Genomic DNA, 72,089 nt, shown 5'->3' with positions numbered 1-72,089 from the left:
TCATGCTGTCTGAGTGGATCAAAGGCGCATTTTGATAATAGAACAAACGATACTGGTTCTTCGCTGATATAAAAGATATAGCAGGTAACTTCTGTGTTTGTCATCCATTGATCAATAAGTATGTCATCTAAATTTCAGCGTTTTATTTTTCTGACTGCGTTCGGACCTCTGAACTACTTGATTTTATGTATCTTACTTCTTAGAAGGCTTGATACATACTGAATTTTATTCAATCATGTAACCTCTATCAGGTCGACTTTTATCCCACACGACTGCGAGCCTCGGGGTGGAATCTCTTTGGTCATGACTTCATTCTCATTGTGTTGAGGGGCGTTTACATGTTACCATTCAGGCGTTTACTTACCGTTCCTATGTCATCAGTGGTCGATACATGTTGGGGTGTGGTGCATGAGGGTACGTATTGGTTAGTGCCTGGTGATACGAGAATACGTAACACCACGGTTTGTGGCGTTTACATGTCATCATTGGGCGTTGACATGTCACCATTCAGGCGTTTACTTGTGGATGTTCCTATACCACCATTGGTCGATTGTTTCGATGAACTGTAATGTACGTGGAATCCCCTTCTAAATAGGTCCAATAGCAACAGATATGATTTAGCGTTGTTTTCACAATGTTGTCATGTTTTTTTCTCTGTTAGCCTCAGTGACTACTCTCCATTCCTTCAACGTCTATTATGCTAAAATTTGATCAATAGCAACAAAGATCCGATATAGTGCCATTTTGACAGTGTCTTTGTCTTTGTTTTTATGATAACATATTTTGATATCTTCTCTTTCTAACGAGCCCTCATTCGCGAAGATCGGACCAATAGAAACGAAGATATGGTGTACTGCCTTTTTGGCAATGTTATTATGTAAAAGAATTCATTCATACTAACTGTTTGTTCCATACTAACATAACCTCCCCCGGCGGTCATGTAGTCTTACCTTCTTGTTGGTGACTGCCGTTAAGAACAAATTTTTGTTTTTCAACAAATGATTGTTTGAACCGAATTGACTACGTACCTTTCATGGCATACTTTAAATCATTTTCATGCATGGCTCTATATTCGCTAACTTACTATCATTCCTTTGCTTAGATACTAACAGCAATTTATTACTTATTACACTTAACCATTACTTATTATATTTAAGCATTACTTATTGCTTGACTGTCCTTGCTAATATTTTTTTGTAGTCTATGTAGCTATATATACTCTAAATTATGGTTGTAGATATAATATTGTATGCAGCTCGTTACTTTTCACGCGTTAGTGTGAAGATTATATAGTGGATGATTGTTGGTATGATCATATTGAAAGAATGGTAAACGTTCCTATTCGTTTTATTTCTAGCGATAGCCGCTGCTGTACGTTATATTCATTTGATACCTCATACGTAGTAATCGGGTTAATAGACCCTGAGATACGTTATAGTGCCGTTTTGACATTGATTTTGTTTCTTGTTTTCATCTTGACGTATTCGTTATTCTCTCACCTTTCGTTTGAAGCTTCATACGTTGCAATCGGACCAATAGACATGGCGATACGTTATAGTGTCGTTTTGACTATGCCGCCATCTTTGTTTTTTCTCTCTACGTGTTCCCCGTCCCCTTCCCGTTCGTTTGACACCTCATACGTCGCGATCCGCCGAGCCAACGCCCCCTTTTTCCAACAACTCCTGTTACACTTTAAAAGAATTGACGCTATTTTCAAGTTCGAACGATACGAAAAGAAGAAGAATTCACGCTATCTTTACGTTTGGACGATTTTTCAAAAAAGAAGAAGAATTAACGCTATTTTCATGTATCGACGACACCTCGAGTACCCCTGTCCCCCCCGCACCCTCGCCCGGCCCCACTTGCCCCCTTCGCCCTACCGCCACTACCCCGTAGCCAAAACAGTGTTACCCATAGCTGCGTGAAACCCGTTGCGCGTACGGTTGTAACGATGCCTCACACGTCACGATCCGATGAGTCGTTTTACCCCCACCACGAAATGAGCCAAAAATGACCAGAATGGACCTTAGCGATTTCTTATGGGATTTAACATGGGAAAATACGCCGAACCGGTGCTGCCTAATTACTAATTAGTGATAGAAAAGAAATCGTAGATATGTTAGCAGACCAATACGATTTCTTATGGGATTTAACATGGGAAAATACGCCGAACCGGTGCTGCCTAATTACTAATTAGTGATAGAAAAGAAATCGTAGATATGTTAGCAGACCAATACGATTTCTTATGGGATTTAACATGGGAAAATACGCCGAACCGGTGCTGCCTAATTACTAATTAGTGATAGAAAAGAAATCGTAGATATGTTAGCAGACCAATACGAATTAAATTCCAGTGATGAAAATTACACTTATAATTTTAAAATACATAAAAAAACGTGGAAAAAAAATATTGGGATTCGACGGATATAAGATTCACAACCTTAACGTTCCTTTTTGCTTCATAGAACTTCCTTAAGCCTTAAACTCTTCCAAAGATTCAAGCCCAGGATCAGACGGTATCCCCTTAGCATTTCTACTACATCTACCAGACAATGGGAAAAATTTATTACTAGACTTCTATAATTTTATCTGGAGTAACCAGGTTTTCCCATCAACTTCGTCTGAAGCAATAATACTACCACTTTTTAAACCTGAGAAATCCCGGACATCACCTGAGTCATATCGACCAATATATTTAACCAATATTATATGTAAAGTGGGGTAGTAAAGGGGTGTAGAGTTGTGTTATAGAGGTAGCACCTTTTATCGGAACGGCCACATCGAGCGTCATAGAGGGGAGATGGTTCTTGATAACTGGTCCTCATAAGGCAATTAACTCTCACTTATGGCTCCAAGTGCCACACCCCGGGCAACTGCGTTGGTTTGCAGGCTAAACTAAGTGAGGGTAGCCAGATATGGCGAAAATTCTACCGAGCTATTGCCGGTATAAGCAATTCCCTGTTTACTGGCCAACAGATATTATCTGTTGCTTCGGGTGGAGGAGTTAATAAATGGTAGGGCGCCGCTTTGTCCTGGAGTTAAAAAACTGGCTTCAAAGGCGAAAGAACCGTGGAAGCGGTCAACGGGATAAAGATGAGGAATAAAGATTGGGACAAGACACCTTATTAAAGATCCGGATTGGATAAGTCCTAGTAGAATCAAATGGCTATGCTTGCAGCGAAATTCTATTCCGGAGTAAGCTCCTCAATTGGATCTCCGGTAGGAGCAGTTACAAGTATAACAAAAAGATTAAAATGCAAAGAAGATATCAGAATAGGCACATGGAACGTGAAAACCATGGCACAGGAAGGTAAAATCCATAATGCAATATAAGAAATGTCACACATGAAATTAAATATTCTGGGAATAAGCGAAATGCATTGGCCAGATTCAGAAACCGTAAATATCGGGAACACCGCGTTTACTATTCTGGAACAGATAACAGCAAACATGACTTGGGTGTCGGCATTATATTGACAAAAGAAGTGGCAAAATCTGTTGACAACTTTATCCCAATTTCAGCAAGAGTGATGCTCATACAACTAAAAGCAAGACCAATCGACACTAATATAATTATATATAATATATAATATATAATATATGATATATAATATATAATATATAATATATAATATATAATATATAATATATAATATATAATATATAATATATAATATATAATATATAATATATAATATATAATATATAATATATAATATATAATATATACTATATAGTATATATAATATATATATATAATATATATATATATATATATATATATATATATATATATATATATATATATATATACCTCAGAATTTCCCACTCAGAAAGGAGTCCGACAAGGAGACACCATATCCCCTAAGCTCTTCACTGCAACCTTAGAAAATATCTTCCGGAAATTAGACTGGAACAACCAAGGTCTATGTATAGATGGAGAATACCTAAACCATCTTAGATTCGCTGATGACATCATTCTAATTGCTAGAAGTCCTGAAGAATTACAACTGCAAATTAATGACCTTAATACAGCCAGCAATGAGGTAGGCCTAAAAATGAACCTAGCAAAGACTAAAATAATGTGCAATGATCTGATCGCCAACGTGGAAATAAAAATTAATGAAACCTCGCTAGAAGTAGTAGATGAATACATATACCTGGGACAGCTCATACATAAATTGGGATCACTACTTCCGGAAATCAACAGACGAATAAAACAAGCGTGGTCAGCATTCGGACGAAATTCCATAGTCTTCAAGTCCAAAATGCCACTATACCTCAAGAAGAGAGTATTTGATCAATGCATATTACCCGTCTTGACATATGGATGTGAAACTTGGATATTAAAGAGAGAAATAACATCGAAAATCCAAGTAACTCAAAGAGCAATGGAAAGATGTGTGCTAGGGATAACAAAGAGGGATCGTAAAAGAATTGAATGGATACGGAGGCAAACCCAGGTGACTGATGTAATCCAAAGAATAAAATCCCTGAAATGGCAATGGGCTGGACATATGGCAAGAAGAACAGATAACAGATGGACCACTAGAACAACTATGTGGTACCCCAGGAACGCTAAGAGACCAAAGAGGCGCCCAAATCTCAGATGGGATTATGATATTAGAAAATTAACAGGAACAACGTGGTCTCGAATAGCACAAGATAGAAAAATATGGGCGCAAATGAGCGCAAATTATTAGAACAACGTATAACTAAGACATCGTCGAATATAGAATAACATTGAAATAAGGGAGGCTGCACCGTAATTGGAAACGGTTGATAAAGCTGCACATGATGATGATGATGATATATAATATATAATATATAATATATAATATATAATATATAATATATAATATATAATATATAATATAGAATATATAATATATAATATATAATATATAATATATAATATATAATATATAATATATAATATATAATATATAATATATAATATATAATATATAATATATAATATATAATATATAATATATAATATATAATATATAATATATAATATATAATATATAATATATAATATATAATATATAATATATAATATATAATATATAATATATAACATATACTATAATAATATATAATAATATTATATAATAATAATATAAGTGTATGCTCCTACAACAGAAGGAACAGAAGAAGAGATAGAAGAACTATACCATAGCATTAATCAAGTCGTGAAAAGCTTGAAAAAGCAAGACCTAACCTAATTGTCATGGGTGACTTCAACGCCAAAGTTGGGGCCAGCAAAACATCATTTGCAGTTGGACCATTTGGTCTAGGAAACCGGAACGATCGGGTAGAAACGTTGGAGATTTTTGTGGAAGCAAATCAATTAGTAATAATAAACACCTGGTTTAAGCTACACCCAAGGAAACTGTACACCTGGAAATCTCCACACGATTCTGTGGGAAGGATTGTAAGAAATCAGAATGATTACATGCTAGTAAATAAGAGGTATAGGAACAGCTGTACATCTGTCAAAACATACACGGGGCAGACATAAATTCTGATCATATACCAGTTATAGGTAATTTCAAAGTCAGAATGAAGAAGGTTACAAGTAAGTCGATGAAGAAGTATGATAGTTAGAAAACTGAAAGATCCCAATGTTTGACTGAAAGTGAGTGAAAACCTCAATACAAAGGTGCTAAAATGCAGGAACTATAAAGGAAAGTCTGACCATCATTCAAGAAACAGTGAGAGAAATTAAAGATTAACACCTGAAGAAAGATACAGAAAAACGTTAATGTTGGATGACCGATGAAATACTTGAACTTATGGATCAGAGAATAGAAAACAAAGAAAATCTCCAAGAATATAAGAGAATACATACCATTGTCAGAAGAAAAATAAGAGAAGCCAAGAAGAAACAAAAAACAGAACAATGCTAAGAAATAGAGGAGTATCAGAGTCGATATGATAACTTCAATGTTCATCGAAAGGTGAAGGAAATAGCTGGAAAGTTCCGAAAACGCAACAGCGAAAAAATAACAAATGATAAAGACAATATTGCCATAACCAAAGAAGATGAAAAGAAAGTATAAAAAGAATACTTGGAGAAGCTTTTCCATGACCTTAGAACAATAAAAGAGCCCACCATTGAAGAAAATTCGGGTCCCGAAATCCTAGCAGAAGAAATAACGGCAGCCGTCAGACAAATGAAAGATGGAAAAGCACCGGAACTGAATGAAATTCCTTCAGAACTGTTGACGCTATTAGATGCAGAACAAATAAAAATGATAACTTAAATATTTAATGAAATATACAAGGCAGGAAAAATGTCAGTAGAGTGGCTTAAATCGGAGTTCGTACCATTGCCTAAAAAAACAGGAGCAAAAGTTTGTGAAACTATAGGACCATAAGCCTAATGAGCTATCTGCTGAAGCTGTTTTTAAAAGTCATCCACAACAAAATTTACCGGAAATGCGACAAACAAATTGCGCCCAATCAGTTTGGATTTGTGAACGCCGTTGGTATGAGGTAAGCTTTATTTAGCGTGCAGGTATTGTTTCAGAAATGTAGAGATGTCAGCTGTAATGTTTTTGCATGCCTGATTGACTACAAAAAGGGTTTCGATAGAGTCAGGCATGAACAAATGATAGAAGTGCTGAAGACGACAGGGATTGACAGAAAAGACTTGAAAATAATAGCTAACCTGTATTGAAATCAATCCGCGGTAGACCGAATAGATGGAGAATATACATATCAGGTTAAAATCTTAAGGGGAGTGAGACATGGGTGCATAATTTCACCACTGATATTCAATCTGTACTCTAAGCATATTTTTGGAGAGGCTCGAAAGGATATTAATAAAGGCATCTCAATAAATGGAGTCAAGCTCAATAATCTGCGGTATGCAGATGATACAATAGTGTTTTCCAATACCATAGAAGGGCTGCAAAACTTAATGAACAAAATAACGGAAACATGTAGAAAATATGGACTGGATATAAACACCAGCAAAATCAAGCTAATGATCATCAGCAAGGAAAACATAACTGTAGCAAATCTGTATGTGAACCAAACGAGAATTAAACGTGTCTCACAATACAACTACTTGGGAACTATAATCAATGAGTCGTGGGACAGTACCCAAGAGATTAAATCGCATCGGAAAGGCAAAAAGTGCATCCTTGACTATGAGTTCTGTGTTCAAGAGCCATGACCTCACCTTAGAAACAAAAATAAGACACCTTAAATATTATGTGTACTCAGTACTTCTATACGGAGTAGAAACGTGGACATTGAAGGCGGAAACTCTATGAAACCTTCAGGCTTTTGAGCTATGGTCATACAGAAGGATCCTGAAGATACCATGGACATACAAAGTCACCAATGAAGAAGTACTGTGGAGGATAAACACAACTGCGGATTTGGTCAACATCGTAAAGAGCCGTAAGCTGTAGTACTTAGGACATATAATGAGAAATCAAGGCAGATACGAGCTACTTCAATGCATAAAATGTAATGGCATGTCTTGCAAAACAGAAAACCAAAAAAGGTATATCGATGGAAGGCAACCGTATATACGTATTTCTGACTATTGGTCGTCTTCAGTACGGTGCAGCCAAATTAGAAAAGAAGCATGTTAATTTGGGAAAGGATTACTACAGGAACAATGCGACCAATTTGTAGCATTACAGTTAGGAGACCCTGATGGTTTCCAGGGTAACAACTAACAATAACGACGGAGGAGGCTACAGCTACCTGGGGAAAGGAATTCCAAACGAGTCCCATATAATAAACAATAATACCCATTCGTCCATATGTCCCTCTCTTTCCCCTTTCATAGGTATTATATGTAATCCTCAACGTTTTCCATGCCTTCCTTGCTTTTGAGCTTCCAATTTAGCCATATATATATATATATATATATATATATATATATATATATATATATATATATATATATATATATACTTACATTTACTGTTACGTAAATTTGCTTTCTGTCTTCTTGATCTCCTGTGGACAGCTACATTTTTTTATTTTCTAGGTAATATCACCTCATACATATGATCAAGTTTATGTTGCATGGGGTACAATGGAAAGCAGTTCATACAAAACAGAATCTATGATCAATAGTTATAATGGTTAAATTCTAAATGGTTAAAGCTATTTCAATTCATCTAAGAAGACTAAAAACGGCTGCTCTTATCCAACTTGCCAATTTATCAAAGAAGAAATACACAAGGAAGTCCAGACAGTTTGAAGACACGAAAAGCTTAAAGCTACAGAAAAATGGATATAGTTATAGAAAATCTTGATGAACATTATAAAAAGCAACTGGAGGGTGATACATCCCCTAAAAACAAACGATGGATTACACATGGAATAGTCATCGATATTGTAAAGGAGAAAATACAAGAATAAAATCTAACAAGCATACAAAAATGAAAATAGAAAAATCAGACAAAAATATCAAAGAAGAGAGGGAATTGTGGCTAATAGAAAATCATGCAGAAATAAAAAGATTAGAAAACAATAGGACAACTTTAACTTTAACTATATGAAGTCGATTACTAGGAAGTCTGGAAGTTTCACGAAAACGATGAAACGACAACTTACTGGAGGCACATTGAAAAACAGACATAGTCATGTCTACTTAAAAAGAAGAAGAAGAGCTTTAACATATACAGGAAGATTAACGAAACAGCTAGCATATTATAAAAAAGGAGATATTGGAAACATATGAACAAAAACAACAAAATAATAGTTAAATGTACAAAAAAAAAATAAATATGTAGGAAAATATGTATATTTTTTTTATATTGTCTTTGGCTTGAAACCTTTAGCCACGTAATTACATATAAATATTAGTCTTCATTCATACAGGATTGTACAAGGAGCACACTTTTCACGCTCAGGGATTCATCAGAGCGGCTTTATTGTAACAAACAAGACATAAACCACGGTTAGGTAGGTGGGCAACATATATGGTAAACATACAAAGGAAATGTTCACGCATACGATCAATTTTACACTCATACCTTTAACTTAATTTTTACAAGAAATATAATAATTATTTTAAAGATTTTTATATTGTCTTCACTTAATAGAAGATATACGTTTAATGGTTTACTTAAACCCTCTTTTATCAATTCTTTTAGCAGCCACGTACTTATATTATGATGTAGTGGGCAGTTGAAGAATATGTGATTTAAATCAGCTATACTAGTTCCACACTAACATATGTCTATTGGGAGAACTCCTATTTGGTGTAGATGTTTCGGAAAACATCCATGATCTACTTTTAATCTTAAGACAGTTGACACTGTGTTTCTGCTTAGTGTGACATCTTTGTAAAATTGTTTTACATCTACTGTTGGTTGTAATTTGTATAAATTAGTGCCCCTGCTTTCACCAAACTGAATCCATTGTCTGTCCCATTTAAATTTAATATGTTGTTTGATATAGGCAAGTAGGTCACATGTGTTAAATTCTTCTATCACCATAATATGTGGGTGCTGTAATGGATTTTTAGCTATAGAATCAGCAATATTATTGCCAACAATATCTGAGTGTCCCTTAACCCATAAAAATTTAGTACCATATGGATCTGATAGTTTTAGTAACTGTTAAAAAATTTCTAATATGAATATATTGCTATTTATTATGAATTTAAAGTTTTGCAAGGAATGTAATACTGACAGTGAATCACTGCATATGACAATTTTGTTCCACTGGTTTCCAAAAAATGCTGGATTAATTATTTAAAATAAATGATTTTTTAATCTTCATTTTTGGTACAAAGTAAGCACTGGTTGTACATGTTGGTGATTTTGACCCATCTGTATAGATCACAATATGATCTAAAAAGCCACTTAAGAATTCTTTAAGAGTAGTGTAGCAAAATTCGTTTTGGTATTTAGGGATAATAATATTTGTAGCTAGAACACTTGTTAGATGTGGTATATCCAACGATTCCCAGATAAGATTACAAGGGGAATTTATTAACTTCAGTTCGTTGCAAGTTATAATTGCTCTTGCAAGTGGTGGAGAGTTTTTTTTAATGAAGTATGTAGATGTTAAATCAGCTGTATTTATTTCATTAATTGTTTTAGCATTATAAGTGCCACGATAATGTTGGTTTAGGAAATATTTGCTTGCCAGATATTCTTTGCGCAATGAGAGTAGGTTTTCAGATGCTAGAGCTAGGGTGGCTTCATTTGGAGTGCTTTTCATCAACACAATCCTTAGAGCTTTAAATTGGATTCTATCAAGTTTACGTAAATTGGTTATGCTAGCTGACCCATATACCACACAACAGTAATCTATTATAGATCTTATATAGGCTCGATAAAAAGTTAATGCAATGTTTTGATCTGCACCCCACGAACCTTTACACACCATTTTAAGAAAATTTAACCTTTTTCGCAGCGACCAATTGTATAAGTAATATGTTGAGTCCAAAGCAATTTTCTGTCAAGTACGACACCAAGATATCTAAATTCCAAAACAATTGGAATATCATTGTTATGTAAGGTTACAGCGGGATGTTTAATAGGGTGTTTTCTTGAAAAAAATACTACGGCACATTTTTGGTACGAAATATTGAATCCATTTAACCAAGTCCAATTATCCAAGTTGTACATAATATGTTTGAGTTCAGTAGTGCTTTCACTGTACGTTTTCTTATGTGAGTAGATGACAATATTATCAGCATATTGTAAGCAAACAATATTGGGAGACCATAAATTGTGCATATCGTATGTTTACAAATTAAAAAGAAGTGGACTTAAAACAGCTCCCTGTGGAATACCTTTTGATGTGATCTTGGGTCTAATAATATTGTGACCTACTCTTATCGATACACTTCTGTCTTTGTATAGATTTGATAGTAAATGTGCTATCGATTTTGGAATGCCAAGAAACACAAGTTTATCACATAGTATATTTAAATCAATATTGCCATATGCACTTTTTATGTCAATAAACAATGCACCTGTTCATGGAATTAGAAAAACCAATTTGTACATCTGTAGTCAGACGAACTACTGCCTCCGTGGTTCCATAGCCTTGTTTATATCCATATTGTGTTGCTGGTAGAATATTATGCCGCCTTAACCAAATTTCCATTCTCAATTTTAGAATTCTTTCAAATATTTTAAAAATGCATGACAATAATGTTATTGGTCTATATGATTCCAGATTATCTTTGTCTTTTCCCGGTTTTAGAATTAATATAACAAAGCAATCATTAAATGTGTAAGGGGATATTCCAGTTTGCAAAATACAGTTATAAATATATAGTAGTAGTCTTTTAGCCAGTACACCCATTTTTTGTAACATAATGTAAGAAATCTGATCTGGACCTGGAGCTGTGTTTTTGGATATCTTGATAGCATATTCCAGTTCAGATGATGTTATTTCTTTTAATAAATAATGTTCTTCTGGATGTAAAGCCATGTAAGGTATATGTTTGTCAACAAATGGTGGACATAACTTCTGAAGAATATCTTCTGCAACTGCGGAAGGAGCATGTTTGATGTTTGCGTTTTTGTTGTTTAATTTGTTAGCCATCTTCCATATTTGAGTTGATGGGCAACTAGAGTTAAGACTGGACCAAAATTTAATCCATGTTGTTTTGGCTTTGTGTTTAAACATTTTTATAGTTGTGCTTCTATCTTTTTATATTCAAGAAAGGTATTCAGTGTAGATGTTGTTTTGTATTTTTTAAGAGCATTCTTCTTAAGCTGTATCTGTGTATTACATTCATCATTCCACCAAATTGATTTTTGTCTATATTTAGGACTGAAGGGTACGTTTTGGGGGATAGAAGATTCGCTGCTTGTATTAATTACTCTATTCAGATTAAATGCCATTTCATTACAGTTTTCAGAGTATACAACATTCTTCAGTTCCATTTCAAGAGTGCTATGAAACAATTCCCAGTTGGCCTTCTCTAATTTCCATTTCCTTGTTGGATAGACAACAGAAGAGGGTACATTAATATTCAACTTGATGGAAATAATATAATGATCAGATCCAAGAGCTTTATCCGATGTTTGCCAATGTGCTAGTGCAATTAGTCCAGGAGTTATTAGCGTTAAGTCTACAGCTGATTTTGTAGAGTTTGGAGGGGTAATTCTAGTCGCCGAACCATCGTTTAGAAATATTAAATCCATATCAGTTAATGCATCAATTATTCTATTGCCATCAGTATTATTTTTTGGAGAACCCCATACCGCATGATGGGCGTTGAAGTCACCTCCTAGTACCGTCTCTCCTTCGAGTGAGGAACACCAATTAAAAAGCCGTTCCCATTCTCGGATGCTAATATTCTTGTCAGGTTTATAAAACAGGATTATATTAATTATTCTGCCATTGAAATCAATTTTTACACCGCACATTTCCAATGTTTTAACATTTATAATATCCAATATCTTATACTTATTTATCCGTAGGCCTAAAAATATAGCTACACCTCCAAATCTACGATCTTGACGATCTTTTCTTATCATTTGGTATCCCTTATAAACAATGTTGTGTTTTGTCTTATAACATGTTTCAGATAAAATTGCAATATCAATAGCATTCGAATACAGAAATTGTTAAAAAGATTGCGCATTAGATACAGTAGAACGACTATTCCATTGAATTATATTTCAATTATTTGAACTGTTATGATCCATTGGATTTGGATAAATTTTCCAATAGATTTATATGTTTTTTAATTAAATTTTGATCATTGTCTATATAATCTTTGCAATTTAAAACATCAGAGAGAAAGCTGAATAGTATATTAGTAATACCTTTAACTATTTTTTCTTTATGTCTCATGAACTCGTTCCTGTAAGGATTTGATAAGATTGACGAACTGGCTGTACTTTTCTCAATTCTTTCATTATCAATATAATCGCTCTCATTCAGTTTTCTTTTTTTAAAAGATTCAGAACTGTTACTTGATGTGGAATTTCTTCTCACAACTCTCGGTGTAGAGATACTGCACACTGAAGGTACATTAACATTTTTGGAAGGTAGCGGAGGAAAACTACTAGAATCTTTAGCTAGTAACGAAAATCTATTATTAGTTAATATGTTTGAATAATAATTTGGATTGCTTTGAACTTTTTCAGCTTCCTGAAACGAGATATTTTTTGTTGCCATAATTTCCTTAATTTTACGTTGTTTAATATATTCTGAGCATTCTCTTGATAGTGCCGAATGTTGCTGACCACAGTATAAACATTTAGTTCCCACAGAGCAGTCCTTATTATTATGATTTTCACCACAGTTTTTACAACGCTCTTTCCCATTACATTGTTGTGTCATATGTCCATATCTTAAGCATTTCTGACACTGTATAACAGGATATATGTACGGTTCCACTGGAAAAATGCAACTATTAATTATTATGACTTGTTTTGGTAAAGAAGCTCCGATAAATGTTATACATACAAATTGTCTAGGTACTAGTTTTGTTTCATTTGTTTCTGTAGTGACTCTACGATTTAGTCGTTTTATTTCTTTAATATTACTATTTGGATTCTCACTTTTAAGTTTTTCCAGTAGATATGTTTCGGTAAACCCTGTATCAATTGAACGTATTAAACCTAGACGTTCCTCAAAAAACCGTGGTATATAAGCAATTAAATTGTTGGCTTCTAAAAAGTCGCCACTTACAATGTTATTAGCAGAAGAAGCATTATTTAAAATTACCTTAATTTTATTCCTACCAATAGATTTAATTTCAGTAATATTATTTTTAAAATTATTTGTATGTAAATAATGTCCAACTCTCATTGGATGTAATTTACCGATATTTTTATCGATAGACTCTACATACACAACGAATGGGCCAGTGTCACACAACCTATATCGTATGTTTTTATCGTAATGTTTTCTGATAAGACTCGGATCATTATCATTTTTTTAATCGTTTGTTATTGGAAACGACTCACCAGATAATGATATAGTTGTTCCACCAGGATCATCAATCTCCTTTCTAACTACTTCCATTTCACAAAATAAACTTTGTCTTCACCACTATACTTATCGTAAATACATCTACTCTCGTTAAAAGCTTAGATGGAACTGAGGAAAATATATATAAAAGGGATATTTAAAGACAACGAAAGTATGAAAACAATAGAATCAAAAAGTATAAATAGACATACAATTACCAAAGGGAAAATTGAAAAAGCAGTAAAACGTCTAAAAAATGATAAATCCATGGGACCGAATGAAATACCAAAAATATTAAAACTACTAACAGAGAATCACATTGATGTTAGTAGAATTATTCAGTGAAATTTAATATACCAGGAAAATTCCGAAAAATGACTAATATCTAAGTTTATTCCAATATTCAAAAACACTACGCAATAAAATGTGAAGAATATAGAACAGTTAGCTCGATAAACTATGTTTCAAAAGTCTGCATGTGAGTCATACATAAATGTGTATGACTGTAAGTTAAAGAAGACTTTCGCACTAGAGAGGTATTATTTACTATACAAACACTCATATAATGGTGTCGAGATGTAAACTGTGACGTATTCATATGTCTAGTTGACTTCGAGAAATTCTTCGACAAACTACAACATAGAAGTCTTACAAACATATTACGAAACAGAGAAATAGATGATCAGGATGTAAGAATGATAAGGGGTAACGGATAGTACTCTTTTACAGTTTCCAGTAAAAACAGACTATTTCAGGGCTTGGTAACCCTGTCCCTACACCAGCTACTGTTTCTAAAAAATCAGGTTCCAATTCTATACTCCATATAATTCCTTTCCTTCTCACATCTCGGCCAGACAGTCCTTAAATATTCCAGACGGAGAGCAGCTGCAACCGGAAGTACCAAGATAAGAAGCACATATATACCATATACAAAATTAAATATAAAGTTACTATATATATATATATATATATATATATATATATATATATATATATATATATATATATATATATATATAGTAACTTTGTATTTACACAGCCAACTGCATTAAAGTAAAAATAAGTTGCAGCGACCATCAATGCGTCCACGTCTATTTTGATTCTTATCTACCAGACACGCATAAGGCAAATATTTGGAATGATTGACCCGACGCGACGGCACACGATGGTTTCGCGTGTGTAGTAGCATAGTTGTTTACTGCAATGTAATAGGACAAGGGAATCCATTGCATGTTATCACTAATTTTGGTGTTTAATTTGGGTGTCTCAAAAAAATATACACTAGTGATGTGAGCCCTCAATATACTTGAGTGTATACCTCACTGCTAATTTTAGGTTACTTTACATACTAATTCATTTTACAGAGTCTAGAAGATTAATAGAGGACTTACACAGTTAAGTCACACACGCGGTCAAGAAAGATTGCTTAAGAGATAAAGCTACACACGGTTTATAAAAAGATTGCTCAAGAGATAAAGCTACTTTTGAAAGCAAATCTGTATGCAGGTGACTTAGTTGTATATACTACTAGCTGCAATATTATATTAGCCTCAAAAATTTTGCAATCATTTCTGCATAAACTAGAAGACTGGCCCCAAAAAACTGGTTTTACGTTCTCAGGTGATAAATCTCGTTTCATCGTATTCAATAAAAGAAAAGTCAGTTAACATGGGCAGAACATATTAAAAAGCTAGTCGTATCCTGCCAATCTAAAATAAATCTCCTTAAAATGCTATCAAATCGGTCTTGGGGAGCGGACACCATAAAATTGCTGCATATAAACCAATCATTAATCCGAATAAACTGGACTATGGTGCAATATGCTATTCAACTGCGAGTAATTATATTCTTAAAAAACTAGACACTACACAAAAGAGACTATATTAAGACTTCTGGCTGCTTACTGAACTAGTCCCGTTTCAAGTTTTCAGGTTATCCTAGACGAATCTCCCCTATCAATACGAAGACAACACATTTCTTTACATTATGCCGCGAGACTGTTTTCCAACCCTAATAACATAAACTATTTACTTCGTTACAAAGTATATCCATCTACTCATTGCCATCAACAAAACTATCCACCCCTTAAAGAACGTTTAACCAGATATGGATTTGACATGGAGCAGCTGACACATTCTTATCCTACATAACGAACTATACCTCCCCGGACTATTAATTTTCCCACTATTGATATATCCCTCACGGCCTATCCAAAGAGTACTGAAATGATAAAGCAAAACCTAGGATATAAGGTTAGTTTGTGACGAGCATGAATAGTACTGTTTGGTTTGATGTATATTTTGTCAAGAGTTTGAATGGATTCGTTGTAAGTGTTGCAATCGCTTATATATGTATATACTCGTGGCGAAATATGATTTATTAACAGTTGTAGCTTAGTATCATTAATATCTAGGGGTGGTACAGCAGCACCATGAGCAGAAACAGCGGGAGTGACAATATGGGCAGCTAAAAAGTTCATAAAAGTTCTTTTCCAATGGTCCCATTCCTTTGCTGTTTCACAGATGGATCCCCGTCGAACCTCTCGGGTCTTAGATACTTCTCTATTTATGTTTATTAAAACAATAGAAATTAATACGCCAGTGACAGTGACTTCTGTCAAACACTGACAGCTTAAAGTTGTCTACAATATTTCGAAGTCTACAGCCAAAGCAATATCACATCAAGTACCACCTCTAATCATTAACAAATTATATCAAGAACAGATATCAGAATACACTGGCTAAAACAAGATTTTTACTAATGCGTCAAGAACTTAAAACGGACATGCATCGGCCTTTATTCTAGAAATGTCTGAATATGCAGTTCGCATCCCTCAATTCTGCAGCATTTTCACGGGAGAATCAATCGCCATTTTAAAGGCATTAGACATGTCGCACTTTTAATAATAAAGTGGCACAACTCAAAATTCTTAAATTTTGAGTTTGGGTCATAAAACAACTGAACATAGTGCCCTCTATTGAATTAATGCTAACACATGTTGAAATCGGACACTCCTGTGGATAGATTTCTGCTTGCGTCAGTTTAGTACCGCATTGTTCCATTTTGGCGGTTCAGTCATAAACTGACCGGTTTTAGTGTTACTTCAGCAGCGAAAGGAAGAACATCATCGACCGTTGAAATATTCAGGATTTTGTCAGTTTATTACTTAAAGTTAAGGTACCTATTTTTTTTATTTTAATCATAAACAGTGATATTCGTTTTTGTATCATTTTATTGCTCAAAATCATTTAAATATGGTACAACTTCTACAAATTATGTCTGTTTATTATCAAATATTTAGATAGTCTGTTTGAATTATTTTGATAAAAATCTCTGTTGTAGGGTTTATAAGAAATTAATCAATTTAAAAGTTATCATGGATGCAAATACCGCGCTATGGAGAGGAAAACTCATTAACAACATGGTTTCAATACCGAAAACTAATGATTCAGAGCATAGCACGAATGAGAACAAAATATTGACTGAATTAGAAGATTCAAAAATTATTGTAAGTAGCAAAACAATTTCAAGTTTTTAGTATTAAGAATTCCTTTTTTGTTGCAGCTGTGTTCGAATAATTTGGCTAATCAGAACATTGGCTTCACAGAAAACAATGAAGATCATGCCGACACAAAAAGGACATGTACACACCCAACATCTTCTAAAGGAAGTTTGACTGTAGAAACCACTGGATGTGCAGAGGTAAGCTAATTATTATTATATTAATGATCGTAATTTAAATTTTTTTAACCTTCCGCTACCGGAGAGGGGTACAGATTGTACCCCAAATTCGATTTTTCATGAATAATTAATCATTAAAAATGTTGGAATTTTGTTTAACTGTTCTAGTTACTTTTTCATTGGGATGTGTAAAAGCATATTCAACCATTTGTTTTCAATTTGACATATTTTTACCTATGAAAAGTGCAGCACTGTGCTTGGAGTACAAGTTGTACTCCCTCCGTCAACCGCGGTACAGTTCATTGCGGTCGACGCCACTGACTAAACCAGACGTTTTGCGCACGGCACCAACCTGTTGTTTGCAATAACACACAAATCAGTTCTGTGGATGACTTAATGCTAACATACCGTTTTAGTTTATCCATTTGTGATTACACGATTTACCAATATGTCGAAAAAAATAAAGTTAGACCTTCGGAAAGAACAGGATCGTGAAACTGCAGTGCAATGGTTAGAGGAAAGTGATGATGATTACCTTTCTGAAAGAGATAGTTTATCAGATGATTAAGAATTAGAATATAATTTACAAGTAGCGGAATATGAGCCTGAAATTCTGCAGGTAATTTTTATTTTTGTTTTATGTACGATATTTCTATCTTGAGTTTATTATATTTTAGCCATCGGAGAGCGACAGTAATGATTCTGATAAACCAGTTTTGGGGGAAGTAGATTCCACATTTATTTCCAAAAATGGTACAGTTTGGAAAAATCGTCCTTTACGACAAACTAGATGTCGCACAAAAAACTTGCTTCGAAAAACCAGGGCTTACAGAAAAATCTAAAAATGTCGCTAAAATTAGTGATTGCTTCAAATTATTTGTAGATGAGAAAATTGTAGAGATCATCGTCAAATGTACAAACCAGAGAGCGGAGAAATACTTTCAGGATTGGAATGGGAAAAATCCTAATAAAACAAGAACCTGGTTGCCCACTGATTCAGTGGAAATTTATGCGGTCTTGGGACTCTTGATTACGGCGGGTGCGCTAAAAGCCAATAGGGAACCAGTGCACTTTTTGTGGTGTCGAAACCCTTTGTACAGTCGATCTATTTTTCCGGCTGCCATGTCACGCGACCGATTTCTAGATTTAATTTCACTTATGCGATTCGATGATTTGAACACTAGAGAAGAACGTAGAAGTTCTGACAAACTAGCAGCTTTTAGGGAAGTGTTTTCAAAGTTTGTAGAAAACTGTAAAGAAAGTTTTAAGTGCCACTCTCATCTAACTGTTGATGAACAACTTGTAAGTTTTAGAGGTAAGTGTCCATTTAGAGTCTACATTAAATCAAAACCAGCCAAGTATGGCATCAAAATATGGGCTCCAGTTGATGCAACAATCACCTATGCTGCTAACCTTCAGATTTATACTGGAAAAGATGGTAACAAACCAGAAAAAGACCAGGGCAAAAGAGTAGTACTTGATTTGGTCTTATTTCTAAAAACTGGTTATGGCATCACTACTGATAATTTCTTTACCAGTGTTCCGTTAGCAAAACAACTCCTAGATCGACAAATAAAATTATGTGGAACACTTCGAAAAAACAAGCAGGATATCCCTCCAGCCCTACTACCCAATATTTCTAGACGAGAAAAGTCCTCAGTTTTTGCCTTCACTGTTTCAAATTTTTTGACATGCTTGAAATATTGTTCCATTGTTCTTCCCATATTTTATATATTCTATTTTTAAAATCATTTATTGCATCATTCGATAAAATCTGAGTTAGGATCTCACCCTTTGTTATTCCATCTGTAGCCAATCAGTCTACTATATCATTACCTATTATACCGGCATGTCCTTATCGCCATATGAATACCACTTCCACTTTAGATTATTTTTTATACTACACAAAGTTCTAGATTGGTATGAACTAAAATCTGTGTTTTTAATTACATATATTGCAGAGTTTTTCAATGGCTATAAGTTCAGCTGTAAAGATGCTAGCTACTAACACTAGATCATTTGTAATTATTGTATTGGTGGGAATTTTGCACCTACGTAGTACATCTTACTCCTATTTGATTTTTAGAACCGTCTGTGTAAATTACTGTGTAATCCACAAAGTCACTCAGTATAGATTTTATTAAGGTATTTTTTAATTGATTTGATTCTGTATAATTAGAATTTATGATTCTTGGTTTTTTTATCAAATTTTTGTACGGAAATTTATAAATTCGTAGTAATTTATTTTTGTATAATTTTGTATAACTCATGGTTTCAATAAATACATCTGTAAGTGGGGGTGAATTTTTTATTTTCCAATATGTATTAGTTAGGTTTTTAATGTTTAATAATGCCAGATTTGTTAAAAGGACTGACTCAGTGTTTCTCATCTTTATACAGTATTTTTGTGCTCATAGTTGTTTATGTAATTCTAATGGGATTTCATTACACTTTGCTAGCATAACGTTTGTAAGAGTTGATACCATTGTAGTTAAACATATTCTTAAGTATCTGTATTGTACACGATCTAATATTTTTAAATTAGTATTGCTGGTTCATACATATATCCAACTCGTACATTGCTTATTTTAGTTCATGAAAACAATGTTACAATCAATTTATATATATATATATATATATATATATATATATATATATATTATTGTGATATTTAAAGTCTTGGTGCGCCAAGCAATAATTAGCTAATTAATTTTTTTGATTAATTAAAATTATCTAGATGATATGATTATGACTCTATCACAATTTTTAATTCTTTTTATCTCAGGGTTAAATTCGTGCTTCAATATCTATGCTATTACATGTGAAAGGTAAGGTCCAGAGAATACCGGAATAATAAAAAACACATATGATCTAACACTATATATTGAAATAAAAATAATGAAATAATTCACACTCAAAATTTTTCAATAAACAAATCTCATATAATGATTCTCAAAAATTTTGTTCTACGTACGTGAACAATCAAAATTAATGGTACAAACAATATTAATTGAAATCTCAAAATTCCGAACTATTCTAACTCTCCTAATCAAAATATTTATATCCTTTCTAAATTAAGTGTAAAAATTGTGTTATCCATAAAAGAAAAAACTGCAGAAAACAAAATATCTCTCTCTGATGATGAGTGGTCCAAATCCTTGTTCCTTGTAGACTATATTATCTCCTCTCAACCGCTCCCTATGTAATCAGCAATCTTACACAGATTGTTGCAAGTATATCGTCCTTAATGATCTCCTTCAAAAGCACAAATCATTCAAATTATGATAGCCTTTCTCCTCTCGATAAACTGAATCTCTCGTTGGCCCGAGTGAAAAATGACTCTTGGAATATCTTCTCTTTACGATAAACTGAATCTCTCGTTGGCCTGAACAGTGACTCTTGGAATATAAGTAGAGAAATATGACTTACAATATTTTGCTGCTTCAGCTTCTGTCAGATACACTAACTCCACAAAAACTCACTAACATTCAACACTACTGCTTGCTACATTTCAGGAACCGCCAGAGAACAATCACTGTTCCTCTTACAGATTTGGAAAACCAACTGCTTCTATCTTTTCTCCTTTCCTCAATCTCGCTAAACTTTTTCCTACATACTTATCCAACCTTTTTCAATCTCCGCCAATCAAAACTCGTCACAATTCCCCCATTTTTTCATTTCGATAACAAACAAATTTTTACCTATAATTATAAAATGTCCTAAAACTTATTAAAAATAATATTTTCTATAATTCTTAAAACTAACAAAAACCACTTTCTAAAATCTCTTCTATTTGTCTCTAATCACTGCATTAATGTATTTTGGAAAACCCCGTTCAATTGTCTTTTTGTTTTCACTTAAAATTATGCGGGTCACTCAAGTATAACAAAGAAATAAATGCAAAGCTTACACTTTGTTTAGTACAGGAAATCCAAGGATTTAATAACTTTTCTTCTCCGAAATGTTTGTTGGATATTATCCTACTTATCTGAATTATTTTAATGTTTTTTGAATTTTGAAATATATTTAAACAAACCAATATTTTTCTCGATTTTACATATCATAACAAATCCCCGCCATTTGATCTGCCGAAAACTCTTTGTTAAATTTTAAAAATGACAAAAGTTTTCTAGGATCAAATTATTTCACTATGTTATTGAAATCTACTTATGATACTGACAAATGTCGTGAATGTTAAAATACCCCATATATTGCCTGTCTTTATACGGGATTGGATATATTTTCGTTTTACATTTTTCCAAGTATTTTCCCTTAAAAGAAAGTTCATAATTTTTAACCACTTGATTTACTTTATTAACAAAATCTCCATGGTTTCCTAAAATCTTCTCTATTTCCTTCTCCATGTTTTTTCCACAATTTATTTTTCTTTCATCCACCTTTTGTTCACATGTGTTCACTGTCCATAATACTTCTTCACAAAATTCTGGATTCTCGTCCATCAATGCCATTTTTTCTTCTGTTTTCTTTTTATCCTCTAATTCCCTTTGGTATTCCGAGCACCATGTTTCTATTCCTTTCATTTCTCTGATGATACCTTCTTTTTCTTCCTGCTTCCATTCTGTTTTATCGTCGGTTGCCAACAATTCTTCTGTACCTTCTATTTCCTGTTTTTCTCTGGTCTCCATCTTATTTTCCTGCTTTCTTTTCGAACTCTTCTTCTTTTTCTTCCTTCTCTTTTTCTTTTCTGTTAGATCTTGTTCTTGTACTTTCGGTTTATCCTCTACGGTCATATCGATTTCTTTGCGTTTTTCCTGTGCATTGATCCTTCCAGAATTTGTTTTCCTATCTGTTTGCTTTTCTTCTCCTGTGTTGTCTGGTTCTGCTCTGATTTCCAGTTTATTTTCCGAAAAATTTATGGTGATATCTTTTTTCCTCAATTCATCAATTCCCGCTATCATATCATGATTTAAATCTTCAATCACCACACATTTCATAATATGGAATTTGTTTCCCACTCTTATCTGTACTCCCAAGCCTTCGTTTACTGTCGTCAAATTTTTATTGTTTGCACCCACTAAATCAACCCTAGGAATCTTATACACAAATCTGTCCAAATTTAATTCTTTTACTAGTTTTTTATTGATTAACGATATCTCCGATCCAGAATCAATCACAATTTTAATCGCTTTATGTTTTATAAATGCATCTAAAAATATTAGATTAGAATTAGAAATTTGTCTGTCGTTTCCTATTGCTACATGATTCATCTCCCTTCTATTTTGTTGTTGGAAGCTCTGGTTATTTCTATCGTCCCTTTGTTCGTTAGTATTCCTATTCGGAGGATTTTGTGCATCTCTATTCCTGTTGTGATTTTCATATGTTCTCTGTTGTGTGTCATTCCTGTTATCGTAATTTTGTTGTCTATTGTAATTATTGTAATTTCTCGGCCTATATTCGTTTGTTGATCTGGGATGTCGGTTTCTCTGGTCATAATTTGATGAATACCTTCTTTCCGGTCCATTATATTGGTCATGTTGTCTTCTATTTCTCATTTCTTTTCTTTTCGCTTCTTTTAATTGAAGGAATTGGCACAAACTATCAATATCTTGATAGTTTCTCAAAATCACGTGATCTTCCAACGTTTCCTCAAAATGTCTGCTGATCATTTCTACCAGCTGTTCGGTAGTATATTTGTATTCTAGATATTTTGAATTGTTATATATCTGCAAAGCATATCTTTCTTCAGATATTCCCATTTTTTCGTGATATTTTCCATTCTGTAGCTCTTGGTTGATTTCTCTCTGTTTATTTTTCCCCCAGAAATAGTTGAGAAATTTATTTTCAAAATCTGTCCAATTTTCAAACTCATCTTCCTTGCTTTCATACCATAACGCTGCTCCTTCTTTTAAATGGTTTCTAATTGTTTCTTTGCAATCGTCAAAATATCTAATATGTTGTAATTTGGTTTTCAAATTTTTGACAAACGGTACTGGGTGTGTTTTCCGAATATCCCCGCCAAATTGTATTTTCGCCTCGCTTGTTCCATGGATGATAACTTCTTTTCTCTCTACCCCTCTTAGTTCAATTTCTGCCATTTGTTTTTCATTTTGCTTTAATCTTCTTTCTACTTCCTTCCTGTCTTCTTGTAGCGCATTTTCAAATTTTATTTCTAATCCCTCCAAATTATCTTTAATTCTCATTTCTTGTTCTTTCATATTATTTTTAATTTCATTAATCTCTTCTATTTGTTGTATCAGTTCTTTCTTTATCCCCTCAACACATCCTTTAATTTCCTGTTCATAGTTTTCCAAACGCTGCTCTATATTTCTGTTATTTAGTTCTATTGTTTGTTTTGTTTCTTGTTGATTTCTATCCATTTTATCCATTTTCTTTGATGTTTCATTCATTGTTTGTGTCTGTATTTGCATCATTGCTAATAATTTTTCCAGCATTCCTGTTTCTTTTCTTTCCTCCATTATTGTGGTATTTCCTTCATTATCCGATCCTTCATCAATAATTGTTTCCTCTTCTATCTTATCCTCTTTCCTTTCTTGCGTTTTACTTTGACTCCTTGTGGTCGACATGTTGTTTCTTTTCGTTACTGTTTTTGTCCCCGCCAAATGTGAAATTTTACAACACTCTATATGTTTCAGAACACGACAATATTTCTCCCCAAATGTATTAAATTTTCACGACAAATATCAAATATGCAATCAGTAAAATTAAAATTATTCAAAATAAATATCAAATGTATGATTGGTAAAGAAAATAAAATCAAATAATTCAATAGCAGTAAATATCCACTAACTACGATCAATCAATAAATCAAATTTATATTCCCTGGAAAAATTGTCAAAATACTTTCAAATTCAAATTCCCTCAATGTTATATGTCTTTATCTCTGGATTACCTGTACTTATTCCAGATCTCTTTCCCTTCCTTCAAATGTAAAGCTGCGATATTTTCAAGCCCCACGTTTTGGAAGCCAGTTATTGTGATATTTAAAGTCTTGGTGCGCCAAGCAATAATTAGCTAATTAATTTTTTTGATTAATTAAAATTATCTAGATGATATGATTATGACTCTATCACAATTTTTAATTCTTTTTATCTCAGGGTTAAATTCGTGCTTCAATATCTATGCTATTACATGTGAAAGGTAAGGTCCAGAGAATACCGGAATAATAAAAAACACATATGATCTAACACTATATATTGAAATAAAAATAATGAAATAATTCACACTCAAAATTTTTCAATAAACAAATCTCATATAATGATTCTCAAAAATTTTGTTCTACGTACGTGAACAATCAAAATTAATGGTACAAACAATATTAATTGAAATCTCAAAATTCCGAACTATTCTAACTCTCCTAATCAAAATATTTATATCCTTTCTAAATTAAGTGTAAAAATTGTGTTATCCATAAAAGAAAAAACTGCAGAAAACAAAATATCTCTCTCTGATGATGAGTGGTCCAAATCCTTGTTCCTTGTAGACTATATTATCTCCTCTCAACCGCTCCCTATGTAATCAGCAATCTTACACAGATTGTTGCAAGTATATCGTCCTTAATGATCTCCTTCAAAAGCACAAATCATTCAAATTATGATAGCCTTTCTCCTCTCGATAAACTGAATCTCTCGTTGGCCCGAGTGAAAAATGACTCTTGGAATATCTTCTCTTTACGATAAACTGAATCTCTCGTTGGCCTGAACAGTGACTCTTGGAATATAAGTAGAGAAATATGACTTACAATATTTTGCTGCTTCAGCTTCTGTCAGATACACTAACTCCACAAAAACTCACTAACATTCAACACTACTGCTTGCTACATTTCAGGAACCGCCAGAGAACAATCACTGTTCCTCTTACAGATTTGGAAAACCAACTGCTTCTATCTTTTCTCCTTTCCTCAATCTCGCTAAACTTTTTCCTACATACTTATCCAACCTTTTTCAATCTCCGCCAATCAAAACTCGTCACAATTCCCCCATTTTTTCATTTCGATAACAAACAAATTTTTACCTATAATTATAAAATTTCCTAAAACTTATTCACAAATAATATTTTCTATAATTCTTAAAACTAACAAAAACCACTTTCTAAAATCTCTTCTATTTGTCTCTAATCACTGCATTAATGTATTTTGGAAAACCCCGTTCAATTGTCTTTTTGTTTTCACTTAAAATTATGCGGGTCACTCAAGTATAACAAAGAAATAAATGCAAAGCTTACACTTTGTTTAGTACAGGAAATCCAAGGATTTAATAACTTTCCTTCTCCGAAATGTTTGTTGGATATTATCCTACTTATCTGAATTATTTTAATGTTTTTTGAATTTTGAAATATTTTTAAACAAACCAATATTTTTCTCGATTTTACATATCATAACAATATATATATATATATATATATATATATATATATATATATATATATATATATATATACATATATATTAATATATATATATATATATATATATATATATATATATATATATATATATTATTAACTATTGATGTAAACAATTTTGTTTTGTTTTTTTACCTTGAGTTATTATTTTGTTAATATTGTTTATGTGTAGATATTAGAATTTTGATAAGTGTTATATAACTATTAAAATAATACGAATTTAATTTTTGCAATATCTGGCACTTTGTAATTTAAAATTATTTCAATATTAAACAGCTCAGATGTGTAAACAGAAATACAAAAATGGTGTGTATATTATAAAATACATAAATAAATAAAATAAAGGGTACTATGTATTAAAGTTTTGTTAATTATTATTCATTTTATCCCAACACATAGATTAATTTGTCCCCAAATCAGTCATGCCTCTTGTTGTGGCATATCGATCGGTTTATTTGTTTCAAAACCATTATCAAAAAACCATACCCATAAATTTACTATAATTTCAAACGTCACTTTAAAGATTAAAAGATTGAAAATTTAATTTTCTCAAAACATACGTAAAATCATTGTTTAAACATATTTTCTTTTTTAAACAATGATAAAACTTAATTAAGTCTTGACTAAAAAATAAACCTCCGCATGAGTGTTCTAAGACGATAGCAATCGAGTCTATTTCAATTAAATATTTAATCCTTTTCTAACAAATCATATAACCAAATTAAATATCCGGTAAACTAATATAAATTAAAAAAAGGCATCATTTACCTATTTCATTTAAATAGATTACTGACCGATTTAGATTTAGCAACTCTCAAAGTATAAAAATAATTTGAAATATTCGTTCGAAATAGTTAAGTCATCTTTCACAAGACGCATACAACGATAATAACAATAAGCATTTTATTTAAGTCTTATATTTTCTTCACAATCTGGCATCCGTTTACATGTTTGCATTAGTTATCAGACAGCTAAAAATATACTCGAGTAGAATAATACTGCAGAGAATGAAGTTTCTGTTAATAGATTTTAAAATTAATGACTAGAGGCCGCCACATGACGGCAGATTGAAAATCAAACGTTTGTTCTATAAGGATTGTCTAATTAGTCCTATTTAAACAATGATAATATTATTTAAAGAGGTAATATCATAGTTTATATCATTGGATACCCAATTTGTATTTTTTAATTTCCAGGACTGATATATTGGGAAATCAAGGGAATGAATGTGATCTGATGTTATAGAAATTGGAAAGTGGTCACTATTATATAATAAGTTCAAAGTATTCCATGACAATGTAGTTGAGAGTGATTGATTGCATAAGGATATATCAGTGGCAGAAAATGAACCGTTATAAGAAATAAATCTATTTGGATTCCCTGTATTAAGTAACAATAAATCAGAACAATTAATTAGGTTCTTCAATAAGTTACCGTATTTATTAGTTTCTTTCATGTGACTTCCTCATAACGGATGGTAGCAGTTCATGTCTCCTAAAATTAATTTAAGATGTGTAATTGTGTCTGTAAGGTTATTTAATTCGTGCATATGTAGATTACTATTGTGTGGTAAATAAATGTTATGTTAACCTTTTTATGATAGCTAATAGAGACAGCTACAGCTTCAAGATTAGTACTTAGTGCCATCGGTTTAGTTTCCAAATCAGCTCTGGTGAAAATAGCTCCTCCACCACCAGCTTGTTGAGCTATTCGATTTTTTTTAAAACATTGAAAATTTTTTAAACTGATTTTGTTTGAAGTAAGTTTCTTGAAGACACAGGATTAAAAGCTCTAGATCTGGATTAGTTTCTCTGGTTCATTGGAGTAATCTTTAGAAGTTAATTCAGGGTTATGAGAGTTTAAAACATTTTCCATAAAATCACATATTTCATTAAATTTAGTATAAATGGAGGTGATCTATTTTCGATTTTGTTTTTGATGGATTCTAGGGAGTGAATGACATCCTCGCGGGGGGTTTTGGAAGAGGTTTTGGGTTTCCTTTTTGGTTTATTATGTTAAGGAGTATTAAAAACGGATGAGTCGGTTTTTGGGTTTCCTTCGTTAATTTCAGGAGACGATATGTTATGTCCCTTTAGCTGTTAAGAGTTGACTGCATTATTTATGGTTATGATTGTTTCTAGTGTCGTAGTATTTTCAGTGTTATTTACAGCTGGTGCTGTTGTTTTGGAAGAAGAAGACGAAGTATTTGGATTATCTTTAGACATGGTTTGGATGAGGTCGATTTAAGTATTATTTTCAGTGTTATTTACAGCTGGTGATGTTGTTTTGGAAGAAGAAGACGAAGTGTTTGGATTATCTTTAGATATGTTTTGGATAAGGTCGGTTTTCGTAGATTGATATATTTTATCATTAGGTTCATTATGTTTAGATAACGACGATGTGGTTTGAGTTGAAACTGAGAGGGGAGTTGAAGGGGTATCATTAGGTTTATGAGGTTTAGATAATAATGATGTGGTTTGGGTTGAATCCAAGAGGGTAGTTAAATTAGTATGACCAATGTTTTTTACATGTGGAGTAACTGAATCCGTATATGAAGAGAAATAGCCAGTAGAAAGTATTATCATGAGTTATGGCAAAAGAGTCAGGAATAGACATATTTTCCAGGGGTGTAATAAATGATTACCTTCTAAAGCTCAGAACATGACTGTACTCACTTTCAGACATACCAACTTAAAGAAAAGTCATTTTGAATACAGTGTAAATATTAATTTTTTGTAATTCTTGTTCAATTATTTCGATCGGGATTGTAGGACATGCATTAGATATTAGAAGTCTCTGGGCTGAAGAAATTAATCTTCTTACTTCGACTTGACATCCGTTTATTTCAATATATTTATAAGAATGAAAAAGAGCATCAACAGTGTTTTTTAAAGAGAATTATATGCATATATTATTGTTAGCAATTTTGGTGGCAGAAAGTACATTAATTTGACCCACTAGTGATTTAGCAGCTACGACGTAATCATGGATTTTTGTACCCTTAATGCTGGAAATGACTATTGCTTGTTGTTTTGTTCGATGTTTAAAATAATTTACGACACCTGAGTAACTGTGTTTAGCGGAGTTGTGTGTAGTATTATTGTATGAAGTCATTTTATTAATTTTCTTGATCAGAAGTTGAGCTGGTTCTGTGGCCCGTCCAAAAAACTGGTCAAGACCCAACTGGAATTTTTGTTATCTCCTTACGTACGTATTATTTAAAGGTTATTTCGTTGTTGTTACAAAAATAATACGAAAAGCGGAGTTCGCATCGAGACAGCAAAGTGAATAGACGTATTTAATACGAGTTCCAAAGCTATCGAGTTTAAAAAAGTAAAACACATTAAGTATTTAGTTAATTAGTTTTCATTAAACAAAAACAGTGTTATAATCAAATCCATCTAAAATCAACGGTTGAATCTGCAAAAACCAGTAAGTAAACAAAGTTTGTTTACATATATTTAAGCATTTATTGTCAATCGAAAAACACCCATCATTTTTCGAAATTTTGTTGAAATATCAAAACAAGTTCTTCAGGTGAACAGGACCGTACTCAGCCACAATTTAAATTATTAATGTGGCGTTTAAATAATGGATAACAAAAATCCAGGGGACCATGTCCCTAACCCTCCTCTGAACCTTCCCATATCTAGTACTTCAACTCAATACAATTCCCAATCATACGCATCAATTACAACAACAAATCAAACATCATCTAAATTTCCCGATAAACAGCAAGCCATCTTATTTACTTCCATTGACGACGTAAAAATTGAAGATTATCTAATAGTACTGTAAATCCTAAAGATATTATTTTCGCCTCACGGATTTCTCAAAATAGAATATGCATTTACTTATCCTCAAAAGAACTAGTAGATAACTTCTTAAAAAATTGAAATTGAAGATTATCTAATAGTACTGTAAATCCTAAAGATATTATTTTCGCCTCACGGATTTCTCAAAATAGAATATGCATTTACTTATCCTCAAAAGAACTAGTAGATAACTTCTTAAAAAATTATGGTTCAATTAAAGTCCACAATCAAATTCTCACTGCCTGCAAATTAATCACTCCAAGTCAAAGAATTGTTTTATCCAATGTATGCCCCAGCATACCACATTCTATTTTAGAAGCAGAGCTAATAAAGCTAGGTCTAAATCTATTATCGCCTATCAACTTTCTTAAAATAAACGCGTCTCGCCCAGAATTTAGTCATATTCTCAGCTTTCGCCGACAAACGTATATTACTCCTTTAGAAAACAATGCAATATTGCCAGCTTCTTTCATAATAAATTTCGACAACACATCATACAGAATTTTCTTAGCAACCGACAACCTTGAATGTTTTTCTTGTAAACAAGCAGGTCACTTAGCTGTAGTATGCCCACTTCTACAACATAACGAGCAAACTTCATTAGAGAGTTTCGCCCAATGCGCAGAAGCCGCCAACACTTTAGCGTCTAATGATGAATCTTGTCAAAACATAAGCGCATCTTCAGTTAATCAAAATGTCAATGTAAGTACCAAAGAACGAAATAAACAGAATACGGAACCAATGAAAACATCTGAAACGGTAGCCCAAGAAACTTCAACGATTTCCATTAAACGACAAATGTCAGAGTCTACACCACCGCTTGAAGACCTCCACAAACAACCTACATTTCAAAAACCCAAACCCAAGAAAATTAAACCGGAAAAATCCATTCACGATGAAATGCAACCATTACAACAAATGTTTGAAGACGATAAAAACAATTTTACACTGAACTATAACCAAACTTTAAATTTCTTTGAATCAGCCCCACACAACGCAGACATATTGGATCTTCTTAAAACCTATACAGACAATGTACCAGGTTTCCTTAAGGATCTGGACACTATGTACACTCAAAGCTCAAAAAAGCTGAAAACAAAAATCACAAACATTAAAAGAAAATTACAGCATCAACTCTCCAGAACATCTGCATCAATGGACAGCGAACTCTCATCCTCTCAAGAAAACTTAAGTACTTAACATTCAGATGTATCATACAATGGAATCTCAACGGGTACAACACCCGTTGCGAAATGTTACAAAAGTTAATTGCTCAACAAACACCATCAGTTATTTGCCTTCAAGAAACTCATTTCATAGATTCTTACCATGCAAGGTTAAAGGGTTTTAAATGCTTTTTTAAAAACAGGACCAATAGAGATAAAGCAAGTGGTGGAGTAGCAATCTATATCAACCAAATGTACGAAGCAGAACTAATACCTTTAAATACACCCTTAGAAGCTGTTGCAATCACAATTAATAGTGATATAAAGATCTCAATATGCAACATTTATATTCCACCGAGTGAAAATTTTTCAACTGCCGTAATTGAGGAACTACTTCAACAGATCCCATCTCCCCGTATACTCTTAGGAGATTTTAATAGTCATAGTCCCTACTGGGGATCCAAATTTCGATCATTAAAAGGAAAAGTACTAGAACAATTACTTGACAGTAACAATATAAACATCTTGAATACAGGGGAACCCACAAGATTTAATATACAAACAGGAGAATCCTCAGTTATCGACCTAAGCATGTGCGATCCGGTCCTACAAACATCTTTAAATTGGGAAGTCCATCCCTACTTATACGGGAGTGATCACTTTCCTATTCTTATAACCCGTCCTTTTAAAACCGCCTTAACTACCCCTCTCTAAATGGAAATTAGACCAGGCAAATTGGACACTTTTCTCAGACCAAATAGACCAAAAACTCCCATATCTCCCTGACCCTAGTACCTCAAATATATCTTCAACTTATCTAAAATTCTCTGAGTTAATATTAGAAGCAGGCCACAAAGCAGTCGGAAAAACCAAAACTCTAAAAACTCACACGCCAGTACCGTGGTGGAATACTAAATGTGACGAAGCCATAAAAAAATACAAGCGAGCTTTTAACAAATTCAGACGATGTCCTACTACACAAAATCAAATAAAATATAAAAAACTGAGAGCTGAATCTCGATATCAAATTAAGCAAACTAAAAAACAAAACTGGAAATCTTTCGTGGCATCCATCAACAACTCTACTCCCCTGTCTGCATTTTGAAGGAAAATTTGTCAACTATCTGGAAAACAGCAAAACGCCCAAATTAGTTTCTTAAAACATAATGATCAATTCATTACCTCAACACAAGAAATCACAGAAATTTTTGCAGACCTTTACGAACAAAATTCCAGCACTAACAACTACCCTCCAAATTTTCTTCAATTTAAATTTAGAAATGAAAAAAAGGAGATAATGATCACGGAGAACACGGAAGACTACATGAACTCGCCAATTTTACTTGAAGAAATGGACGATGCATTGTTTGGCATAAAAAACTCTTCTCCGGGTCCAGATGATATACCAATAATTTTTCTCCAAAAACTAAGCACAAATGCTAGAATATACCTCCTTAATGTTTTGAACCAAATGTGGATTCAGCACTACTTTCCAAAGTCTTGGTCAGAATCATATATTATCCCAATCCCTAAACCCCAAAAACCGAAAACAGATCCCCAGTCCTATAGACCAATATCCCTAACCTCGTCAACCTGTAAGCTATTTGAAAAGATTATAAACCGTCGTCTTACATGGTTTCTGGAAGATAAAAAATTGCTTATCCCGGAGCAAAACGGCTTTCGTCAAAATAGATCAACGACGGATAACCTAGTTGATCTTGAATCCGAAGTTCACGAAGCACTCATTAACAAACAACACTGTCTAGCTATTTTCTGCGATATAACAAAAGCCTACGATTGCACATGGAGATATGGTATAGTAGAAAAGCTTCACTCCTGGGGTATTAATGGACAATTCCTAAAATTTATTCAAAATTTTCTTCAACTTAGAACATTTAAAGTACGATCAAATGAAACACTATCATCAAGTCGAATCCAGGAAAATGGAGTCCCCCAGGGATCGGTATTAAGTGTAACTTTATTTCTTGTTGCAATTAACGATATCTTGGAACAATGTCAACATCCAGTAAAAGCAAGACTATACGCAGACGATCTGGTTATCCTACTAAGAGGAACAAATTTAGAATCCACCCAAAGAATCCTACAAAGCGCATTAAATAATCTCCAGAAATGGTCTGACAAAACAGGACTCAGTTTCTCTAACGAAAAAACAAAATGCATGCTCTTCTCAAAAAAGCGAAAAGAGGATAATCCAATTTTACCATTGAATGGTAAAAATCTGGTCTTTGTAAAAGAAATAAAGTTCCTCGGTCTTACATTTGACAAAACATTGAATTGGAAAAGTCACATTAAAAATCTAAAAGGTACTTGCCAGCAAAGCATTAATATTTTAAAGACACTGTCGAACATCAACTGGGGCAGCGATACGGCAACTCTTCTACGAATCTTTTCATCATTAGTTCGATCAAAAATTGACTAAGGCTCAGTGATATATAACTCAGCCAAAAAATCTGTTCTTAAAGAACTAGATGTAATCCAAAATACGGGACTGCGAGTCGCTTTGGGTGCCTTTCGAACAAGCCCCATACTAAGTATATGTAGTGAATCAGGGCAAACCCCTTTAGAATTTAGAAGAGATTTTTTAAGTTTGTCGTTTGCTTGTAAAGTTCTATCCTCTCTAGATAACCCAGTCTACCATAACGTTCACAGCAATCGTTTCAGCCACTACTTCTCATCTCATCCTCAATGTAATCCGCCTTTCTATGAACGAATTAACCGATTACTTCATAAATATAGCATACAATTCCCGTCAATATACCATCCTTCCGAAAACCCTCCTCCCCCATGGACTGTAAATAAACCACCAGTAATTACTGATCTATCAAAATTTAATAAACATGAATCCCCACCAGCCATATTAATAAACAACTTCAAAGATATTATGGATAGATTTAGCGACTACCGACAGATCTACACAGATGCATCAAAAACAACGGACGGAGTCGGCGCAGCCATTTTCTGTAATATTCATAATGCTAAATTTAAGTTGCATAACAACTGGACTATCTCGAACGCAGAACTATACGCAATCCTTGAAGCTCTAAAGTTCATTAACACAACGGACCAGAGAAATTATACAATCATTACTGACTCAATGAATGCTCTTTGTGACATCAAAAACATATACTTCAGCAATCCTATTCATAAAGACATTTACAAAGAACTTCAAAATGCTGCAAAGGAAAACAAACATGTGGTATTAATCTGGGTTCCATCTCATATTGGAATACATGGTAACGAGGTTGTGGACCGTCTAGCTCACGAAGCAGCGACAAGTGATGGTCAAGTGCAATTAAATAAAATAGTGCCAAGTGATCTTAAATTGTGCTTAAAAAACATAGTTAGTTGTGCGTGGCAAAACAAATGGTCGCAGTGTTCCGAAAAACTAAGGCAAATTAAAGACAATGTTTTACAAAAACAAGCCTTTGTGTTACCGAGGAAAAAACAAGTCATCTTTTCTCGACTTCGAATTGGTCACACCCGTCATACACATCTTTACCGAATTACAAGAGACAATCCTCCATACTGCAACCAGTGTCAAACCGACAATACAGTTAAACATATTTTAACCGAATTTCAAATTTTCCAGGAAACCAGAAGTAAACTCAACCTTCCCAGCGACATAGGCGACCTTCTTAGAGACAATAATCATCTACACAATATTATAAAGTTTTTAACGGTTGTAGGCATAAAAGATATTTAAATTAATATCTAGACTGTACTTATATTACATATATCAATCTTCTTTAATGTTCTTTAATGTTAGTACGTAATTAATATTAACCTTTCTTTGTTACAATATGTATTTTCCATTGTTGTCGTCTATAACTCCAGTGGTTCGGACGACATTAAATAAATTAATAAAAAAAAAAAAAAAAAATACGAAAAGCAGTGCTACTTACTTGAGGTAATATTGTCAGCACTAACTAATGCACTTAAATTTGTAGTAGAGGTATAAAATATTAAATTATGATTTGTTTTTACCATTTAAAATGACTATATTTCGGGACAGCTGATAGCGTGGTAGATTTGATCGCTATCAGGGCCGAATTCTCTCGATTGTGATCTATATTCTCGATAATTGGTGTTTATATTACTTATGCTTTATTACTTACTGTATTACCGGTAAAACCAATTACTAGTCAGAAAGCATATTTTCAACAATTATAATTCACAAATGGCTGAAGAAATTAATCTTCTTACTTCGGTTTGACATCCATTTATTTCGATATATTTATAAGAATGAAAAAGAGCATCAACAGTGTTTTTTAAAGAGAATTATATGCATATATTATTGTTAGCAATTTTGGTGGCAGAAAGTACATTAATTTGACCCACTAGTGATTTAACAGCTACGACGTAATCATGGATTTTTGTACCCTTATTGCTGGAAATGACTATTGCTTGTTGTTTTGTTTGATGTTTAAAATAATTTACGACACCTGAGTAACTGTGTTTAGCGAAGTTGTGTGTAGTATTATTGTATGAAGTCATTTTATTAATTTTCTTGATCAGAAGTTGAGCCGGTTGTGTGGCCCGTCCAAAAAACTGGTCAAGACCCAACTGGAATTTTTGTTATCTCCTTACGTACGTATTATTTAAAGGTTATTTCGTTGTTGTTACAAAAATAATACGAAAAGAAGTGCTACTCACTTGAGATAATATTATCAGCACTAACTAATGCACTTAAATTTGTCGTAGAGGTATAAAATATTAAATTATGATTTGTTTTTACCATTTAAAATGACTATATTTCGGGACAACTGATAGCGTGGTAGATTTGATCGCTATCAGGGCCGAATTCTTTCGAATGTGATCTATATTCTCGATAATTGGTGTTTATATTACTTATGCTTTATTACTTACCGTATTACCGGTAAAACCAATTACTAGTCAGAAAGCATATTTTCAACAATTATAATTCAATTGCCAAGCCGTTACAAAAAATAGTATTACCATGCTGTGATGGCACTGCTGATCTTGTTGTTGGTATCAGGAGTAATTCTGTCAGGTTAGGCCATGCAGTTAAGGTATCTACATAGTAAAATGTCTTGCACCCTCCATGCTATGGCATGCTGGACGAGCCATACAGTCTGTAGTCCACACCCCGAGGTATCAGCGGGAACACAAAGTGTATCAATACTCATACGCTTATGAAACGCACCTTACAGATCATAAGGGTCTTCACATTTTATTCTTTTTTAACTTGTCATAAGTAAAATGTTTTTAGTCTTTCCTGTCAATCTCTTTTAGCTAACTTTTGTTTCTTCCGACCCCGAATGGCTATTAGGTTTCTGGCTATTAGATTTCTGAGGGCAGAAGGGTCATTATATTTCCATCAACTACAAACTATAGTAACCAAACGATTATTGGTATAACTATTTCCTCACTTGTTCGTAAACAGCTACGGATAGAAGAACCGTCAGTCAAAGGGTACTTCATTACTCTCAAGCTGACAAGTTGAATCCAAAGACAGAAGAACTACATTTTTTAACTGCATTAAATTGTTAAAAGCTACGAGATGACTACCACATCAGAGATCCATAAGGTTATCTCCAGGACACCACAGTTGCCAAAAATCCAAAAGAAATGGCGATCAGTCCCCGGCACTCCTTAATCTGAGAGGATGATAAGGCTCCCTCGAGGCCCCTTTGTCAGCCAATAAATGTCCCTAAAGTGAAAAGGATCGATAAGTGGAACATTTGAAACATTTACCAAGCAGACAAGATAGCAAATCATTTTATGCAATGCATACAAGTTAGAAAGCTAAATTCTGGAGTAATAATTATACATGAAGACCATATCATTTATTCGAGAGATGATTTAACAAGAAATAGAAATGGCGCCCTTATCAGTCAGAGATCTTTTATGGAAAATTAACTCAAGTCCCTTTTAATATAAACATCATTGAAGTCTACGCACTGACATCCAATCTACTGAAGTAGAAATATAAACTTTCTATCTGACTCCAGAAGATTCCCTAAAACTGAAAAAAAAACTAAATATTATCTTCAGCGGTTTAAATGCTAAAATAGAACAAGACAGTCGAGACTGTTGTGCAGATATATGATCTTATCACAGAAAACGAAAGAGGAGAAAGAGTGATTAAATTTTGCCATGACACGTATATGGTTGTAATGAATACATTTTTAAAATTACATCCAGGAAGGCTTTATACACTAAAAGCACCCAGTGATACTCTAGAAGGAAATAATGTTGATAATATCAACAAAAAAAAAAGATGTCTTCTCGTATCATAGTTTATTAGATGTAAATATCAACATACGATTCAAAATAATTCACAAGAAAATGAGGCCCACAATCTACTGAAAGAAAACAACTTTCTGAAAAAAGTAAAAACAAAGCTTAATAAGAATTCTGCGAAAATAGTTAAAAACACTAGTAGCAGCATAGAAAAGTGAAACGAAATGAAGACATCTATTACCATAGGTACTTTCACATGAAAATCTTAAATCAAAAAAAGACAACAAGCAAGAATGAACGACAGATATTATATTGAAGAAGTTCTTTTAACGGTTTTGGGAAGATTTTCTGTTGTAGAAAATGGACTCGTCTAACGTCATCTGATCTAATTCGAGCTGCTATGAATAGGATAAGATGAGTTAATGTGGTCGACAGCATCACTAGAAGACATCATCTTAAAAGAAGAAACTTCTTCTTCTTCCTATGCCGTCCCCATTAACGGAGGTTGGCGACCACATTTTTAAAAGCTTCTATGTCTTTTGCAACGTGGAATAATTCGTCTTCAGTCATGTTTGTCCAGTCTCGAATATTTCGCAGCCATGACTTCCTCTTTCTACCTATTCCCTTTTTGCCATCGACTCTACCCTGCATGATGACCTGCAGAAGACTATATTTATTATTTCTTAGTATGTGTCCAAGGTATGCAGTCTTGCGTACTTTTATCGTTCTCGACAATTTTTTGTCTCGACCCATCCTTCTCAGCACTTCCTCATTGGTGACCCTGGCAGTCCATGGAATTCTTAACATTCTCCGGTATATCCAAAGTTCAAAGGCTTCAATCTTTTTAACTATTTGCGCTTTTAGTGTCCATGTTTCTACCCCGTACAATAGTTGCGACCAGACGTAACATTCAACAAACCTCAGTCTCAGCGCAGTATTCAGATTTTTGTCACAGAACAATTGTTTGAATTTTAAGAAGGCTGCCCTTGCCATTTCTATTCGTACCCGGATCTCTTGGTCTGGATCTAATTCTGTGTTGATGTAAGCTCCCAGACATTTATATTTTGTCACTCTCTCTATTTGCTGTCCACCAAGAGTTAGTTGTTCATTATTTATTGGACTCCTTGATACTATCATAAATTTGGTCTTATCTGTGTTGATGTCAAGTTCCATTTGAATGCATTCACTATTTATTGCATCTAGTAAAGTCTGTAGTTCTTCTATACTCTCAGCCATAATTACCGTGTCATCTGCAAATCTCATGGTGTTTATGATTTCTCCACCAATTCTTATTCCCTCTTTTCTTTCCCATAAGGCTTTTCTGAATATGACCTGTGAGTACACGTTGAAAAGCGTCGGAGACAAGACGCATCCTTGCCTAACCCCTCTCGCAATCGGTATGTAATTTGTTTCTATATCGTTCACCTTTACTACTGCTTTCTGGTTCCAGTATATAGCCTTAATAAACTCAATGTCTTTTTTGTCTAAATTGATGTTTTTTAATTCATCTATTAACTTCATATGCTGCACTCGGTCAAAGGCCTTCCTAAAGTCTATGAAGCATACATATGCACTCTTGTTATATTCCCGACATTTCTGCAAGAGTACCGTCAACGCAAATAATGCTTCTCTTGTACCCATGCCTCCTCTGAAGCCAAACTGAGTTTCATCTATCTACTCCTCACGTTTCTTATAAATTCGGTTTTGAACAATTTTCAAGAGAGTCTTTAAAGGGTCGCACATTAGGCTTATCAATCTATAGTCATTACATGATTTGGGATTGTTGTTTTTTGGTAGAGGTAAAAATATCGATTTAAGCCATTCTTCCGGGATGTTGCCCTCTACATATATGTGGTTGAGAATTCGGGTGAGTCTCTTTATATTACCGTCATCTAAGGCTTTTAACAGTTCAACTGGAATTTGATCAGGACCCGATGCTCTTCCTTGTTTTGCATTCTGTAGGGCATTCTTTACTTCTGAGGGTAAAATTTGTAGGTATTGTTTTTCTTCACCTATATCTTGTTCATTTTCTCTCTCGTCATGGAACAGATGGATTATATATTGTTCCCATACTTCCTTTATTTTGCTCTCTTCAGTAAGTATTTCTCCATTATTATCTCTTGTTATGAGTGTTCTTCTTTGTCTGGTGTTGCCTGTAAGTTCTTTCATTTTTTTATGTAAGTTTGAGGTGTCATGTTTGTTGCTGAGTTCTTCCAGAAGAAAAGAAGAAACAATTCTGTATAGTTTTTTTATCGGAAGCAAGAATACTAAGAAAATTGATGTTGCGAATAGGGTAAGAATTTGTAATAATTTTTTGTTATAAGTCAGATTTTTTTTACAGATCGATACGCCTGTAGTAAACCAATACTGGGGCCACAGTTGCAAATTTTAAATTTCTATTTTTGTGATTAATTTTTGTACAAAAACACAATTCTTAGAAGACTTGTAATTTTAGTTTATATATCAATGGGCATTAAATTTAGTCTCTTCTTCTCTACAGGCCTGGTATTTACCATTAGAAAGAAAAGAAGAATTAATAATGTTAGAATTAATTCTAAAAGTTAAATTAAGAATTAAGTTTTTTTGAGCGAAAGCATACCAAGAAAAGGGATTTAAATACTATTCATAATTTTCTGTTAAAGGCTAGGTCAACAACTGAATTTTTTTTGTAGATCGATTCGCCTTTAGAAAACCAATACTGATGCCATAGCTACAAATGTTAAATTTCTACTGGAAATAAAACAAGGAGGAGGAACTAGGAGAAAGTTAATTACTTTTCTTTAAGAATGGCATTTATACAACTCTATACTATAATTCCACTATTTGAGAGAGTGATTTCATCGTTTGATGACAGAGAAGTGAAGAAAGATGTATGAAAATCCAGTGGAGTACACTCACTTTTATTTCAACGTTAATTATATTATATTTTTTAAATATTATTTGTTCGAAATAGGCCACAATATAAATTGAAGACTTGAGATGATAAAGGTGCCATGTCCACTTTTTCAGATATTGAGTAATTGAAGGAAACGCGTTTTCACTTTTATATTTTTTTTAATAAATTTTAATTACCAATATCTTATTAGATTAGAATCGTTTTGTACTTTTTTATATAATATTTTTTTTTCTAGAATTTAAACTTTTTTAGTAATTTTAATTTTAATGGACATAGCACCTTAATCAACCAACATTTTATGCAGATGTTGGTATAAGCTTGAGTAGAGAAAGGTGTTATGTCACCTATGTTGTATTTAAATTTAAAAAAAAATAATAAAAAAAACTATTAAATAATCTGGAAATTAAATTTTATTTGCAGATTAACAAAAGCAAAGTAAGATACATTAAAAATTTATAAACAAAGACACAGAAACATTTAAATTTAACGTGAATTACGTTTTTTCTTAGGGTTTTTCAAACATTCTTCCAAAACAATATCATAATACCATTTATACTCTGCTGGAATAAACGTAAGTTGATCCTGTAGATTTGAAATTTTTTCAGAAGTCAAACCACCGCATTTAGGTAACTTTTGTAAAACAACTTGATTACTTTGTACTATCAGTTGTAGTAAACAGAGCATATTTACTGATGCAACAGGGGCACAGAACCCGACAAGCAGAGGAAGAATATAAACGACTACGCAAAAAAGAAAAGAAAACTCACCGAAGTAAAAAGAGAGAATATATGAACAAAGAACTGCAAGAACTACAAGAACTAAGTAAATCAACAGAGACAAGAAAATTTTATCAGAGACTAAACAAAAGCAGAAAAGACTTCAAACCGAGAACAACGATGTGTAGAGATAAGGAAGGTAATATATTGACAGAACAGCAAGAGATACTAAGTAGATGGACAGAAAATTTTACGGAAAAGTTTGAAGGAGATCGGAGAGAGACGACCCCTGACATACCATTAGACCAAGCAGACAACAGAGAAAAGACTCCACCAACAATAGCCGAGATTAGAGCAGCAGTAGAAAAATTAAAGAACAATAAAGCACCGGGATCGGATCAAATAGCATCGGAGTTACTAAAGGAAGGAGGAGACGCACTACAAAAAACAATACATGAATTGATAACAAAGATATGGTCGAATAAACAGCTACCAACGGAGTGGAATAGCGGTATTATTGTACCACTACATAAAAAAGGAAATCAGTTAGAATGTGGAAACTACCGTGGAATCACGCTGCAAAATAATGTCCAATGTCATTTATGAAAGACTTAGACCACACGCTGAAAAAATAGTTGGCAAACACCAAAGTGGCTTCTGTAGACAGAAGTCAACAATAGACCAGATATTTGTTCTGCGACAGATCCTCGAAAAAACAAGTGAATATAACATCGACACCCATCATCTCTTCATAGACTTTGAAAGCGCATATGACAATATAAACCGAGAATTCTTAATAAAAGCAATGAAAGAATTTAATATACCAACACAACTAATAGAACTGATAAAATAATCTCTAAAAGTAGAAAGTAGAACCCGGATACAAAATGAATTAACGGAAACAATAGATGTGAAAAAGGGACTACGCCAGGGAGACGCTCTATCATGCATCTTGTTCAACATCGTGCTCGAGAAAATACTGAGGGACACAACAGTCAATACACGAGGAACAATAATTAATAAAAGCGTGCAAATACTAGCATTTGCAGATGATGTTGACATAATCGCAAGATCAAGAAGAGAAATGATAGAGGCATACAACCAAATAGAACGAGCTGCACAAAATAGTGGTCTTAAAATCAATCAGACTAAAACAAAATATATGCAGGTAAGAAAAAACGCAGAAATAAGGCAGCCACAAAATATATCAATAGGAGAATACAACATAGAGGAGGTAAAAAACTTTATATACTTGGGATCCCTAGTCACGTCTGATAATAACGTTACGGAGGAAGTGAAGAGGCGAATATTTATTGCAAATAAATGTTACCATGGCTTAATTAGACACCTAAGATCAGATAACGTCACAAGAAAGACAAAATGCCAAATATATAAAACCCTAATAAGACCGGTACTCACATATGGCTCAGAAACCTGGACACTTACTAAAAGAGAGGAAACGTTGTTAGCCACCTTCGAAAGAAAAATCTTGCGACACATATATAAGGGCACACAAAAGAAAACGGAATATGGCGAAGACGATACAACTCTGAACTATACAAAATACACCAGGATCCGGATATTATAACATTCATCAAAATAGGACGGCTGCGTTGGATAGGACATGTAGAAAGAATGGAAGAAGGCGAAATACCAAACAAAATATTCAAACAGATGCCAGTAGGAAAAAGAACAAGAGGAAGACCGAAACTGAGATACTTAGAACAAATAGAAAATGATATAACAACCTTAAAAATAAAAAACTGGAGAAAAAAAGCACGAAACAGATCGGAATGGAGAAGAATCCTAGAACAGGCCAAGACCCAAAAAGGGTTGTCGAGCCAGTGATGATGATGAAAAGATAAGTTAAACCTTGTTTCAAATATATGTCTGTAAAAAGAGGCCTTTACGAAATATTTAGTTTGGAGCTTTTTTGTTTGACAATCCTCTATACAGGGTGAGTCATAACTATTGGGACATAGACTAAGGACAGGTTATTTGGACCAAAATATGGCTATTGGGCCAAATATGCCTTAATAAAATGTTGCTGAGAAAAAAGATACAGGGTGTTAAAGTTAATTTTTGTTTTTCGTTTTTTGCTAATAGTTTCCCTGTATATTTATAAATTGCTATCAAAATTGGCACAGAAGCATAATCTTAGACAAGAAATAGTATTTTATTTACAATTTTACGTTTTGTCATAGAGGGCGCCACGTGGATCATACCTAATGATCAAATTGAGTCTAAACTTTTTCTGATGAAACTTTTTAGTAATTTTTATTAGAAAATAGGACGTAAACATCATTTTTACGTAAAATTGGTACTCTTGTTTAAACATGATAATTTTAACCGTTTTCGATAAAAACGCAGTCGAACGGCTTAGAGTCTTAAAAAAGGATTTCAAATATTATTTCATTTATGAAAAGTATGCTTTGGACTGTCAGATAATTGTTGTTGGTAAATGTCATTTGTTCAGAGTAAATTATTTTGGATGTGACAGTGTAGAGTAATGTTGCATTTTTTAAAAGTAATCATTACTTTTTTTGATTGAAAGGCCTCGTCACAATCATTTTACTAATGAAGAAATGCGAGATATGATTTGCGTATACGCACAAGAAAATTTTTGCGGTCGCTCGGCAACCAGAAAGTATGAAATGTTATACGCAAACAGAAGGCAACCAAATCACAAAACTTTTGCAAGATTATATCGTAGTTTAGGTAAAACTGGGTCATTTCACACTAAAAATCGGGGTGGTCGACCGAAACAAATCACACCTAATCAAGAAGATGAACTTTTGGTTCGAGTAGATGAAAATCCTGAACTAAGTTCACGACATCTATCAGCAGCAACAGGAGTAAGTCAGTCGTCTATTGTTAGAATTCTAAAAAAAGAGAACCTCCATCCTTATCACTTCACTCCTGTTCAAAATTTACTTCCAACAGATCTTCCACGACGGTTACAGTTTTGCCAACGTATTTTGAATAAACATCGTAATGACAGACACTTTATTAAGAATATTATGTTCACCGACGAAGCAACTTTTACCAGAAGAGGGGTTTTTAATTGGCGAAATAGTCATTATTGGGAAGAAGAAAACCCGCATGCTATTAAAGCTAGACATTTTCAGCATGAGTTTAAATTGAATATTTGGTGTGGCATTATAGGCGACCAACTACTAGGGCCTTATGTTCTTCCTCTGAATTTAAATGGAGATTCTTATTTATTCTTTTTGGAAAATACTCTTAGTGATATTTTAGATGATCTGTTACTGGATGTAAGAAGAAAAATGTGGTTTATGCAGGATGGAGCGCCACCTCATGTTTCATTAGCTGTTAGAAATCCTCTTAATGACGTATTTTCTCAACGATGGATTGGCAGAGGCAGTGATTTTCAATAGCCACCAAGAAGTCCTGAGTACAACCCGCTAGATTTTTATTTTTGGGGACGTATGAAGTCCTTAGTTTATGCCAATGAAATTAATACACGAGACGAACTTTGGAGATACATTCAAAATGCAGCTAATCTTATAAGGGGACAGAATAATATTTTTTTTAACGTCCGAAAATCCTTTATAAAAGGAATTAGAAAAGGCATATAAATCGGAGGAGACCATGTAGAACATATAGTTTGAGTTTTTGTGAGTTCTTTTAAGTTACAGTGTGTTTAATTTTGATTTATCGTCAAAACGGAAACCTTACGTTAGTTGCAACTTTGTTTATTAGTTTGGTATTTGATAGTGGAATTGTAAATAAAATACTATTTCTTGTCTAAGATTATGCCTCTGTGCCAATTTTGATAGCAATTTATAAATATACAGGGAAACTATTAGCAAAAAACGAAAAACCAAAATTAACTTTAACACCCTGTATCTTTTTTCTCAGCAACATTTTATTAAGGCATATTGGGCCCAATAGCCATATTTTGGTCCAAATAACCTGTCCTTAGTCTATGTACCAATAGTTATGACTCACCCTGTATACAGTTGATGAAGTCGGTTAATATTGAGTAAAGGGGAAAGGTATTTTTTATGTGTGTTTTTAGTCCTAGAATAATGTGATTCTACTGAAGGAAACTGCTTGATATGATTTTCAATGCAGTTTATTACTTCATCGGATATTTTTTTTGGATTTTTGTGATGCCCTTGCTTATGTGGTGAGGGCATTACCTGGCCAGATTTTAAGTCATTTTGAGCTTTAAAGACTTTTTTTCGTCCAATTCGGTATAAAGAGCAGAAAGCATTTTTACACACTAGTGTATTTTCTTTATCACACGTAATAAAATATTTAGAGCTGTAAGCTTTCGTTTTTATATTTTTACGAGGGCGGTGACGATTAACTTCCTGCATCTTAATACTTTTAAAAATTAAAATATTTTTGGAATTTGTACCTAGCTTATAAAATTTTCTTAGAATTTCTTCTCTGCTTGCAATACTAGACTTCTCAGTACAGTTTAGTCTACATTTTTCTTTACACAGTAAATCTCTTTTAATTGTTTTTTCTTCCATCACTTTACCAGTCTTCTGAGAAATATATTCTTTACCTTGTTGTCTTAACCTTGCAGCTTTATTTCGTTTCCAATTATCAGGTTTCCGGACTCTTTTTTTAGTTATTTTTAAAACTGGTTTAACAATTTCTCTTCTACTTATTTCATCGGCAGTAACATGGAATTGCTGGTTATGGTCTTCTATACGTATTTCAAGAGGTATTTCCTCCTGCACTTCGTCAATCCTGTCCGGGGTTTCCCTGCTGTTTGTCGGAACCTTAAAAATATCTTAGTTATTTATTAAATTTATACTTATTTCTAATTTCTATTTTTATTTCTTAATCTTAACTTTTTTTAGCTTTACCCTTTTAATTTCTTGGTTATCAGAAAACATTTTACGTTTGACTCTATCAACATCCGGATATTTGTTTATGAGACTCGTCGAATAAGAAATATTTGAGTTATCAGAATCCTCTCCTGAATCTTCTTCACTGGAAGGGGAATATTCTCTGCCTGATGTAACACTTTCATCAGTACAATTATCCATATAGTATAAAAATTTAATTTATGTACATAGGTAGGTATGTCTGTAATAATAACTCAAGTAATGTATATAATATCTATATTTTTTTAAATAAAAAATTGAATTGCAGAGGGGGTAAATTGTTATTAAAAAGAGATGATTAATTAATAAAGGTAGTAAAAAATTTTTTAATATGCTTACCTGCTTTAGAGTTGACCTTCTTTTGAAGTCCACTAGTGCTTGGCTGTTCCAAAATCACCGCATTGGTATTGACCTCTAGAGAAGTACAAAATACAGTTTCTATCTACAAAAAATTCTCTATTCGAACTTACCTTTATTTGAAACACATATTTTCTTGTTTTTTACTAATTCTAACATTCTTTTATTTCTCGAACTCATGTTGAAAGATGTGATAAACAACAAACATAACCTTAAAATGTCACATGGCACCTACCATGTAAATAAAACTTTCCCACTATCTAGTGGATAAAGGTGCTATGTCCTTAAATATGGACATAGCACCTTTATCTAAAAAAAAGGGTACTTAGTCATAGGACATAGTACCTTTATAAATTAAAATAATCCTTATTATTAACAATTTAAGAATCTTGAGTTATTCAGGGGTTGTATTACGACTTTAGGTAACCAAATATACAAATAAGTCATTTTTTAAAAAAAATGGACATAGAAACTTTATCAACTCATGTCTTCAATTTATTTACAGGTTTTTACTGACGTTTCGATCTCTATAACCAAAGACCGTTTTCAAAGATATACATGATAGTTACATTTATTTTATTTTTTATTATTATATATTTATATATTATTATTTATATAAATCTTATATTATTTATTTTCTTTTTTTTCTAATTTTAAGAACGGTCTCTGCAATAGAGATCGAAAAAGCAATAAATTAACCATGTAAATAGATATATTGTGGCTTATTTTCAAAATTCTCCCTAAAAATACAGAATTCCACAAGCAAAAAGCTATAAAAAATAAATATATCTATCATTAATATATTTGAAAATGGTCTCTTTATAGAGATCGAAACGTCAGTAAATGAAACATTTAAATATATTTTGTGGCTTATTCCCTACATTCCCCTCAAAATACAGAAAGCCATAAGCAAAAAGCTATATTTGATGGATTCGACCGTTATTTGATGAAAATTCATTTTATGTAACAATAAAACACTGAAAACCTGGTCTTCGAAACTTCTACAAAATTTATTATAAAGTGTGATCACTACAGCTGTTTCGACAGAGTGCCTTTCTCAAGTGATCTATTTTTGGTATGCATTTACACTTTATAGTCTTTAACCAACTTGAGACAAACAGTTCTCCCCTCCTCAACCTGTTTGGTTAAAGACTATAATGTGTAAATGCATACCAAGAATAGATCACTTGAGAAAGGTGCCGAAACAGCTGTAGTGATAAGATTTTATAATAAATTTTGTGGAATTTTCAAAAACAAAGTTTTCATAGTTATATTGTTACAAAAAGCTATAAAAAAACAAATAAATTTGCAGAAAGCTTACTGATGCTACCCAGCTATTGCGGAAGTTACGCTAAAACGTCTATTGACGTGACTTGACCAGGTTCTAATTTTATTAAGATTCTCTTAAACCAGCGCTCAAATACTTCGGAAGTCATTTCTTCGTGATAATCTCCTGTTTTTCTTGACTCATATTGAAGCAAACCATCATCAAGGAACCCTGTATCACTTCCTATATGGTTAATGATTAAACGTCGTCCCTTTCCTGATGGAGATTTTAATCCTGTAAAGCAGCCTTCTATGAATGCTTCGCGTTTATCTTTGACATTTAAATCTTGCCAATCTTTTCCAACTGTATGACCTTCGTTAATCCAGGTTTCATCCAAATAATATGTTTTCCGTTCAATGCTGCGAAGTGTGCGTATTTCTTTAAAATATTTTCTTCTCCACACAAGAATTTCTTTTTTTTTTCTAATAACACACTTTTTCTGTTTTTACATATCGAAAGTTCATTTCGCGCATAGTTCCCATTAATATTCTACGAGATATCTTGGGTAAAAAGTAGTTTTCGAGCCCGTGAGAAATTTTTTCATGTTGGAATTTTACTCCGAAAATAAAATGTCTTATCTCGTCATCCAAAACAATGTTTTTTCTACCTCTAGTTTTACGTTTTACTTGCTTTTTATTTTCCAATGTATTTTTAGGCACATAATAAATACAGCTAATGGATACTTTTGTTAAACTGCTACAAATATCGACCGCTTGGCTAATATTTGATGCAATTTTTTTGCATCATGCAATTAAATTCCATCATATCGTATCACTACCTTCTCTTCCGACGTTAAAATTTTGCTGTCTTTTCTCTTGGAACAACTCTGTTGTTCGTCCATTATATTTTAATAATCACAGAATATAATTAAAAATTTTGCTATAAAACGACAAACTCCATTACCACTAGGATTATCACCACAAATTTCAACCGCAAAAAATATAATTACAAAAGGCAACAGAAACACTCCCGCCAGCACTTCTCAAGCTGCCAATTTTTTGAAGCAGAATGGGAATGAAATGTAACATATCAATTTTTATTTTATAAACTTAAATATGTAGCCAAACTGAACATCTAAATAAAATTTATTTCAATACAATTTTATTCTCAATTTTTACTATTACTTATATTACTTAACAAGTTACTTGGCACACAGTTCTTGTGTCCAGTATGATTACATTATCTACCTTCATTACACACCTATCCAGCAGTGGGGAAGGGATGTAGAGGATAGGACAGAATATTGATAATAGAACAAGGAGTACATTATATGGGATTTTGATAGCTTTATATTTAATTATATATAGAATGAATATTTATTTGCGTTCAGATAAATATTTTTTAAATAAGAAAGACACTTTTTTACATTACATTTACACCCTTATTTTATGTAACCTTAAGTTAATATTTGATATCACTGTACTGATTGTTCCTACCCACGACAAAATCGTTGAGTAAGCTTTGCCAACATGAAACAATTCAAACAATTGTGATCAAGTCGTAGAAGAATTTATTGATTATAATATCTAAATGTAAATTCTCTAATTGGAATATGAATCATAATTAGACATAGCTATTTAGCATATAAATATATCGCTTCTTTGTCGTTCCGTTAGTTTAGTGTAAAATGTAACATCGAAAGCAAATCTTCAACAATCTCATTCCTCTTAGAGTTGGTATTTTGAGGGTAAATATGGTTCTCCTTAATTATTACTGAGTTTTAACTTATTTTTTATTAATTGCTTATTTTATTAATTTTGAGTTTTGGCTATTTCGTAAAATTCATAAGTAGTCCTTTTTTCATAATAAATTATGCTTTCATTCGTCCAATTATGTTTCTATTAATGATTTTATACCCAGATGACGATGGCAAAAGTTATTGTGTATTATTCTCTCCCCGTTTTCATTACTTTGTATTCTGCTAATTTATTTCTCGTCTTACTTTCCTGGTACATAGTAATACATACCATTGAGGTTTTTCCATTCAATTGTTGTATACTTCTTATTTTAAAATTTTAATTTTTTAATATCCTTATATAATGTTTGCGTAATTTTATTTTTAAATTGGCTAGTTCGTAGTAAACTTAATCTTCTACTTTCCTTATAAAATTATCTAATTAGTGTTTGTATACATTTTTTCCATTTTCTTGTATTTTTATGTATTACATTCACTTAGATTTATCATTTTGACCTTGCACTTCTTCTTTTCAAACCGTTTTGCGTTATTCATTAAGCCACTTTTTTTATAGATTATAATCGATTAAAATTATTTTAATTATCTTCAAAAACGATTTTCCCAAGAGACATTGCTTCTTCAATTTGTTCTCTTTAAATTTGTGAGATCTCTTTTAATCTTAACAGAGCAAGCAAGGATTTAATCCGTCCCGTATTGGGAGTTAAAAATGATCTAACTCAATAATATCCTATCCAATATTTGGTGTTATTCAAGTTCCATATTTCATTAAGCCACTTTTTATTAATTAAATTCGATTATAATTCATTAAAATTATCTTTAAGTATTTTCCTATGGGACATTGTTTCTTCAGTTTTTTCTTACTTTTGAATTTAAGTTTCTACAATTATCTCTTTCAAGTTTTTGTTCCACCTAATTTCTTTTAAAAGTTCTAGCTTTCTATACTTTTTTTTTTGTTTATGGCCATCGTCTATTTAAATTTATGTAATCCACTTTTAATCTTGTTCCGCATTGTTTTTAAAAGTGATCTCGTTAATACACCATCAATTAGGTTATATCCAAGTTCCATTATATATTATATTTTTGTGTCTGATGGACGTTCTAAAATTTTATTTTACTTATTATTTATTATTAATAATTTTATTTATTATTTAGTTTTTATTTATTTTACATTTTGTATTAGTTGTATTTTTTTACTGTCGATTAGCCACAATAGACCTCTTAGGTCGAGTGGAAGGGTGGTTAAGCGTCTACTCACATTGAACCTAATCTAACTTACCCTCTGTTTATATAATTTTCCATATTTCTTCTTTACTTTTAGTTTAAAACCATTCAAAACTACTGTTAGGTTAAATTTGGAAGTATTTCCGCCATTGCATTTTATAGAATTTATTTTTTTCATCCCCATCTCTATTGTCAGTTGAAAAGTCACATTTAACTGAATTTTCTGTTTTATTCGTTTAAACAGCACTCGCTATAGTTTTAAAATGGAATTCTATTTTTTTTTTCTATCTCTTTACTTTTATAATTTACTTTATTTGTTGCATTGTTTAAATATTGATTTTATATCGGTGTAATTATTTGCCTATATTTATAAATTTACTTTTATCAGTCTCATGTATGTCCAAAGTGTTTTCTACCAAAAATTGTTAATGTTTTTTATTATACTTATTACTTTCCTTAGTTTCAATTTTCAACGCAACCTTTTTAAGAGTCACTTTCTTTCCCTTTCTCTTTTCTCTTCTTTCTAAATTATTTGTATTTTTTCCAAATTTGTCGTTTTCATTAATGAACATTTTTTCTTTTTTTTATATAAACTATGCTTTTTTTATATACACCATTTCTAAGTTGTAGTACATTCAAGAGAATTAAATTTTAATTTAATTGTTGTATTTGCTTATGTTATAAATTCTTCGTATACTTTTGTGAACATATCATCTAACGTTTTTGATAAGTCATGATCATAATGGTGAAACTAATTATTTACAAGAAGGTATCTTTTTATTACTTATATATTTTATAAACTAATTTAAAAAAAGGGTATTGTTAATAAAGGGTATCATTTTTACTATTATGCGCCGATTACACGTGTATTATAAATATTATTTTTATCTAAAATTTTATTTTTCGTAGCAGTTTAAAATCATTTTTTAATTTCTTATTTAATTTTTATGTTAGGTTAAAATTTATATCGTATATTTTAAAATAAATTATTTTTTAAATATTATGCTATTACCTTTTGATTTTTTTTTTTTTATTTTAAATTAAAGTGTCTCCGCAACTATGGGCCATTGACACTGGTACAAAGTTTATTATATTGTTTATGTTTACATACATATACATTCTGTTTATATAGACGTTAGGATATATTAATAATATCTTAATATATTTACAAGTAGTAAAGGTAATAGTCTTTTAGGAAATGAATTATGGCACTGTACATGTTCGTAGAACCGAGTAGATCACTTAAATTATTTTGAAAGTTGCACCACTCTATTTGAGATTTGTATTAGACACATTCTAGTAATACGTGCTGAAATATTAACGACTCATTACAATGTTTACAGTGAGGATGGTTTTCAGAAGACATCAGATATCCATGAGTAAGCTGAGTGTGACCTATTTTGAGCCTTCTGATAATAATATTATCTTTCCTGCTCATTTGAGGCATGGTGATGAAGGTAGCAGTTGGTCGAATTGTGCGTATTTTTGTATTTTGCACTTTCCAGTGTGTTTGCAAAGTGCTTGGTACGTTGTTATTGATACTGGCCTTTAGGTCTTGGTAAAGTTGTATGTTTTCCATATTTTCTAAGGAGAAGGCCAGTTTTGCTGCATGATCAGCGTTCTCATTTCCATTGATACCAACATGGGATGGTATCCAGATGATAGTTACTGAAACACCATTTTTTGATTGCTGTTGGCAGATACTATGTATGCACTGTACAATGGGATGTATGGAGTATATATTTCTGATTGAGTCAATTGCGGAGATAGAATCGGTTCGTCTTGCTACTGATTTCTCATTAGCAATGGGCGAGTCTAATGCCTTGAATATTCCTTACAGTTCTACTGTGTGTATACTGCATCTGGGAAAAAGCTGATATGATGCTACTATTGTATTTTAGATCATGTTCTTCTTTGGACGCATCTGTGTAGAGAATTTTGTCATAATGCTGTGTCTGTATAAGTTCTTCAAATGCTTGTACCAAAAGAGGTATGGACAGTTTTTCTTTTTTGTATCAGTTCAAGCTGGTAAAGAGAGTATTCTGGACGTAGTAAACGGAGTTGTGAGTTTTAGGTCTGTGTCTTTTAGCAAAGTTTTTAAAATTTATGAGAGAGAATGTGCTCGAGGGTAACTATTATCTGGGACAGAGTGGGGAGTATTAATTAGTTTAATTACTGGTTTTTTTAGATTAGCAGAAATTCTAGAGAAGTAAGACAATAGTAAACTTTGCCGTCTTATATAAAGTGGAGGTTCTGAAGATTTGATATAAAGACTTTCAGAAGGATTTGATTTAAAGGCGCCGAGGATAATACGTAAAGAAGTGTTCTGAATTGTATTCAGACCTTTAACGTGAGTGTCGGAAGCAGATCTGCAGAGAATGCTTCCGTAATTCAACCTAAAGCAGATCACTGTTCTCTAAATTCTTAAGAGGACTTTCTCTTCTGTCCCCATTGATGATGCGCTAAAGTTTTTAAGATATTGATTCTGTTTAGGCGGTTTGTTTGTGTATTCTGTATCTGATCTCTCCATGTAAGTCATTTATCGAATATTACTCCTAATAATTTCTTTTTATTAACTGCTTAAAGAGGAAATCCATTTAGGTGAAGTAGAGGAGGGTGAGTGTGATGTCTTGTAGAGAAGTTTATGACTTTAGATTTTCAAGATGATTATTAACTCCAATTTTAGTGGACCAGTTATAAAGATTATTAAGAGTGTTTTAGAGTAAAGAGCATGTGCTCCTTCTAACTTTACCTTGGCAATAAAGACCAAGATCATCTGCGTATATTGAGTATTTTATTGGAAAAAAAAACAAGAAAGTTTATATCGTTAATGCTAAGAAATAATACCGTGGGGCTGAGAACTGAGCCTTTGTGGACTCAATTTTGTAAGATATATGATGTAGATGTTTTCCTGTTTGCAACTACTTTGAATGATCTCTCTTGTAGATAATTGTTTTTAAAGATGAGAATATTACCCGTTAAATTTAGTTGCTCAAGTTTTCTAATAACAGCAGCTCTGTTTATTGTGTCGAAGGCACTTTCTAAGTCTAAGGCAACTATGATGACGTCAGTCGTCTTATTTGATACTGCTTGGATTATTTCTGTTTGGAGAGGTACCAGGTTGTCCATCGTACTTTGATTGGGTCTGAATCCCCACTGTGCTGCATCTATCAGATTATTTTGCTTAAGAAACCAAATCAAACGTTTCTTCATTATCTTTTCTAGTGGTTTGCACATATTACATGTTAGTGAGATTAGTCTGTAGGCACTGGTAGCGTTAGAAGTTGAATCATTTTTCCTGATCGATATGATAAGCGACTGTCACAAAAAGACTCGGAAAGCTTTGGCTGAACTTTATCTTATTGTAGAGCACAGTATATAAGTAGCTTCAAGAGGGATCCTGCCTGTAGATGTTTGAGAAAGATAGATGGGATGTAATCAGGACCTGCAGATGAGTTTTTTATTGATGACATTGCCAAATTTAACTCCACTTCTGTGAAGGCAAGGTTTAATGGATTGGTTTGGATAGGGTTAGGTTGTGAGTGGTTTGTGGGGTACGAAATGGAGAGTTCAGACTTAGTTTTGTTGAAGTATTTGGCTAGCGTTTTGATTATTTGGTTATCATTTGTAATGACATTATCTTCATCTGTTATTGCGGATATTTTGTGATATGTGTTTAAACCTTTCATTTGTTTAATGTTTGTTTACACTTGGGCGGGAGGGGTAGCTAAAGTTATTCTGTTAACGAGTTTTTTCCAGGATTCTTTTTTGCTTTCCTTCAGAATTCTTTTGGATTTTGCACATATTTTCTTAAAAGATCATCGATGCTACGAGTTTTGCGATATCTATTAAGAGCCTTCTTGTATTCTTTTATTGCGAGTTATTATGTTCTAGAGAACAAATAAGTATCGTGTTGGGACACCATGTGGTTATCGCAATCGCTTCTATGATTGTGTATAAGTTAAACTCTTAATAGAATATATCGTTGGAAACAAAAATAGATGAGCCGCCACTTGCTCGTAGGTGTCTATCGTAGGGTCTTAGGAAGTTGTAGCTAATGTAGTTTTTGAGGTAGGGGTTGTGATCTTTGGTGAAATTGGTTTCTTGAAGACAGAAAAACTTGGGCGAGCAGTCCGATATGAGTTTTTGTAAATATTCTAGTCTGGGGTAAAAGCCATCTCAGTTCCATTAAATTAGTCTTAGCATGGTGTTAGTATTAATAGGAGCTGAACTAAGAAGATTACGATGGTTGTAAGCTATCAGAATTGTAGTTGTCTTCATTAGAATCGGCAGAAGATTTGGACTGGACATACTTGCAGGTTCTTCTGGATCAGTGCCTAAGGCCTTTATCAGTTTTTTGGTTGGACGGGTTAGCCTGTTTTTGATAGATCTCTCCTGACAAGTTGGGTATAATACGTGTATGTTACAAATTAGCCCTGAAATATTTTATGTTAAGAGCTTCAGCCTAGAGGTCACTACAGCCGAAAGTGTTTTCGACAAAGGCTATTAAGTTTTTTAGAGGAATAACAAGTGATTCTGAGGTTTGCTTAAAGACTTCTTTGACAGCGTCTTTTGTTAAATCGGAAAGGTAACGTTCTGATGGTGAGCTTTTTTTAGGGTTTCTTTTTTGGTTTCTTAATATCCCTACTAGGGGGGCATAATGTTGTCCTCGGACGGATTTACAACGAAGATGTTATCGGGAATATCAGTCTGCTTACTTGTACTCTCGATTTCAGAGTGACCAGGTTTATGTGTGGGTGTTGTAGTCATTATGGAATTGTTTAGTTCTGAAGCAGACATATGTGGTAATGTTGCGGGTTGTATAGAAGACTGTGGTGGTAAGGGATCTGTTACCTGGGTTGATATTAACGGCTGAGGCTGGGATGTTATATAATTGGGGGGAGGATTGAGACAATTTGAAGCAATGTCGTATTCCATTTTGTCTGTGGACAAAAATAATATTCTGTTTTCATTACGTTCGAATGAGATAGCTAATGAAGTTTGCAGGTTGAAATTATCATCAGAGGTAAAAACATACACTTGCCTTCTAAAGCTCATAATGTGCGAATATTTATCGCCAGGCAAAAGTGGTCTTAAAAATGAGACGGTGAAGGCCAGCTGAAGCCCAAGTTCTTTTGTAGCATTTTCTGCAAGGTCGTGTGGTATACATGGAGATATATTGGATATTAATATTCTTTTTGTGGGGGAGACTAGCCTGCTAATATTCAATATTCATCACAGAGTTTCGTACCGTCAAAATTGGATGAGATTTTAGAAGTTTGTAGACGAGTTCTGAATTAGTTAAATATGTATATACAAATTCTGATATTAGATATTTTGGATGTGAATAGGATTTGTTTGGGACCAATAGCGTCACCTACTGCCTTGACGTAATCGAACAATTTTAGATTTCCATCGGCATGCAATACCATAGCTTAATCCCTCTTTGGGAAGGTTGATCTGGGAGTTGATTTGGTTACAGTTGCATATGAGGAAATTAAAGTAGAGTTATGCTGAATATTTTGTGACGTCTTGAAAAGTTGTGAACTGTGAGGATCTGATGTGAGAACTGTATTTATTATCGGTACACTTGTAGTCAAAGGTAGACAAAAAATTTCTTTTTTTGTTGAATTTAGTTAGGTTTAATGTATTTTCTTACAAAAATACATATTAGGTAGGCCTACGCCACTGGTATCTGGCCCAAGTTTTTGAAGAAATTATCAATTTGCTAATTAACTAATCGATCCAAAAAGAAAAATATGCAATTAGGCTTGTCAATACATACGGTAAAGTCTGGTGTTACTAGTATTTAAAAGTGGTTGTTGGGTTTCACAAAAAGCACTAAAACTTGGAGCAAAACAATGATACGATGTTACCTCGTTCAAGTACAAACTCAGAATTCAGTTTAAATCCTTTAATTTCATACATTTTCATATTCGTGATTTACATTTTGATATGCTGCTTGGATTTTCATGTAATTTTATTTGTACATAACTATTTAGGGTACACATTATAGTCTCTTTTTAAAACAGCAAGAGAACGGCGTATTTGGTGGATGCGTCCCATGTTGTTTCTTATGAGACAACCATTCTAAGGTCTATTCTGGTTATTTTTATCTCGTTTATGGTGAGACGTAAGAGTTGACGTCGTCGTACTGTGACGTTAGTTGTCTGATTAAAAGTGGGGAGACGACAAATACAAAGACATAAAAACAAATATGAAGGCATTTCCAAAGGAACATCAGATCGTGTGTTCGTTGCTGTTGATTCGGTTTTGACGTAAGAGGCGTCAAATGAAAGGGGATTGGCACCGAGAGTATCAGAAATAAAAGATGAAAAAATTGGACAATTATTCGGTATCTTTATTCTGCACAGAGTAGTTTTCTGCTTTACTTACTTTACTGAATTTTTGCAGTAAAAAAAAACGAAAGATTTCTTCGTATTGTTTTAATAAGCAACTGCCTTTTGTATCGATCTGTTAATATAAAAATGTTATTTTTTTCTACCAAGTTCACAAATCTAACCAAATCTGTCATTTCTATCCAAAAGGACTTCCAAGTTACTAATTACTATTTCGGTATTAACAAATAGGAGTAACTATATCTCAAATAGTAGGACTTTTTATGTTTGTTTTATGCTAATATTAAATACAATTATTTTTGTTTTATTTTTTTTTTGTTTCATACTTAGTTAGGCCTTTTTCATGTTTTTAGATATTCTATTCTATTCTATTTCTTATTGTTATCTATTAATAATATGCCATCAAGTACCAAATTTAGAAAATAATACTTGTTGTGGTTTTTAAATCCTTAATCTACTTTCTTTCTTATTGTTAGTTCATTTGGTCACCCATTTTATAAATTGGTCCCCATCTTCCCTATCGCCTATTTTTTTGGAAATGTTAAGTTGATGCTTTATTAATACCATGTTTATAGAAATACTTCCTCCAATGTGTTACACGTGCATGGGCATTTTATTTCTTTAGTGCATATTTTTTGTTTTATTTCTTCTTTATTTATTTTTCTACTGTCTTCCAAGTGCTTTTGATGTTCAGAAATATTTACTTTTTTTGTCTTTCATGCTGACACAACAGATTTTAAAAATATTTTTTCCATCATCAATTACTGTTCCTTAATGTTTCAGTAGGTAAGCATTTTCAATCGTCATCACGTCATTGGTTTTTGTTTGTCTATATGATTTAAGCACCATACAACATAGTTTTCGATTTTTCTTAGTATTAATTTCAATTTTTTTTCGTAAAATCCTGCAATTAGTTTTTCTTTGTCGTTTTAATTTTTTGTTTTAGTAATTTTCTTTATTGTGTATTATAGCCATAATATTTTTTAACTCTTAGTTATAAGAGTTTTGTTTTATTATGTTTTAGATATGTTTGCCACTTGGTACTGTTTTTAATATGGGTTAAGTTCTAAACTATTAGTAATTTGTATCCGCGATGCATCCTCTAAAGTGAACAAAAGTAGAACTCGGTTAAACTTCGTTCAATATTCATTTTGGATAATCATTTTCGATGATTAATAGTTTACACGATAATTATAACTTTGTGTTTTGAAACGGAGTTTTTAAAAATTATTTTATTTACAAATTTACAAAAATTAACAAACAAAAGTTATGAAACAAAAACTATGAAACAAAAGTTAAGTAGCAAAAGTTTACTAGCAAAATATGTGAAGCAAAAGTTATATTAATTGAAAAGTCCCTCTATTTATAATATTGTATTGCGTCGTTTCTATTCTCCTATAATGTGCAGATTCTGTGGAATCCAGTGGCGTAACTCCTCCCTCACTGAGTCCGAAAAATAACGGAGTTATTTTTGGGATGCTGGTTTGTGGAATCTTCTTCAATGCCGGAATCTTCTTGTAATTCTATATCATGCTCGTTCCGTTGTTTTGATCTTTGTTTAATAATATACAGAATGATCAAGATTAGAATAACTGCTATGACTGAGGTGGTCACCAATGGAGTCGTATGCGAAGGAATCTTTGTTCCTCTAATTGGTACTAATTGTTTGGCCATAATTATTTATTGCGTAAAGATTTTCAAAGTCAATTTTGGTAATATTATGGCTCTGGAATTTTTGTATATTTTCTGTAGAAAAATATTTTATTTTTGGTAAAATTAGAGCTTTCCTTCTATGAATTTTGATATTATTATTAAATTTCAGTTGGTTGATTATCACTTCACAATCTTCTGGTATACTGATGAGAGATGGACTGTGTACTTCGAAAATTTGGTCTCTCTTGCACTTTGATTGGACTCGTTCTGATGACGATGGCATTATCAATACTTCATTATTAGTTACTTGTTCGATAATGGATTCTTGGAGAGTGACTTCTGTGGTAAAGCATTGGGTTGAACTTTGACCATTGAGGAAACGCAAGGTGCAATTGTCTTGTAGTATGGTATCTTCTTTGCAATAGTATGTTTCTTCTAAAATGGGACATTCTTCTTTCTGTAGGTGCGTCTCGTCAGAGGTTCGTGCCAAATAAGGGTATGTGGGAGTGAACATCTTGTTCTTTTGAATTATTGGGTAAATATGGTAAAAATCAAGGACAGTTGGTTTTAGGATAGGAATGTGAGTAGCAAAGATCAATTTTGAACTTGAAAAAGTTACTTGTGTCCCTAATAGCATGTAATACGTTAAAATATTTATAAATTTTGGAATTTGAGAAGGTTGGTAAATACTGTGCAAATATTTAATCATATCCTGAATTTCCTGACTCGAAATAATTGAACTATGTAATGTGTTTAATTTTGAAAACATAATTCCATTTGCTATATTTTCAATAAAATCTGTCATATTCTGACAATCTAAATTTATCTGACTTATGGTACCTTGAAAAGTAATATAATTTCCCAAACTGTTTATAGTACTTTGAATTTCTAATTGGAACTTCTGTAAGTTATGTTGCAGTTTTTCTTGGTTTTGCCAAAGTATTTCTAAAGATTTGTTGTAATGATCAATTAGTTTTTTGTATAAAGATATTTGTAAGTTCGTTTCATGAATAATTTGTTTCTGATTATTTTCCAGTACTTCTATTGCTTTATCATATCTATCTCCGTCTTCTGAATCTAAATTTCCAAATAAGTATTTATTAACTTTACCTAGGCCATCAATTAGGCCTCTTTTTGATCGAATATGGGGATAGATGTTTTCTAATTTTTTCTCTAATGTATTAATTAAAACTTCTGTTCTTTCTAACATGTTTTCTGCCAATCCATGATATGAAATAGGATTTGAGGCATTAACTTTCACTACATTAGTTTTTATTATTTGAAAATTAACTTTAAGAGATTCTACTTGTCTAACTATTTCTTTTAAGTTTATATAATGAATAAATGTATGTTTACTATAAATTAATCTACATGTGCCTAATTTAATTGGGAGTAAAAGGTTTTCAAGAGGTGTTATATTAATGTCGATGTCAACTTTAACCTGGTGGGACGTCTGGTATATCATCTGTATCAGAATCAAGACGATTATTTTCTTCATTTTGTTGAACCTGCAAAAAGTTTCTTTTATTAGATCTAGGTTTGCGAACTGTGCTTTTATGATACAATCCTTTATCTGTTTCCAACAACAAGCCACGATCATTGACAATAGTTGTTTGTTTAAACTTAGGAAGTGCTTTGTTGCGACTCCCACTTTTAATGTATGCTTTGTTTTCATTTGTGTAATCGTGTGGGTCTGACCTTGTTAAATTGCGTTTTTCTATCTGTTGGTATTTTACGTTTGCATTTCGTTCATGTATTTTATCGTATAATATTTTACAAGATTCTTTATGATTCTGCACATATTGTGATAAAATTAAATGATCATTGTTGTCGAATGGGTCTGGATTATTTATATGTCCTTTAATGATTTCAAATGGCGTAAATTTAGTAACAGAATGAATTGAATTAATATATGATAATATGCAATGTTTCATTAATTGTTCTACTGACATATCTTTATTCGTTTCTCTAAGGCATCTAAAATGTTCTATTAAAGAAGAATGAAAACGTTCTACCGGAGAATTCGAATTGCTGTTCTTAGGAGTAGTAAAATGTAATTCTATTTTATGTAATTTACAAAAATCTTCTAAGTCATAGTTTTTGAATTCAGTACCGGAGTCAGTTGTTATTTTATAGGGTAATCCATGATGTGTGATATAGTTTAACAAACCATCGACTATTGAAATTCCACTAATACTAGGAATTTGATATGCTTGTCCGTATCGAGAAAATGCATCAATTATTGTAAGAAATGGTATATTGGATATTCTAAATACATCCATATGAATATGATCAAATGGCTTAGAAGCCGTTGGTGTAAGATTAAATTTAATGACTGGTGGGTCTCTATCATATTTATTTTTTAAACAAACTTGACAATTGTTGACATACTGTTCTATATCTTCTGACATATTGGGCCAGTAGTATCGTGAACTCATTGACATTTTTAGCTCATTTATACCACGATGTCCTTTTTTGTAAACATGATAATAGTTCAGTTTTTCTTTTTGTTCGTCGGTAGTCTCAATATCATCTAATATTTTTGTACAGTGCACAAATTTGAATGCAGAATTTTTGAAGTAATTTTGCAATGCAACTACAAATGTTTCAGGTGATAGTGGTGGTCTAAAATACAAGGCATATAATTTTCTTGGGTCTATATAATTTTTAACAAAATTTATGATTCCTTTTTGCATATCTCTTTGAGGCAAAATAACAAATAGTCTTGTGTTCTCAAATATCTTTTGTGTTTTAGTTTTTATTTCATTGATTTCTCCATAGGTTAATAATATTTGATTTTTGTATAAATTCAAGGCTCGGTCTGTGATTGGTATACTAAGAATTGGATTTTCAGCTGAAGTATGTACTGTATTTCCATCAGTATCTTCATTTCCACTTGGGTTAACATTTGGGGGTCTAATTTGTATATCTGATATTATGTTTATTCTTTTTTCTTGTTCATTCTTGTCATCTAACGTTTCAGAAATTTCTTCATTGCTTAACTCAGGAAGATAAAAGTCATTTGGATCAAACAATTGATCTGTAATTTCTTGATTTGGAACTGATAAATTTTCTATTTCTTTTTGTATTACATCATCTATGTCATCAAGATTTACACACAAAGATTCAGATTCTAGTACATTTATTTCATTATCGGTGTCTATTCGTGAAAGACAATCCGCAACTTTATTAAGGGTTCCTTTTTGGTACTTAATTTTATAATCAAATTCTTCGAGTTGTAACCGCCATCTCACTAGTCGTGAATTAGGTTCTTTTAATGAAAACAACCATTGCAGTGGTTTATGGTCTGTAAAAATTATAAATTCTCTTCCAAATAAGTATGGTCTAAAGTATTTGCAACTCCATACTATGGCTAATAACTCTTTTTCTATAGTAGAATAGTTTATTTCTGCTGAGTTTAGGGTCCTTGACGCATATGAAATAGGATGTCCATCCTGTGATAATACTGCCCCAATGGCATATTTGGATGCGTCTGTCATTATTTCAAATTTTTTGTTAAAATCTGGGTAGGCTAGAATTGGTTCTGATATTAACAAATTTTTGCAAGTATTAAAGCAATCGATAAATTCTTTTGTGTGTTCTATTTTATGGTCTTTCTTCAGGCAAACTGTTAACGGTTTTGTTATTTTAGCGAAGTTCTTTATAAATTTGCGATAATATCCTAAAAGACCTAGAAAAGATTTACTTAATGTGTTTTTGTGTTCTTGGAATTGGAAAATTCTGTATAGCTAATATTTTGTTTTTATTGGGTTTAATTCCTTCTGGTGTAACAACGTGACCAAGAAATTCAACTTCTTTCTGTAGAAACTCGCATTTATCTAGTTGAATTTTTAAACGTGCTTCTCGTAGTTTATAAAATACTAGTTTTAAATTTTGAATATGTTCTTGTAAGCTAGTACTAAATATAATTATATCATCCATGTAGACCATGCATATTTTGTTTTGCAAATCTTTTAGTACTTCGTCCATTACCCGTTGGAATGTTGACGGCGAATTTATGAGACCAAAAGGCATTCTTAGAAATTCATAATGACCGTTGTCTACGCTGAATGCTGTTTTCTCTACAGATTTTGGATCCATTTCGATTTGGTGGAATCCGCTGGCCAAATCTAATGTGCTAAAATATTGTGCTCTTCCTAATTTATCCAAAATTTCTGTAATATGTGGAATTGGATATCTATCAGAAATTGTTTTTTCATTAAGCTTTCGATAATCTATGACTAGACGGTATTTTTTCTTGCCTGATGCATCTAATTTCTTATTCACTATCCATATGGGTGAACTCCAAGGTGAACATGATGACCTTATGATTCCTTTATCTAACATTTCTTGAATTTGCCTTCGAACTTCTTCTTTGTGGCAGTAAGGATATCTATAAGATCTACAATGTATAGGAACTTCGTCTGTAGTTTTTATGATGTGTCTGACATTGGAAGTAAATGTCAAGGAATCTCCTGCTTTTAGGAATATATCTGAAAATTCTCTACATAGCTTAATTATATTTTCTCTTTCTTCTGAATTCATGTGGTCTGTCCTTATAAGGTTTTCTAAGTCTATTTTGTTTCTTTTATTACATTTCTCATTTGGTTTTTTGTTAAAATAATTGAAGTTGTATAATTCATAATTTGCGTTTTCAAAGGGGTATACGTCTATTGGTCTTAGTAAAGTTATCTTCAAAGGTTTGTCTGTTGTGTTTATTATTTCCATTATAGCATAGCCATTTTTTGCTAATGTTAATGTTTCAGGTATATAAACTTCTTTTAAATATGTTTCTTCGATCATTATTTCTCCATTAGGTATACTGACAGGAAGAGGATAAAGCTTTCTTTCCTGTGCACTTATAGTAAATTCAAATTTAATATCCATTGGTCCTCTAAATTTTATCGGTATCGTTACATTGTTATTATACAGTCGTTTATTAGTAAAATCTATAACTAAGTTCATTCTCATCATATCTTCTAATCCTAAGATTCCATCAAAATATTCGTGAAAATCATATAAGATATAATGAATATAAAAGTTACTTCTGAATTCTGGAAATGCTGGTATTTCAGCTTGATATTTAATAGTCTTAGTATAAAGAGCAGTTATAATATCTACATTTGACTGGTATATACAATTAGGAAAATATTTTTCGGCGATACTTGGTCGTAGCAAAGACCTAGCACTACCGGTATCAATTAGCAATTTTATTTTTGAATTTCCTACTTCAATATATGGTAGGGGATTATTCGAATTTATTTCTATATTGACTGTTTCCTTTCCGAGGCATCTATCTGAAAATTTTGGTTACCTAGACCGTTTTGTGGTAAATCATACTCAGAATTTCTAAAATAGCTATTTACTTGTTCATGTTGTGGTTCTCTTGGATTATTATTTTCGTTTTGATAATTATTTGTGTATAGCTCCTCAGCTATAGTATCAGGAATTCGTCTAGGGAAATAATTTCTCCGATAATTATTGTATTTATTGGGATTTGATCTAGCGTTTGAATTTAATGTATTTCTGGATGCTATTGACATAGGTTGTGGCTTAGGTAACCGATCATTAGGAATTCGGTTGGGCCTGAATACATTACTTTCTGGTCGGAAGTTTGTGGAACGATTCTGAGATGTGAAATGATTCTGAGAATGTTGGGGTGCTAAAGAATTTTGGTTTTGATAACCTTGATTTCGATATAAAAAGTTAGAATTGAAAGGGTTTTGATTTTGATAAGTAAAATTTGGATTTGTTTGATATTGATGTGTGGGGTTAGAATTTTGGGGACGATAATGGTTGCTAGGCTGATTTGGCCTGTTAGATGGATTAAAGGAATTGTGTGACTTAAAATTATGATTATTTTTTGGAAAATTATTACTAGAATGTCCATATAAATTTTCAAAATTATGAAACTCGTCGACATATGCAATGGCATCTTCAAGAGAACTGGGTTTCTTAAGGTGCATATTATTTTTAAGAACACCTGTACATCCTGCAATAAAAGTGTTCAGTGCGATTTTATCACAATGGTTAATTTGGCATAATTTATCTGCATGCTCTATACTAGTATCGTTACTTATTCTTTGGGCTACATTGCTTTTTAATAATTGTATTCTTGTTCCAAATTTAGGAAGGGTTTCATTTTTAAATGGTTTAGTTCGTGTTAGTTCTTGCATTAAGCAGTCTAAATCACGTCTATCTGCGAAGCATTGTTCTAATGCTCTCTTTATACTACTCCATGTCGTTAGTTCCATACGATTTCCTACTAGTGCTTCTGCTTTTTCAACTAATTTATCTTGTATGCATTCCAAAATGTGTTTATTTAAATCTGGATCATTATATGTAGAATATGTTTGTATTAGTTCGTTGCATCTAAAGATAAATTTGTTGAGAGTATTGGAATCTCCATCGTAGGGTTTAATATTTTTTAATTTTGATTTGAGAAAGTCCCAGTTAAGGGGAGTTTGAGTTTGAGTTGCAGTAGCCATATTTTCAAATAAAATTATTTGTCAAAATATTTCACAAAATTGTATAGAATTATGTATTATAACAAAATATATACGCAATATAAATATCTTCAAATATTTCAAAAATTATTCAATAAAAATAAATATTTTCAATAACATAAATATGTATCAAAAATGGATAAAAAATATCAGTATTCTTATTCAAAAAATTCAAATTCGTATTCAAAATTCAAAAATTAATCTATCTATCCTCACAAATGTATGAAAGGAAAGGCGAAAAGGAAAGGCACTTACAGTTATCTGGAGCACCTGCTTCTCTTCTCCGAACTTTTGCTTCCTCTGGAACTCTGCTTCTTCTCGTTGATACCACTGTAGGGTAGAGGTTCGATTTGGATACGCACTACGATGTTGAAACACCAAAACCGAAAAAGTTCTATCACTTGATGTGTAAAATGTTCTTTTCCGATCCGCACGTATCCTACTGACTGTGCCAATTATAACTTTGTGTTTTGAAACGGAGTTTTTAAAAATTATTTTATTTACAAATTTACAAAAATTAACAAACAAAAGTTATGAAACAAAAACTATGAAACAAAAGTTAAGTAGCAAAAGTTTACTAGCAAAATATGTGAAGCAAAAGTTATATTAATTGAAAAGTCCCTCTATTTATAATATTGTATTGCGTCGTTTCTATTCTCCTATAATGTGCAGATTCTGTGGAATCCAGTGGCGTAACTCGATTCATTTATTTTTCACTTTTGATGATTCATCCGGGATGATTATCTTGCATTGCGACACCGACAGTAATATCGTATCGAAATTTTTTTAAGATATGTCACCCTTGTTCTGTTTATGTACATTATTTTGTTTATGTCTTACCACAATGTTTTGCTTTTGGGCATATAGATTATTGACTTGAGCTAAGTCAGGGTAAAACTCAGGTTCTAGTAGCAGCTCACTAGCTTGGGATTTTGTTACAGAGTGTTTCATTTGGTTTGTATTGCGCCTATTGTTATACTCTACTACTACCTTATCACCCTTTTTAAACTCAGTTACTGCTTTAAGTGCTGTTTTATCATAATGTATTTTCACATTCCTTTGTTGTTTGCACAGCAATCCATATGTTGTTTTCTGTATCTGAGGTTCTAATTGTTTACTAGTTATGGGTAGTTGAGTCCGTAAAGTCCTGCTTTGAAGAATCTGGGCTGGAGAGGCATGCAGTGCAATAATTCCTGTATTGTTATATTCCATTACAGAATCACGAAAATCAATGTTTGTTTCTACACTTTTCCTTAATATTTGTTTTGAGATGCTGACAGCCTTTTCTGCAAGACCATTACTTTGGTGCCACTCTGGAGTACATGTTGCAATAGTTATATCTTTTTCACGGTAATAATTGAAATATTTCTGTGACACAAAGGGTAAATTGTCAGCAATTAAAAACTGTGGGTATCCAAATTTACTGAACAGATCTTAGAATGCACTGATTACTGAATTTGAAGTCTTATCTTTTAAAATGGCAAGATCTATCCAATGGGAAAGATAGTCTATGGTTACAAGATAGTATTTAGCGCCGAACTCCACTATATCAGAGGCAACTTTATTAAATCGTAACTTAGGTACAGAATGAGGTAGCATGGGTTACTTGAAATTCTTGGGTAAGTACTTTTCACATGTCCTACATTCTTTTATGAATGTTGTGATGTTGTCATTAAGGTGGGGCCAATAAAATATTTTTCATGCCTTATTTATGGTTTTGCTTATACCTAGGTGTCCCTTATGCATTATTGTCATGTAATTCTTTCTCAGAGCTATAGGAACTATAATTTTGTCCTCAAGGAGGACTGTACCAGCTTCAACAAAGATGCAATCTTTTAGCTTATGGTATGGTTTGCAATTTGCTGGTAGCATATTCTCTTTTGACCATCCATTGAAGTAGTAGTTATAAATTTTTGAAAGTGTTTCATCCTTACTCGTGAATTCTCTTAATTCAGATCGTTTCTCAATACTGATTGGTAGATGTTTGCTCACAGAATGTACCATTTCAATCATTTCAGGGTCGTTTTCCTGCACTTTTAAACCAGCACGGGACAACATGTCTGCGAAATGGATATTTTTAGCTAAAACATATAATGTATCCAAGGAATATCTCTAAGTTTCAACCTGAATCGTTGTAATCTCACAGATCCAATTTTACATATAGGTTTTGCCATAATAGATATAATTGGTTTATGGTCTGTCTGTACATCAACAATAGATTTATAAATGAAATCATGGAACTTTTGCGTACCATAATGAATTGATAAGAGTTCTTTCTCTGTTTGGCTGTAGTTCATTTTGTGATCATTCATTTTTATTTTTATTTTATTTAAATTTTATTCTCATGTTCTTGTAACATTGTAACGGCTAGCTCACCCATTGCACATTGAAACCCCTCAGGGGTGATGTTCGGCATAAACTAACTTAATTTGAGAAATCGGGAATTATTAATAAAATAATTTCTTTAACACATATCTTTATTTATTTATATTTTAATAATTCAAAATGTAATAACAATTAAATTGAGGTTCTAACAACAGGGAATTAAGCATCTATATACAAAATCTCAAGAAATAAAGAAACTTAGCTCTACTCTATGAGAAATCCTCCTGCTGTTTCCTTCTCAACTCGGACCATACAATGTCTGCAAAAACCATGCCGCTAAGCCGAAACCATGTGGATCCCTCTCCAATCCAAAGCCATGCGGACTTTCAAAATCGAGATGGATTTCTTATTCCAAAAAAACAATTTCATTTTCGTATTCTTCAAGGTGGATTCTCTTGAATAAAAACCAAGATGGATTCTCTTAAATAAAAACCAAGGTAGATTCTCTTGAATAAAAACCAAGGTGGATTCTCTTGAATAAAAACCAAGGTGGCCAGACCGTTGGAAGTTTCTGACCACGAGGACTTATATTTTTAATAATACCTTCTCGTTTGCTGGTTCATTTTAAAAAGAAATTAAATCGGGTCGGATTGATAGAAGTAAATTATTTAGGAGTGGGGTTTCTGTTTCTTGTACGATAAAGTAAGCGAAGGTAGGACTACGAGGGGACTTAAGAAATTAATCAGCGGATTTATTTGTAATAGGAAAATATTGAAATAAAATATAGGAATACAAACAAAGGAAAAAGAACTTATTATCAATAAAAATCAAATAGTATGCGCAGAAAATAGTGGAAAGTACTTTGAAATTAATAAGAACAAAAATGTAACGTTTTAAACGTTACACACTCCCCCCACCAGGAAAAAAAAATTTTGAAGACTGACTGAAAATTTTTTGAGAAATACTAATCAGAAAGCAGAACTAAGAGAAAACAAGAACAGAAGGCAAAATGAGACAATAGTACAAATACACAAAGAAGAAGGCTTAAAAGTGACACAGAAAAATAAAAAGAAGTGGGAAATACCGAACGTGACTCCTATAAAATAAATATATTCGAATCATAAGGAATACAAAATTCTACTTCATAAGAAACGATCAAGAAAAAAAAATACGAAGGATCATACAATGCACATTGTAAAATAAAAATCTAGAAACGACCTATCTACAACGTGAAATAACAGAATACAACTTTTAATTTGAATTAAAGATGCAAAAAAATTAGAAATCGAAACTACAACATATTTCTATAAAAGTTTTACAGATCCGAATTGTGAACACACTAAGTAACAATATTTTTTGTCTTTTTTTTTTAAACTGCTGAACATATTATAAATAATAGTGATAATGTAATCAAAAAGTGCTGTGTTTAGTTATATTAATCAAGATTTGCTGTAACAATTAAATTCTGCAATATAGAGAAAAAAAAAACTGTCTTTTACTTTTAAATTGAAGAGCGAGATTTTATGGCTGAAATCGTGAGATTTGCATATCACGGTTAATCCGTTAAAGGTAACAAAAATAACAAGAAACAAATAATAGCTAATATCTCAAAGATACTCATGAAATTTTATTTATTTTTAATTAAATTAATATTACTGTCAACAAAAATCAAATAGTGATTTATAGTGTCACCGCACTAAAAAAACTATTCTAAAACTATAACTCTTAATAAAGTTTAGTGAAAAAAAAAAAAATGAACTAATAATTCTTAAAACAAAAATAACAAGTTCTATTTTAAGTGTAAATTATTATACACCGTCAAATTAATAACAAGTTGGGGTAGGTAACTAAACGTATCCCAGGAAAAATTTAATCAGTATTAATAAAATTTGCTAACTATACTGGTCTAATACATAAAATTGCATTAGTTAAATAAAAATTACTAAATAAAATTATTCCAGTATAGATTAATTAAGTTAAGGTAAATATTTACAAAAGTATGAGTCTCAATATGTTACGCTACTAATAATCATTGAAAACAAAATAAATGAATAAATATAATCGGTTAAACATGAAATAATACCATAATCTAAGATCCTATATAGATTTGAAGAAGAAAAAGAAACAAAATTTAATTTCTCGATATTATGTCTTCTTAAATATACTACGAAAACACTCTGTTATTGAGATCTAAAACGAGTGGAAATAAAGAATACGATGCTCAATTATACCAAGAAAATTGTTTTGGACGCCAGTATATTTTTGATAAAAATATACAAAAACTAGTGTATGTGGTTGAAATAGATAGAACAAACACAAATATAAATAGAAGATAAACTGCCATAGTTTTTCTGTTAAAATGGAAACGATGATTACGCACAAATTAGAAAACTGCATAATGCATGAACCATGCGGAAAAAATACGACCAAAGGGTGCATAGTTTTATTAAAAGCTAGCAAAAATTATTCCAAAACGCCATAAATTTACACTAGAGTCTCATGAAGAGTAATGCATAAAATTACTTTAGTTTCAGAAGAGGGAAAGTGTCTTGACACTAAAATAAGTTAACTTAACCTATACTATAGGAAAAGCAACTTAACCGAGATAGTTATAGAATAACTACTGGTTAATAAACAATCAACAAAATCAACAAAAAATAGAATATCCAGAATGTATTATAAATCAATATCATCCTAGAGAATAAAATAAAGAATAATCAACCACAAAAATGAACATCTCTTACCTTACCAAAATGACACCACGTGTAATCCCTTACAAACACTAGGCAACAAGGCAAGGATAACAGATAGATAAAAAGGTGTAATAAATTGATTTAAATTTTTTTTTCTTCTAACAAAAGATAATCCACTATAATGTAGTGTACAAAAGATCATAGACAAAGTAAAGCAACAAAACAATGATTATTTTGAGGACTCATCTTCAGAAAGGTCAGTAACATCTAACTTGATGTCTACTATGGAAATCTCCTAGGATGTTGCCATCCAGATCTTTCAAGGAATAAACTAAGGGTGAAATTACCTTATGGACAACACAGGGTATAAATTTAGGTGCTAGTTTAGCTGAAAAGTTGTCGACAGCCTTAGAAAGTACAAAATTTCTCTTCCAGACCTTATCCCCTACATTGAAATGTAGTGTGCGTTTACGCAAGTTGTAACGCTTAGAGTTAATTGCATGCGAGTGACGCAACCTCTTTTGCACTTCAGAAAACAAAGGTGATAGCTCCTCAGGAGTTTTGGGAGAAAACAAATGACAGTTAATGTTAATGTCATTATCTGCTCTGTCTTCTATTTTTCCGAAGAAAGAACCGTTTGTAGAAATGTTCCTAGCAAAGGTTAAGAATGACGGAGAAAATTTCGTGACTTCGTGTTTGGCAAGTCGAATTGCCTGTGCAATTTTATAAATTTCCTTATCCCAATCTTTGTGATTGTCGTGTATATAAGAACGAATGGCTGTAGTTATGGTTTTATTTACCCTTTCTGTTGGATTAATCTGTGGAAAATACCTTGCGTTATACCAAATTTTTTTCACTCCATACCTGGACATAAGATCTTTAAATTCTTTAGAAATAAATTGTGAGCCATTGTCGCATGCAAATATCTGAGGCACTCCAAATAACAAAAAAATTTGGTTTTCTATAAACCTAACAATTCCCTTAGATGTTGCACTTGCCATGGTATGAACAAACACTAATTTTGTAAACCAATCTGTGACGACTAAAAGATAACGGTTCCCGTTTTTAGACCGAGGGTAGGGACCTAATAAATCAGCGGAAAGAAACTGAAATGGATAATTAATATCTCTATAATTGCCCATTTTACCAGCTGGAGGTAGATTTGATGACTTGCAGGATGCACAAATTTTGCACTTGGAGATATATTTCACCACCGAAGATCTCATTCTTGGCCAATAGTAAATTTCAGATATTCTCCCTAGTGTTTTAGACACCCCGAAGTGACCAGCTGTAGGTTCATCATGGTACATCTTAAGGACTTCTTGTCTATTCGGTGCAGGAACAAAAACCTTCCATTCGGTGGAAGATTCACCAAATTTAGTTTTCGGGAAAACGTGCTTATAAAGAACATTGTCCTGTACTCGAAAAGAAGGATACAATTCTGGATTTTCTGAACACTTTTTAATTAATGACTTATAAAAAACATCTGGCTTTAAATTAGACAAGTTTAAGACACAAACTTCCGGTATATTATTGGGAATTCTAGATAGTGAATCTGCCACTACATTTAATGAACCACTGCGGTGTATAATCGAAAATTTATGACAAAATAATTTCATTATCCATCTAGCTAACCTAGGTGATGGATTTTTCATCATAGTTAACCATTGTAAGGAAGCATGATCTGTTATAACACAGAACTCAGTACCTTCAATGTATCCTCGAAATGTTTCAATGGATAGTAAGATTGAAAGCATCTCTTTCTCAGTGGTACTGTACTTACGCTGACATTTATTTAGCGTTTTGCTGAAGTAAGCGACGGGATGTTCGAAACCATCGTCTTTTTGAAAAAGAACACTACCTACTCCATGATCGGAAGCATCGCAAGCTAAGTAGAATTTTTTAGAAAAGTCTGGACTGGCTAGTACAGGAGCACTAGTCAAAAGTTCTTTTATTTTGATAAACGCTTCGTCTGCCTCTTTGGTCCAAGTAATAGATTGTCCTTTTTTCTTTCCTTTCAAAAAATCGGAGATGGGGCTACTAACAGTACTGAAATTACGGAGGAAACGACGATAATATCCTATCAACCCAATTAAACGACGTATCTGTGTCGTATTTTGCGGCACAGGATAGTCAAGAATTGACTGTACCTTACCTGGGTCGGTTCGTAAACCTTCTTTATCAACTATAAAACCAAGAAACTTCAATGAGGGTCTACAGAATTCACATTTATCAAAATTAACAGTAAGATTAGCGGATTTTAATTGTCTG

At 32.5% G+C, this 72,089-nt stretch overlaps 1 protein-coding gene across 1 annotated transcript; it reads right to left on the bottom strand.

The window, feature by feature from the left end:
• Positions 1-53,159: 53,159 nt before the first annotated feature.
• LOC140452654 (uncharacterized) lies at positions 53,160-53,519 on the bottom strand. Its single transcript, XM_072546973.1, has one exon. It carries the CDS (start codon positions 53,517-53,519, stop codon positions 53,160-53,162), a length of 360 nt encoding a protein of 119 aa, XP_072403074.1.
• Between the last annotated feature and the right edge of the window lie 18,570 nt (positions 53,520-72,089).

The sequence above is a fragment of the Diabrotica undecimpunctata genome, chromosome 11, assembly GCF_040954645.1.
Source record: "Diabrotica undecimpunctata isolate CICGRU chromosome 11, icDiaUnde3, whole genome shotgun sequence".
Classification (NCBI taxonomy): domain Eukaryota; kingdom Metazoa; phylum Arthropoda; class Insecta; order Coleoptera; family Chrysomelidae; genus Diabrotica; species Diabrotica undecimpunctata.
Note: the sequence above shows the minus strand (reverse complement) of the source record. Positions and strands in the feature narration are given on the sequence as shown.

Excerpts from the sequence above, each read along its gene's own strand:
- LOC140452654 (XM_072546973.1), bottom strand. The coding sequence starts at position 53,519 with ATGTGCAAACCACTAGAAAAGATAATGAAGAAACGTTTGATTTGGTTT.